Source organism: Stegostoma tigrinum, chromosome 15 (assembly GCF_030684315.1).
Source record: "Stegostoma tigrinum isolate sSteTig4 chromosome 15, sSteTig4.hap1, whole genome shotgun sequence".
In the NCBI taxonomy this organism is placed as follows: domain Eukaryota; kingdom Metazoa; phylum Chordata; class Chondrichthyes; order Orectolobiformes; family Stegostomatidae; genus Stegostoma; species Stegostoma tigrinum.
The window spans coordinates 34,794,398-34,860,598 of record NC_081368.1 but is presented as its reverse complement, the minus strand read 5'-3'; the positions used below and the strand labels follow the sequence as shown (position 1 = coordinate 34,860,598).

At 39.4% G+C, this 66,201-nt stretch overlaps 1 protein-coding gene across 3 annotated transcripts; it reads left to right on the top strand.

The window, feature by feature from the left end:
* The first annotated feature begins 7,433 nt into the window (after positions 1-7,433).
* Positions 7,434-45,131, top strand: LOC125458647 (non-POU domain-containing octamer-binding protein-like). Of its 3 annotated transcripts, none has more exons than XM_048544072.2 (11): positions 7,434-7,568; positions 7,759-8,127; positions 20,173-20,474; positions 21,615-21,710; positions 24,058-24,254; positions 25,428-25,512; positions 29,250-29,361; positions 31,288-31,342; positions 37,540-37,578; positions 37,930-38,057; positions 44,176-45,131. In XM_048544072.2, exons 2-11 carry the CDS (start codon positions 7,768-7,770, stop codon positions 44,308-44,310), a joined length of 1,509 nt encoding a protein of 502 aa, XP_048400029.1. In that variant the 5' UTR covers positions 7,434-7,568; positions 7,759-7,767; the 3' UTR covers positions 44,311-45,131. The 3 variants fall into 3 exon arrangements, with proteins under 3 accessions (XP_048400029.1, XP_048400031.1, XP_048400030.1); XM_048544074.2 differs by lacking the exon at positions 44,176-45,131 and adding an exon at positions 38,968-39,999; XM_048544073.2 differs by having other exon boundaries at positions 7,443-7,568; positions 7,764-8,127.
* Positions 45,132-66,201: the final 21,070 nt, after the last annotated feature.

The following is a 66,201-nucleotide window of genomic DNA, read 5'->3' as shown; positions in this document are numbered from 1 at the left end:
ATCCAGTCTTCTTACTAGTTTAAATTCTGCTGAGCAGCTCCAGCAAATCTCCCTGCCAGAATAATAGTCCCCTTCCAATTCAGGCGCAATCTGTCTTGCTTACACAGGTCACTTCTACCCCAGAAGAGATTCCAATGATCCAAAAATGTGAAAGTTTCTCCCCTGCACAAGCTCCTCAGCCACACATTCATCTGCTCTATCCTCCTATTCCTATTCACACTAGCTTGTGACATCGAGAGTAATCTAGATATTACCAACCTCGCTAACCTATGTTTTGGAGTGCTGCCTAAATTCCTGTATTGTTTCCGAAGAATCTCCTCCTTTTCTCTTCTGGTGACACGTGTTAGAGTGTGTACAATGGCCTCCTGCTGGCCCCTTTCCCCTTTGAAGATATCCTTCATCCTCTCGAAGATATCTTTGATCCTGGACCCAGGGAGGCATAACACCAATCTGATGTCTCACTGTCGGCAGCAGACACATCTGTCTGCGCTTCTGACTGGAGAGTCCCCTTTATCAATCGATCACTTGGAACCTGGCGTACCTATCATTACATTGGAGCTCGTCTCGGTACCAGAAACCTGGCTGTCAGTGCTACGACTCAAAGATGTTGATACTGTATATCATGGGCTGCCACCCCTGCATACAGTGCGACCTTACTCCTTGAGCAACATTGTCAGCCCTTCAGCAAATAAGAAAATCCCTGCATGTCTGACCTGGAACTGACTACCATTCCACTGGATGTGAAGAACCCTGCACCATTCTACAGGACATATAACTCAATGAGCTGATTAGGAGCCTGCTGCCACCATGGCAGAGAAGAGACAACGGGCAGCCCCACACTTTAGCCATTCCTTTCTGTCCCTGCTGCTTGTCTTCTAGGAAAGAGTAGTGTCTTTTTTGAGAAGATAAAACAATTTACCTGAGAAGTTAAGTCATCCGCTGAACGTGGTGGAGTGTTGTAAACGGGTCTATGATCTCCTTTGCACTGTCCAACGAAGTCCCCCATACCACCACCTGCTTTGGTGTTTACAAGTGGCACTGTGAGATTATGCATGAAACGAGACAGGAGTGAGCACCTAGGCAGTGGCAAGGTGACATGTCCGGAGACCCAAATGCATGGCTTCATCATGGTGAGTAACACACATCTGCCTAAGGTTTGGCTGTTGCAGGGGTGATGTTTTTGAAGTATCAACATGCATGCTTAATTTGTAATAAAATAGAAAGTATGTCACAATGAAATGAAGTGAAAACCAAAAACATAAAAGCATTCATATTAATTCTCCAACATTATTTATTTTATAGCATCATGAACCATTTACATTTCATTCGAAGGAACATACATAACAAATTAGTGACAACTCTTCATATTAAAATCCCTCGCAATCTCTCTGATCACCATCTGAGGCACTGAATAATTTGTTCCAATCACTTCATTGTATAACATATTTGTAGAAACCTTCTTCATCATGTTACTTCATTCTTCAACAAGTGTCATCAATTCTATTGATCATATTTAGTATTTTTTACTTTAGAAATGATTTTTTTTGACAATATTGGGATGAAGTACATTCTACACGGCTACAACACATCAACACAAAGTGGCCAGTGAGGGTATTCACATATTTCTGCCGTAAGTGAATGCCTTTTTGTTTTCTGATATTCGGTTGTTCAGCATCTTTTGGACACTGCTTGAAAGGTTTACTGAAACACACATCCACAGGCTGAACAACACTTGGGGATTATCACTGGAAATAACTGCTATCGTGGACCTTGCATCAACAACTACTTAAGAGAAATGGTAGCACACTGGTAATAGGCTAGTAATCTAGATGCCCAGGCAGTGGGTCTGGGATATGGGTTCAAATTCCAGTACAGCAGCTGGTGGTATGTAACTGTAATCAGCAAATTATAATTGCTTTACATTAAAAACACGACTGATTCACAGATGTTGTACAGTCATACTGTTATAGAAACAAACCCTTTAGTCCAACTTGACAGTGTCAACTAGACTTCCCAATCTGACCTCATCCCATTTGCCAGCATTTTGGTTAATATCCGTCCAAACCCTTCTTCATCTACCCCTCCAAATGCCTTGTATTCGTACCCATCTCCATCATTTCCTCTGACTGCCCCTTCCATACACACATCATCATCTGCATGAAAAAGTTACCCCTCAGGTCCTTTTAAAATCTTTCCCATCTCTGCTTAAACCTGTGCCCTCTAGTTTTGGACTCCCCTACCCTAGAAGAAAGACCTTAGCTATTTGCCCCATCCATCTCCCATATCCATTTATAACGTCACCCAACACAGGATGGCCGACAGGGAGAGGCATCACTTTGGTGCATACATTACAGCCCAGAAGCAGACACCCGCACTGAGGAGTGGATTGTCATGAGCCTGGTATTGAGGAACATGTTGGCACAAATTTCATAGGTAGAAATAGGGATAAGGTCCTGTGGAATGATTATAGAGAGCTAGGAAAAAAAAGTTAAAACCAGGACCTCAATGGTGGTAATCCCTGGATGTTTTCCAATGCAAATGCTAGTGAAGGTAAGAGCAGGACAATGTGGCAGATGAAAGTGTGGCTAAAGATTGGTGCAGGAGACAAGACTTGCAGATTTCTGGATCATTGGGCTCTTTTCTGGGGCAGAAGTGACCTGTTCAAGAGGGACTGGTTGCATCTGAACTGGAGGGGGCCAACATCCTGGTGAGCAGATAGGCTCATGCTACAAGGGAGGGTTTAAATTAAATTGGCAGGGGGACTGTGATCCTCAACAACAGGGAGGCAAGTGCGAGGCTGGAAAGAGATCAGAAATAGCAAGTTGAAGAGATAGGTCAGGCTGGAACATGACAGGGAGCGAGGAATACCTATCGGATTAAATTGCATCTAATTCAATGCAAGACAGCTGACAGGAAAGGCTGATGAACACGATGTGGATTGGTACATGGGGCTGGGATATTGTAGCCATTACAGAAACATGCCTCAGAAGGACAGGGCCGGAGGCTTAATGTGCCAAGATTCAGGTGCTTTAGGTGGGACAGAGATGGATGAAAGCAGGAAGGGGGAGTTGCATTTTTGATTAAAGGGGGTATCACAGCAGTAGTCAGATGAAATAACTGAGGCATCATCCAGTGAGACTTTGTGAGTGGAGCTAGGTAGTAAGAAGGGGATGGTGATGCTATTGGAGTTGTATCACAGGCCCCCAAAAAGTCAACATGAATTAGAGGAACAAATACGCAGGGAGATTGCAGAGACTTGCAGGAGAAATAGGGTCGTCATTGTGGGGGATTTTAATTTTCCGAACATAGACTAGGACTGCCATAGTGTTAATGGCTTAGATGAGGTGGATTTGTTAAATGTGGGAGAAATTCCTCGCTGACACTACCTCCTATCATCGCTTCCGCACTGGCACTGTCCACTAACCCGCCACAAAAAGGAAGAAAACAGACCAGAAGAAAATAAATTGAAAGGAAAGAGCAGAAGCAAAAGCAAAACAAAGAAGGAAAGCAAGTGGGAGTGAATGAGCCTTGGACAGGAGCTTGCGCGCAGTCCTCTTACTCTTGGGATCTCGTACTGGTAGATCCCTGAAAATCTAAGGTCAGCTTTTGTGAGGTAAAGGAACAAGTTATGTTTCTTTAGGCTGAAAGTCATGGATTGATTTTTAGACAGTTATTTTATTTACCTTGATTTATTTGTGAATTCTACATTTTCACTATTTTCATGACAAAGATCTTTCTTCTGAATACCCTGCTTGATCATTTGGTAAGTATCTTGCAACTGGTTTTGTTTTTTTTCCCCCAAAATAGATACTTTGTTGTTGACTTCAGCAAAATCTTCCATAATTTTAGTTGCTCCTACAGGCCAAACCCACAGCCTAATTTTTCAAGAGGGAAGCCTGATCATCACTTAAAAAATATAAACTCTTGTTTATGGTATCATAGTTGTAATTTTTTGCACATTCCCAAATGCCTTTAGATCGTTTTTCAAGTATGGTAGCTATGACTGCACACAATATCCCAAGTGTGATCTAATTAAGGTTTCATACAAGTATGGCGCAATTTCTTTTAGTTCAATCCTGATAGAAAAAAAATTCCAAAAAAAATTCAGTTTTAATTTCTCCCCCCCATAAGTATATTTTACTCATTACATCAGTAAAAATTACAAGGCATCTTGGATTAAAATATGAGATTGCAATAAAATTCAACACTTTCTATTCAGCATGTTTCACTTGAGGTATTTCAGTACAATTTCAATACTCTGAATATTTATGGTATACCTTCCAGTTCTAGCGTGCAGCTTGAGGTTTTAACACTGTCGACTGATTATTCCCAAAAGCACAATACAATTCAATTTTTTTTCTCACAGCAAGTTCCACACTGATGTACCTCAATATAGTTTCAAAATTCTTGATATTTACCATATAAATTCCATACCTGGCATACAGCAGAGGAGCTCTGCACAAATTTCAGCTCCTCACAGTCACATGGATACCTTTAGTTTTACAAGAAACAGTACAACACAGGAACAGGCTCTACAGCCCATCAAGACTGTGCTGACACATGATGCCTTTCTAAACTGAAAACCTTTTGCCTCAATGTTGTCCGTATACCTCTATTCCCTGCCTATTCATTATTTGCCAAGATATCTCTTCAACATTGCTCTTGTATTTACTTCTACCACCTCCACTGGCAACACATTCCAGACATTTAACACTGTAAAAACAACTTGCCTCTCACATCTCCTTTCAGCTTTCCCCCCTTAAACTCACGTTCCCTAGTGGTAGACATTTCCACACTGGGAAAGAGACACCGACTATCCGTTCCCTCCAAGCCTCTTATAACTTTGTAAACTTCTATCAGGTCACCTCTCAGCCTCCAACGTCCAAGTGAAAACAAACTAGGTTTGTCCAATCTCTCCTTGTAGCTGATACCCTCCAAATCAGGCAACATCCTGGTAAACATTTTCTGTGCCCTTTCCAAAGCTTCCACATCCTTCCGGTAGTATGATGACCAGAGCTGTATGCAATATTCCAAACGTGGCCTAACTAAAGTTCTATACAGTTGGTGGAGGATTTGGCAATTTTTATACTCTATGCCTTGTCCAATGAGGGCAAGCATACCATATGCCTCCTTGACCACCTTATTTCCTTGTGTTATGAATTTCAGGGAACTGTGGACCAATACGACTAGATCCCACTGTAGGTTTCAAGGGTTCTGTCATTTACTGAATATTTCCCTCCAGCAATGTACCTTCCAAAATACATCATCTCATGTTTTCCTGTATTAAATTCCAGCTGCCATTTATCCACACCATATAGCCTGTATCATCTGGCAATCCCCCTCACAATTTGCAGCAGCACCAGTCTTTCCATTGTCTGCATACTTAATCTGACCACCTACATTTTCCTCCAAATCATTTATATATATCGTAAAAAAAAAGGGATGCCAGCACTGATCCTTGTGGAACACCACTGGTCACAGATCTCTAGTCTGAAACAAAACCCTTCCAGCACTACTCCTTGTTGACTATGACTAAGCCATTCTGTATCCATCTTATTGTGGGCCCCACATAACTTCACCTTCTGTTTCAGCCTTGATAAAGTCCAACATCCACTGCCCAACCTTCACAGAATCCTTACATGAATGGAGAAAGGCCATTCAGCCCATTGAGTCTGCATGACCTTTCAAAGAGAATTCCACCCAACCCAGCACTGCCCTCCCCCCGCAAAGCATCTACCCTAGTTAATGCACCCAGCCTGCATAACCCTAGTCACTACAGATAATTTAGTATGACCAATCCACCGAACCTGCACAGGTTTGGGATGCTGAATGAAACCGGGGTAACCAGCAGAAATCCATGCAGACACAGGGAGAATATGTAAACTCCACACAGTCATCACCCGAGGCTGGAATCAAACCTGGATTCCTGCTGCTGTGAGGCAGCAGTGCTAAACACAGAGCCATCATGCTGCCCTCAACTATCTTACCACTTCCTCAAACAACTCAATCAGGTTTTAAGACATAACCTTCCTACAAAAAAAACTTTGTTATCTATTGCTAATAAATCCATACTTTTTACAATGAGTAAATCCTGACCTTAAGAATCTTCTCCAATAATTTCCAATAATTTCACTGTTGTAAAGCTCACTAGGCTTTATTTTCCTGGATTATCCCTTTGCCCTTGTTAAACAAAGGAACAACACTGAATATTTTCCAGTCTGCTGGGACCTCTCCTGTGACAAAATAAGATATAAAGATTTTTGTGCAAGACCCCATAAATTTCTTCCCTAGCCTCCCACACTATTCGTTACATTCTGGGGACTTACCTCCCTTGATGAGGAGGCATTTCTTCTCTCGGAGGGTAGTGCATCCGTTGAAATCTTTACCACAGAGGACCCTAGAGGCTGGGTTGATAAATATATTGAAGGCTAGGATAGATTTTTAATCAATAAGGGAATCAAGGGAAAAGGCAAAAAACAGAAGTTGACTATTGAGATAAGTCATGACCTCATTAAATAACGGAACAAGCTGAATGGTTTACTGCTCCCATATCTTATGGGATAACAGAAAGGAATGGGCACAGAGATACCGAGAACTGATGCTAGAGTCGGAGTCGATACAATTTGGACCTGGAGGAACACAGGTCAGGCACCAACAGAGGTGCAGCAAAGACCCACGGCTCGAGGCCCGAAACGTCGACTTTGCTGCTCCTCTAATGCTGTCAGAACCTGTTGTGTTATTCCAGCTGCACACTGTATCGACATAAATGGGCACAGATCAACTCGGTCAGTATCCAGTATCTTCGTTTTGATGCACAGCTGTTTAGGTCTCCATGTCGAGGCAGAACTTGCAGAAATATAATACACATATTGCTAGCAAGGCCTTTAGAAAAACACGGAAGGGAATATTTGAGGGGAAAAAAGTGCTTTTAAGTATACCTTACACTACTCTATGTTGAACATATCCTGAGTTCTTGCGTCGGAAAATCCTAGGTAATCAAAATTCTCCTGGGCCTATTCTTTCTTGGAAAAATAGTAAACCCTCCCTTACGAGAAATAACAAAATATTAGCAACTGTAAAACTAGGAATTATTTTGATTCGACTAAATCTCAACGTCGTAATCTCCAAAATCCCCTAAAGTCGCAACCAATCCAGGGCGGACGGAATCAAATTTAAAACATGGTCAATTATCCTTTGTTTGTGTCTATACTTTCAACCTGAGTTTAAAAAGTGCTCTGTACAATAATTCTTATAGTCCCCGCCCGCACCCGGAACAACGCAGGAGCTGAGCACATGCTGACCTTCGGCTCATACGAACGTGATGGCGCTCGGCCCGAAGAGTGATTGACACACGTGATGCCCAATAGGGAGAAGATGTCGTCTCTTCCCCCTTTGTGACGGCTCAAGGTGCCGTCATCAATCCGATGGAATGCACCAATCAGTTATCGAGAGGTGGAGGTACCATCCCACTTACAGTTTCATGCTTGGTTGAGGTGCAAGGCTCTTTCCGGCGCCTTTTCCTCGCGATTTTGGTTCGTTCTTCAGTAGCACCGACCTGAGATTGTGAGGTAAAAAATTAACAACTCCGATTATAGTTAAAATTAGTCAGCGCATATCATAACCGCGTGTAAAAACCTTTCAAACATACGCGTCAAAAGTTGGGTCCTTCAGGGAGGAAAAATCGAGCGGGCGGCTGCAATTTAATTTGTGTTTTTTTTAAAACAACCTTTGAGTTTGTGTTTAATTTTGTCGTTGAAGCTCAGAATCATGCAAGACCACATCCAGAAATCGGGCGGCAGGAACCGCAGCGACAACAACAGCCCACGCAAGAGGGACTACCGCCAGGATCCAGTCTCCGGGCCCGGCGGTGCTGCCGCCAACAACCACCATCACCAGCAGCAGGCGGCCTCCCGACATGGCGGCGACCGAGTCGATACCGGCATCACCGTCGACATGACCAATTTCCGCAAACCTGGCGAGAAAACCTACACGCAGCGCTGCCGCCTGTTCGTCGGCAACCTGCCCAACGACGTGACCGACGAGGAATTCAAGAAGATGTTCGACAAGTACGGAGAGCCGTCCGAGATCTTCATCAACAAGGATAAAGGGTTCGGCTTCATCAGGCTGGTGAGTGCCTCTCTTCGGGTCTTTTGTTCTCTGCCCCTCCCCACCCCAGCGCGCGCGCACACACACACACACACACACCATTTCTTGCGTTTGACCAGCTGTTTTGTCGGGGTCCTGCCGCTGATCTTGTGCATATGCACACGATCGCACATCTTGTGATGAGTTTGAATTTTTTTTTAACCTTTTTTTTCCACCCCACCAAAAGAACTGTTCGGTCCCAAACCTTTTTTTTCCACACCACCAAAAGAACTGTTCGGTCCCTGGGAGTTTGACGTTGTGCTGTCGCAAAATGTACGGTGCTGGTGACAGTTCTTTTTTTTCATGATGTTTTCGACATATCAAACTGGTTAAGTTATTAGCCAGCGAACGGAGAGTCATTTTGTTTCTTCTTCCATGTTATAGGATGTTTATTTTGATCAAGGTAATGTGAGAGATTTAAGGGGTGGAATTATGAACTTGGGTAATCGTTATGGCAATGTCCAAGTTTTTCCAGTTTTCTAAATGGAGATTTCCTGCAGTATGTATTTTAAATAACTGGAAAATTAGACATCTTGACAGTTGTGTTCAATTATGTTTCTGTTTGCAAATGTCTTTGAAACTTTTAACTGTGTTACTTGGGGGGGCATAGTTTGTGAAGTGTCAAATCAACAGCCAATTTATCTATTTCCTGTCTTGAAGTTTAGAACTTTTTGACCGGAATTATTTTCTGATTCTCTGGAGGGTGGTTTTCATTTTCAATGAAAAATGAGGCGTTCTTGATTGAACACTTACTAAACAAATGACTAGATTACATGTGAAATGTATTGGAACTCTGCAAATTTTGTTTTAGTAAGGGTTTTACCAACAAGATTTTCTCTCTCAACATATTGAAGTACCGTTGCCAATGATAAACAATATGCTTGAGTTTTTAGCAGTAAAGGTCTGGACCACATTTATCAGCCCTTCAGTGCTTTGTCAGTTTTTTTAAAGAATAGGCTGTTCATCAGATAACCTGAGACCTTGTATAACAACATTGTGGATCGTAAACATCTTAATTCTCATTTATGATTTAACATTTTTTGAATCTTGACTCTTTAACCAACAGAAGTTATTTTAACATCTAAAACAGTGGCATTTCATTACGATGCGTTAGGAGTTGGCTAAGTATAATTGGTATGGAGATACTTGGAACTGTTGATGCTGTAGAATTTCAGATAACACGGCGTGAAGCTGGATGAATACAACAGGCCAAGCAGCATCAGAGGTGTTTCGGGTTGAGACCCTTCAGAAAATGACTTTCTGAAGAAGGGTCTCGACCCGAAATGCCAACTTCCCTGCTCTGCTGATGCTGCTTGGCCTGCGGTGTTTGTCCAGCTTCACGCCGTGTTATCTAAGTATAATTGGTGTTGTTTTAGCCAGGGATATATACACAATATATCTTGCTAAATTCTTTAAAGATAGTTGAAATAACTTTGTTTAATATATAATCTGAAAAACTTGTAAAGTTGCTTTGGCCAAACTGTGATTAGATGTCACTGCAAGAAGAGAACTATTTGCAACAAAATATAAGTGCTGGAGAAACTCAGTGGCTTTGGTAGCATCTTTACAGGAAAAAAAAAATTAACATTTTGAGTCCAGTGACCCTTTGTCAGAAATGAAGATAACTGGGGAAGGGCAGGAAATTAGAATACATGGAAATAGTGTCCAGAAAGAGAGTTGGGAATGAAGGAGATTGCTAATGATAAGCCAAGGAAGCAATAATTAATTCCTGTATGGATTGCTAATGAGACGTGTAAGTAGTTGAAAACATGTTGGTGCTGCTCTGAGCAGCCCTGAAAAATGAGACTTAAGGTTGCAAGGCAAGGTAATGCACAAGGAAGATGGTGTTTATGTTCTGAAGTTAAACTCAATTGAAGGTTGTAAGCTATCTATAAGTAGTCTTTTTTTTTATTTGAAGCTAATTTTCTACTTGCTGCTTAACCTAGAAATCTGTAGATTAACGTTTGGCATTGGATATTTGTATTCCAGAAATCTGAGGTCTCAATCCAACATAACTCGGCGCTTCAGTTGGAAGTGACACTGTAGATGACAATGTTGGGGGAGTAGTGAGGTGGTGATGTGTAAGTTTGTGGATAGCATGAAGATTGGCTGGACGGTTGACAGTGAGGACGAAGTCTTTGGTTACAGGAGGAGATAAACAGATTGGTCAGATTAGTGACAGATGGAATTTATTCCTGATAAGGGTGAGGTGATGCACTCATGAAGAAATAACAAGACGCAGGAGTACTGAATTAATGGCAGGACGCTCAGACACAGGAACACAAGGGTCTTTGTGCTTGTTTTGTTCACAGATTCCTGAAGGTGGCAGAACAGGTAAATAGGGTATATAAGGCATTTGGGATGCTTGCTTTTATCTAGGCCTAGAATATAAGAGTAGAAACGTTATGTTGGAGCTGTACAGGACTTTGGTTTGGCCACACTTGGAGTTTTCTGTTCAGTTCTGGCCTTATCACTGTAGGAAGGATATGGTTGCATTGGAGCTGGTGCAGAGGACATTCACCAGGATGTTGCCTGGGATGGAGCACTTCAGATAGAGAGTTCCATGGGACCTGGACATCTCTGGCATTTATTGCCAATGCTTAACTATACACAGGAAGGCAACGAATCAAAAATGGAAAAGTTCAACAGGTCTGGCAGCATCTGGAGAGAAATCAGTTAATATTTCGGGTTGAGTCACCATCCCTGAGACCTTTCCTGGATTTCCGAGGAAGGGTCTCTTGACCTGAAATGTTAACTCTGATTTCTTTCCACAGATGTTGCTAGTCCTGCTAAGCTTATCTTTTTTTTTGTTTCTTTCAATTTTTGTCAATAAGGCGATGGATGAGATGCTTTCTTGAACTATTGTAGTGTGTCTGATGTAGGTACACCCAAAGTGTTCTTAAGCAAAGGTGCTCCAGGATTTAGAAGGAACAATGATACAACTACAAGTCAAGATGTAAGGCTTGGAGGTGAATTTTCAGGTAGTGATACTTGCATTCCTACAACTCTTTCAAATGATGAAGGTTGAAAAATTGGAGAGCTCCGCCAACTATGCCTGGTGAGTTATTGTAACACATCCACTCGGTGGTGTATGCTTAGTAGAAGATTACTTAATTGTTGGGAATGGGAGACCATGCTGTTTTATTACCCTGTGCAGTAGCTTTCACAGTGATGGACTCCCTGGTTTAAGTATTGTATATTAGATATTCTCTGGAACCTCAATGATCTTTTTATAACTTAAGATTTTTTTGACTTCTTAAATTTTATTGAGGCTGCAACAAAATAAAGCAAGAGTTAATTGTGGAGTTGCTAGGGCACCCTTTTTAAAACAGTAGTGTGGAGCTGGAGGAAACACAGCAGGCCAGACAGCATCAGGAGCAGGCAAGTTGACGTTTTGGGTCGGGACCCTTCTTCAGAAATTTGGGTTGGCGGGGGGAAGGCTGGGAAATAAATAGAGAGGAGGGGTAGGGCTGGGGAAATTGTGGGGATTGGTCAGTGAGGTGGGGGAGAAGATGGGACAGGTTGTGTCAGGTTAAGGAGGGAGATGGGGATGAGAGGGAAGGCAGGACATGGGATGAGGATGGGAGAGTGGAGATTTTAAAACTGGTGTTTTCTGTGTTGGGGCTATCAGGCTATAGGCTCCCGAGGTGGAACATGAGGTGTTGCTCCTCTCTCTTTATTTCACAGCTCCCTTCTCCCTCCCTATTTGAGGGGGAGGAGATGGCCTGGTGGTATTATCGCTAGATTGTTAATCCAGAGACCTAGATAACATGCTGTGAATCTGCGGTTGAGTCCTGTCATGGCAGATGGTGAAATTTGGATTCAGTAAAAATATCTGGAATAAAGAATTTAATGAAGACCATGAGCCCATTGTTGATTATTAGAAAAACCCATCTGGTTCACTAACATCCTTTAGGGAGGGAAACTGCCATCCTTACTTGGTCTGGCCTACATGTGACTCCAGACCCACAGTAATGTGGTTGACTCTCAGAACAGTTAGGGATGGACAATAAATGCTGTCTAGCCAGTGACGCCCTCATCCTGTTAACGCATAAATGGAAAAATTTCTGAAGAAGGGTCCCAACTCGAAACGTCACCTTGCCTGCTGTGTTACTTTGGCTCCACGCTGTATTGTGTCTGACACCAGCATCGGCAGTTCTTGCTATCTCCAAGTGATTTATAACCCCACTGTGAAGCCTCCTCCAAGGATGCCCAGCTTGAAGAAATTGTCTTCCTCCCTCAGTGGACTATGACACAACACACAAACTGGAGGAGCAACCCTTGATTTTCTGCCTTGGGAGCATACAGCCCGATGGCTTCGACATAGGATTCACCAGTTTGAAAACCACCCCAATTCTGCCCTCATGTCAAACCCTCCCTTTCATCCTTGCCTCCTTGCCTCCTTGACCTGACATAACCTGTCCATTTTTTCTGTCACCTATCCACCAAACTTCACACTATCGGAGATAATGGGAGGTGCAGATGCTGGAGAATCCGAGATAACAAAGTGTCTTTATCTGCACATCTGCCAGTGTGGTATACTGCATCCACTGTACCCGTGGCCGCCTCTAAATCGGGGAAACCAAGCGGAGGCTTGGGGACCACTTTGCAAAACACCTACGCTCGGTTCGCAATAAACAACTGCACCTCCCAGCCACGAACCATTTCAACTTCCCCTCCCATTCCTCTGACGACATGTCCATCCTGGGCCTCCTGCAGTGCCACAGTAATGCCACCCGAAGGTTGCAGGAACAGCAACTCATATTCCGCTTGGGAACCCTGCAGCCCAGTGGTATCAATGTGGATTTCACAAGCTTCAAAATCTCCACTCCCCCCACTGCATCCCAAAACCAGCCCAGCTCGTCCCCACCTCCCTAACCTGTTCTTCCTCTCACCTATCCCCTCCTCCCACCTCAAACCACAACCCTATCTCCTACTTACTAACCTCATCCCGCCCTTTGGACCAGTCCATCCTCCCCGGACTGACCTATCCCCTCCCTACCTCCCCACCTACACTGACGTCTACTGGCTCCATCCCCGCCCCTTTTAACTTGTCTGTCTCCTCTCCACCTATCTTCTCCTCTATCCATCTTCGATCCACCTACCCCTCTCTCTGTATTTATTTCAGAACACCCCCCACCCTCCCCACGCAGATGCGTAATGTGGCGTTAGCAATTGAGTGCTGATTTAAATTCCAGGAATGAAAGGCATACATCTTGATGACTGGCACACTCTATGAGCAATATGTCCTTTGACTACGTGAAGTGGATTCCATGCTGTGTTCGTCTGTGTTTGTAAAATTCTAAGGATAGTGCGCAGCATCAGAACGGATTCAGTTGTTGGACAGTGTTTACTAAACATATTGTGCAAGGCATTTTATTGGGAGAAAAAAAGATTTTCAGGTTTGCAATGCTTTTCATTTGCTTGCGAACACTGTGGGCCTGGTGGTCTGACATGCATTTATTTTAATGCAAGAAGTCAAAAGAGGTAAGGCACGTGAGCTTAGAGCCTGAGTTAGTAGATGGATCTGTGATGGTAGCCGTCTCAATCTTGGTTGAGACAAACGTAGGATGACAGCTCAGTATTCCAGGTTTTTGACATTTCAGCTGTGGTAAAGGATGTTGCATTAAGAATGATGGGGGTATTGCATTATGGATTAAGGAGAATGTCACAACTGTGACGTAGAGGACATCTTAGAGAAATCGTTCAGCAAAGCAGCATGGGTAGAACTCAGGAATAAGAGGTGCAGTCACAACAATGAGTTTATATTATCACCAGCAGGAAAGACGAACAGAGATGCTTACATATCATGGAAAGATGTTAAAACACGTGAGTTGTAGTGAATGATTTTAATTTGTCTAATATTGACTGGAAGTCCCCTATGCTTAGATGGAGCAGAATTTGTAAGGTGTATTCAGAGGGTTTCTTGAAAAACGTCGTCCAGCTTGGGACTGGGCTGCGTTGGACCTTGTCTTGGGGAATGAGCCTTGCCAGGTAATCAAAGTTTAAGTGGACGAGCATTTTATGACCAGTGATCACAATTTCTTATGTTTTAAGATCTTTATGGATAAAGATAAGACAGGTCTTCTGTTGAAAATGCTAAATTGGGGGAAGGCTAATTATAATAGTATTGGGCAGCAACGGGAGAAATTAAATTGGGTACAATTATTAGAGGGTAAATCCATATCTGATGTGAATGCCTTGTAAAGGCTGGCTACTATAAGTTCAGCGCTGGTACGTTCCTGTGTGAATGAAAAGTAAAAATAGCAAGATTCAGGAACTTTGGCATGAGACATTGAAAGGTTAGTCAGAAACTAAAAGGCATGTGTAACATTTAGGAAACTGAAATCTAACAAGGTACTTGAGTATAATGGAGATAAAAAAGATCTTAAACAAGAAATTAGGAGGGCTGGAAGGAGTCAGGAAATGTCCTTGGCAAGTAGAATTAAGGAGAATATTAGAGCAAGAAGGTAACTCGGCAAAGGGTAGATTAACTTGAGGATGAAGGAGGGAATTGAGGCACGGAAAGAGAGGAAGTGGGTGAGTTCCTCAAAGATACTTCATATCAGTATTCATCAAGGAAAGGAACATAGATGGTCAGAGAGGAATAGGTTGATGTTCAAGGACTTGTCAGTATTAAGGTGATGTCAGGCGTTTTGGAAAAACTTGAAAGTAGATAGATCCCCTCTGGCTCTGGGGAGTGATCCCAGGATGCTGAAGGAGTCAAGGGGTGGGCTTGCTGAGGCCTTGATTGAGACCTATGTCTCCACTTTAGCCACATGCAAGGACCTAGAGGTCTGGAGAGCACTCACTGTTTGCCTTTCTTGAACAAAGGAACATGAGGTAATCTAGGAAATTGTAAACCACTGAGCCTTACCTCAGTGGTGGGGAAATTATTGGAGAAGATTCTTAGGGATTTACTTGCATTTGGAGAAGAATGTGCTTATGGGGATAGTCAGCATGTGAATTTTGCATGAGGAAGGGTTTTGTCTCTCAAACTTAATTGAGTTTTTTTGAGGCAGTGACAAAGAGTGCGGGTAGGGCAGTGAATGTTGTCTACATGGACTTCACAAAAGCACTTGACAAGGTCCATTATGGTAGTATGGTCCAGAAGAGTAAGTCACTTGGAAACCATGGAGAATTGATGACTTGAATGTAAAAGTGGCTTGGTCATAGAAGACAGTAGTTGGCTTAGCAAGTTTGCAGATGATACAAAAGTAAGTGATTTGCTGATAGTGATGGAAGTTATTAAAGGGTGCAGCAGGATACAGATGAGTTGGAGAAATGGCGTATGAAGTTTAATCCAGACTGTGTAAGATGATGCACTTTGCAGCTCAAATACAACAGTGAAATCCAGAGTAAATGGCGGCACCCTAAGGACCATGGGCTTACAGAGGGATCTTGGGGTCCAAGTTCATAGCTCCCTGAAAGCAGCAACACAAGTTGAAAAGCTGGTAAGTAAAGGCGTATTGCATGCTTGCCTTCATCTTTTGAGGCACTGTGTATGAAAATTGGCATGTCTTTGCAGTTGTATAAAATTTTAGTTGGGCCACATGTTGAATGTCATGTGCAGTTCTAGTTGTCAGACTATAGGAAGGATGTGGAGACTTTGGAGAAGGTGCAAAAGAGGCTGACCCAGATGTTGCCTGACTGGAGTGTAGTAGCTATAAGGAAAGATTGGACAACTTGGATTGTTTTCTCTGGCACGTTGAAGGTTGAAGCCTGATCTGATGCAAGTACATGAAATTGAGAGGCATGGATGGGATGGATAATTACAGTCTTTTTCTGATGGTGGAAATGTAACATATTTTAGGACATAGGTTTAGGGTGAGTGGGGGAAAGTTTTCTTTTTTTTAGAGGGTGATTGTTGCCTGGAACGTATTTTTCCAATGTTGGCTTACCTTTTAGTGCCTTACACAGATGACCGACAAACTTTGAAGAAAACAGAATGTTGTTGACTCGCACGACAACTCTGGTAGCTTTGAATGAAATCCCTAGCATGCTGATCATCTCCGTGCATCTTTGCTACTCTCCCAGTTGACATAAATAATGTGATAATAAGTGGTTATATTGATCCCATCATTCAAAATTCGTGAATTGTTGAAAAATTTCGAACCTAGAGACTTGTAGATTCTCCATCATGGAATAAATCAGTTGGACTGAGTTTTTGTGCCTCAGAATCAAGAATGTGTGAAAAGGGAATAAAATTGGTTAGTTGTCCTTACTGACCATGCTTACTGGTAGATACTGCAATTTTTTAGTATTAAATGTTAGGCTGAACTGCCTGCATTTACCTAGTTTCCTTCTGCCATTCTTAAATTGTACTTTGTGCAACTTCCTAACACTTTTCTTCATGAACTAGGGTGGAAGGAGCGGATAGGCTCACTGAGCAATTTTAATGTTCTTGAGACGGGTGAGAAAAAATAATTTTCCAGGTGTAAGACCTAGCAAACATAGAGACTATAAAAGCTGGAGATGCAAGATTACAGTTTTTCCCCAAGGGGGTTACCTTAAACAGGAAAATGGTGAGTTTGTTCAAGATTTATGGTTAGGATGTGAAGAATTTTGTGTATATTCCTGAAAATGTCATTGGTTTGTACTTAAAACCATTGATAAAATAGAATTTAAATTTAAACGTAATTATGTTGTTATTTGAAAGCTATGCAAAAGCATTGGCATAAAGATGGTTTTATTGGGAAATGAAACGCAAGAGTAGTCAAAAGGAAATTTTCACTAACTGAAGTTTCTGGTTGGAGGCATGTTAGGAAGGTATGATTACACACCAGAAAATGCAGAGGAGGTACATCAGGATGTTGCCTAGTTTGGAGTCTTAGGGCTTGAAGCTCAGATTGCTTTTCATAGAGAGTGAAGGCTGAGGTGTACAGTGTTATGAGGGGCATGGTTGAGGTGGTTAGGAAGAAATTTTTCTCCTTTTGACAGATTAATAACTAGGGATGTTGATTTTAAGCTAAAGGCCAGGAGGTTGTAGGAATTTAAGGAATAAATTTATCTTTTTCACCAGATGGTGAAAAATTGGGAGAACTAGGAAGCATTGCAATGTTTGCAAAGTATTTAGATGATCACTTAAAGCTCCATAAACATAGAAGGCTGCAGGCTGAGTGCTAGAAAATGGGACTAGAGTAGAGAGGTATGGACAAGATGGGCCAGAGGGCTGCCTCCTGTGATGTAAAATTCTTATGATTCTAACTGTGACTCTAGAGGGAGTCATAGGATGAGTTAAGTTGAGATGGAATGGGAGGAAACCCATACGGAGTATGAATATTGACTCTTGATTTAACTGGGCCATATGTCCTGATTTATCTACTTTTTGTTCTGTGTAATTTTTGATTCACTAACTTGCTGCCAAGTGGAAAAAACATCAGAAGCAGTTGTGCATTTGCACAGGTCCTCTCAGTAAGATGGCAAATAGGTGACATTTTGCTCTCTAACCAGTTTAAAACTGCAAAATGACCAGTTTGACTACACCTTCAACTATTATGTGATGTATTTATTTCTGGAAATCTGTTTTCAGAGGCTGTTAAATTTAATGGTTTTATGTAGAAAGTTTCTAACATAACCCTAGTCAGTTGGTGGATGATGGAGCGCTTTAATTGAGACCATTGGTTCACATTCAAGTTGGGTGATTGATACCTTTGGGGTTCACCTTTTTAATTTATTATTTTTCAACTAATGATACTCCATAGATAAGAGCACTAATTGTTTGCTGAAGAAAAAGAATAATACCTTCCACTCCCAGTCATCTCATGGTCTCTTCATAAGTAACTAGTTGAAATGCAGGCTTTATCTCAAACAAATTTCAATTAATGTACCAAGTTCATATGCTTGCTTTGTAAAAAAAATGCATAATGGAATGCTAAAGCAAACTTGTGCCTATTAGTATTTCTCAATTGAAATGTTGTCACATCTACAGGAACTACCCCCCCCTTGGGTTGCAGCACAAACAGCTTTTTTAATCTGTGAATATTTATTGAAAAGAAGAGTCTTGCCGTTTTTAAAATTCACATGAACCACTATTTCATAATGACTTGATGAGTGTCCACTCATTCAAAGATGTGTGTTCTAATGAGTGTATGATTTTGGATCAGTTTGCAGGCATATAAGAATTGATTTGGTTTGTGACTTGCTGGTATGCTCTTATTTATAATGTTGCAGAAAATCACCAAACTTTTGCCTTCTTGCAGTACCTTAGACTATAGCCAGAAGCTCAATACTCAAGACCATGATCTTTAGTGTAAATTGATACATCGGAAAATTCACCATGGAAATAAGTTGAACCTGTGCTCATAGATCTCCTGATTATAGAGTAGTGTAGAAACAGAAACTGCTGGAAAAGCTCAGAGAGGTCTGGCAGCAGCTGTGGAGAGAAGCCGGAGTTAACATTTCAGGTCAAATGACCTTTTCTCAGAATGGCTTTGAGGCAAGGTCACACGACTTGAAATATGAACTCTGATTTCTGTCCACAGATGCTGTCAGACCTGAACTTTTCCAGCAATTTCTGTTTTTGTTTCTGATTTACAGCATCCCACAGTTTTTTGTTTTGATCTGTAGTGTATTTTAATCATTCTCATTTTGGCTCAACCCTGTGGTGAGCCAAGTAAAGTTAATTATATATACGCAACTGCACAAACAAAATAGATTGAAATGCAAAAGATCATGCTTTTTGATAAACATTTAGGTTTGCTACCAATTATCTTCCTAGCCATTTCACGACAAAATCAGCAATGGTATGAAGCTCTTTCTCAAATATTGGGTTATTTGCTTCTGTTTTTATGGTAAAACATATAGTTTGTACATGGGTCTAACATGTACATGTTTAATCTAAGGCAACATACTTTTTCATGTTTTTGCTATGGACAGCTTATGGGGCTGTTCCTAGATCAGCCAAGTACAGTAAAGATGAGTCCTGTGTCTGGTGCATGATCTTGAAATACTGTTTATGAAGCCTTGGCCTGTTGCTTGTGGGAGTGTGGATGCCTAAGCAAGTAGCAAAATCGCTGTAGCTGTAAAGGTTTATAGGCTGTGCATTGTTTGATTCTTCCATGACCATTTAAAATTGTGAATGCTCTTCAATTCTATGGTTTGATGTAACATGTAATTAGTCATGCCTGACCTGTAACTGCACCCAAATAAACTTTTTAAATCATGAAGCATTAGTTGACTGACTGCTCAGAGTTTGAGGTTTACTTTTGCCTTTGTAAGATTCTGAATGACTGGTCTTTTCTTAAATCAAAAATCGTGCTGTCTTTGTATTGCCATACAGGGGAAGTTAGACTGTACTTAAACCTGCAACAATTTTAAGCATTTCTCTTAGATCACTCCTCAGACTTGTATATTCAAGGGACTGCAGGCACATTTTGGGCGAACTGTTGCCATTTAACGTTTTTTTTAAGACCTGCTATAATTTTGGCCAATTTGTTGCTATATCCCCAAAAGATCAGTGGAGACTTTAAGAGAAGTTCTAAAACTCTACTTAAACAGGTGGTCTGTTGACCATTCCTGCATATGACTGAATCATGATTTTCTCGCATTCAAGAGCAGTTAATAGAAAGTCCTTATTCCTAGTTGTGGTATAGAATCTTTCAAGGCAGATATGATCACAGATTTGTCTGGAGGTCAGTGTACTTTGGTGAACAGAGTTAAGTTAACCTGTGGGTAGGTAGGTAGAGCCGTGCACCATCGGTTTTTGTTCTCATATGATCTTCTCTTCCAAAATTTTTTTGTAATTCTGCTGTTGGAGGTTGAATCAGGATACCGCTGATTCTCTTTAGGGTGGGTGAGGAGAGAAGATGTGGTTAGGATGTAAAATAATTTCAAAGGTACTTTTGTGGGGTGAAAGGGAGAAATGATTCATTGTTTTCCATTTTAAAACAAAAACCTGTGGCCAGAATTGAAGGATATCTCTACTGAGATTAGCGGGGTTGCAAGACTTAGTTGTGAGGTTTTGCTTTGTTGAGTAAAATTTAATTGTTGTACATGTGAATATTAATGTACTTATTTCGATTGTAGGAAACTAGAACCTTGGCTGAGATTGCAAAGGCAGAACTTGATGATACTACCCTAAGAGGAAGACAGATAAGAATTCGATTTGCAACACATGGTGCTGCTCTGACAGTCAAGAATCTTCCTCAGTTTGTATCAAATGAGCTGTTGGATGAAGCATTCTCTATCTTTGGTCCTGTGGAGAGAGCAGTGGTGATTGTTGATGACCGTGGAAAACCAACTGGAAAAGGCATTGTAGAGTTTGCAGCAAAACCTGCAGCTCGCAAAGCTCTGGACAGATGCACAGATGGTGCATTCTTATTGACAGCGTGAGTAATGAGAATAAAGATTGTGAAGTTGCGGGCAGGAATGTTTATTTTAAACGTGAGTTTATTAAATTAATTTATTTATTTATTTATTTAATTAAACTTTCTAAGATGATTTCATTTTGAAACTTATGCAAGTATGTTGAAATCCTAGCTGCTATAGTGCAAATTCCGCTGGTGATATGAGTTTACATTTCTTACCTGAGTATGATGAAAATCTGCCAACTTAATTTTTTGAATGTGAATTGTCATTTTTGTTTTAGCAACCGGTACATGGAAAATAACAGGTAGATGCACTGGTATGTTTGAGGTTGAGCTGCTGATAAGTGTTACCCTTGTTACAGTGTCTGAGCTTTGACTGCTTTTTATCAAAGATTGGTTCACGAATGATTTTACTCGTTTCTGGAATTAGATGTTGACATTTTAAGATTCCAGATTTTCTTGCCCTAAATGTTTCAAGCAGGTCCATCATGTATCTGTAAAGCCACCATTTTCATGTATTTAGAACAAGAACTTCAGAAGAGTGTTCTGGGGCACCTATGGAAGTGAGAGAATTCAGAGCAGGTGTTGCTGTATTGTTTTTGAGTCTGAGCAATTCTGTTAAGATTTTTTTGAGACATATAATTCAAAGATTCTTAAACATCCGATGAACAACCTTTGAAGTGCATTGTTTCTGTGAACTTTGAGCTTCCCCGTTTTCTTCAATTATGTTGAAGATTGCTTTTCCATAGCTGGCAATACTTTGACTGTCTCAAAGCTGTAAACTAGGACAAGAATCCATCCTAACCTCCAGCCCTACGCCAAGTACTGTAACCGTTCTTATGATACTGCTTCCTCAGCTACAAATGTTACTGTAGAAAATTTGGTTTTAGTCATTAGGATGGGTAAAGAGCTGCTGCTGCTGTTGGTAAATTTTGATTTAATTTCTAATGCTAAAACACTAAATGTTCCCTGGCGATACATCCTTGACAAAATAAGACGATGTCTTTCCGTAGGCAAGAAACCACACATTTGTAGGTACTGCATGGTGAAGTGAAATGTTATGACTTTGAAAAATTGGTGTGATGTACTACATTGTCTGTTTGCTCAAAACTTCCAGTTCCAACTGTTCCGTCATTGAATTTTTTTCCACTTTTTTTTTAGCTTTCCAAGACCTGTGACTGTTGAACCGTTCGATCAGTATGATGATGAAGATGGACTTCAGGAAAAACTGGTCCAGAAAAATCAGCATTATCATAAGTACGCATTGACGGGTTTCTTTTTAAGAGTTCGCATTCCTATTTTAAAAATTTCTCTGGAATTAAATTATTCTAAAGCCAGATAAGAGTGAACGTACATTAGTGGAGCACTTTGTAAACAAAAAGAAGGTAAATAAATTGGAAAACCTATGTAGTGTTTGGCTGGTTGACTGATTTAATCTGCTAAACCAACTTGTTACCACAAGTTCATTTTCTAGAATGGGTATTGCTATTTTTGAAATTCAGTAATGGGATGTGGGCACCACTGCCTGCGCCAGCATTTATTGCCCATCTGTGGTTGCTCTTGAGAAGGCGGCATGCTGGGTTTCTGCTTTGAACTGCTGTAATCCATTTGATGAAGGTACACTTGGAAAGCCATTTCTTTATGGGGACGTTCTAAATTGTGTCATAGTCTCTCTCTTAAATTGGTGCCCCTTTATTCTGAGACACTGCCACCTTGACCTGCGTTCTCCGAGAATGGGAAACATCCTGACAGTTAAGAATCTTTTGTGCCTTGATCACCTGAATAGCGCTTGCATGTTGTTTGCCATCAAAACAATGGTTGATTATTACTTAGAACATAGAACATAGAACAGTACAGCACAGAACAGGCCCTTCAGCCCACAATGTTGTGCCGACCATTGATCCTCATGTATGCACCCTCAAATTTCTTTGACCATATGCAGGTCCAGCAGTCTCTTAAATGACCCCAATGACCTTGCTTCCACAACTGCTACTGGCAACGCATTCCATGCTGTCACAACTCTCTGTGTAAAGAACCCACCTCTGACATCCCCTCTATACTTTCCACCAACCAGCTTAAAACTATGACCCCTTGTGTTAGCCTTTTCTGCCCTGGGAAATAGTCTCTGGCTATCAAATCTATCTATGCCTCTCATTATCTTGTATACCTCAATTAGGTCCCCTCTCCTCCTCCTTTTCTCCAATGAAAAGAGACCAAGCTCAGTCAACCTCTCTGCATAAGATAAGCCCTCCAGTCCAGGCAGCATCCTGGTAAACCTCCTCTGAACCCTCTCCAAAGCATCCACATCTTTCCTATAATACGGCGACCAGAACTGGACGCAGTATTCCAAGTGCGGTCTAACCAAAGCTTTATAGAGCTGCAACAAGATCTCACGACTCTTAAACTCAATCCCCCTGTTAATGAAAGCCAAAACACCATATGCTTTCTTAACAACCCTGTCCACTTGGGTGGCCATTTTAAGGGATCTATGTATCTTTGTTCCTCCACACTGCCAAGAATCCTATCCTTAATCCTGTCCCTTTCTCTTCTCGAGTTACATCATCACTCCCTCCTATTTCCTCTATTTTAAATACATTGTCTCTTTGCCTACCATTGATGTCAAAACACAAGCTGCTTCATTGTACCACCACTGGTTTAGTTTGGTTTCCAGTAACATGCATTAGCCAGACAGTTATATGACCAAATCTAACTCCTGCTTTGGTCATTGAAGCTGCCACTACGGGGAGTCAGTGGTGTTTATGTTGCTGGAATGACTGCTGCACTATCAGTCGTGTGTTGACAGCTCCCCAGTGTAAACTTACCCAAGTCACTAAATTGCCACTGAAAATGAGTTAATTGTGTTTGCTGTTTGGATAGTTGAACATGTTTGTATCTGGCTGTTGAAGTCTTACCAGCCAACAACTGTTGTGATAGATTCAGAGCCAGCAAAAGAAACTAAACACTTAATGGCCTTTGTAATTGCAACTTCTGTTTGACATTTGATTCCAAAGAAAAAGCCCAGTTGGGTGACGTTGACTATGGCCTGGTATGGAGCAGTAGTGCAGAAAGAAGTCTTCGTTAAGCTTTAACTTGCCAAAATTATCTAAAAAATTCTCTTTTCTTAGACGAATAAGTGTGATTGATTAAAACATCTGGTCTACCTTGTTTTGATTAAATTCTTCCATAGAGTTAGTTCTTCGCTAAGAACTGGAACGTAAAGAGCTCACGTGCGATGTTTCATTTTTTGAGTTGGTGACACGGGTGAGAATAATCTGTAAGGCTAATAGATGTTTATCTTCAGTCTTCTGTTTATGGTCATAATTGGTTTTCCATATTGTATCTTAATTTGAAAATTGGAATAAAATTGCTGAATTGCTCAAAAGTTAGCAACCTGAGTAGACTAAACCATTTTGGGTGTTACCTCTAAGCTTGACACGTCCATATTCTTAATTTGATCACCTTTTATTGCCAAATTAGCAGGGCTTTTTATTTGAATAATATATTGACATTTATTCGAACTACTTTACATAGGGAATGCAGCGGAGGACGCATTAGCCTCTTGCCTTCAATCCTACTACTCATTAACTGTTGTATGATTTTTAAGGGAACGGGAGCAGCCGCCCAGATTTGCACAGCATGGGTCATTTGAATATGAATATGCCATGAGGTGGAAGGCTCTGCTTGAGATGGAGAAGCAGCAGCAGGAGCAAGTTGATAGAAATGTGAAGGAAGCACGAGAGAAACTGGAAGTAGAACTGGAAGCTGCGCGTCATGAGCACCAAGTCATGCTAATGAGACAAGGTGAGTTGAGAAGAATATAGTTTTTATTTCTGCTTGTCTAAGGGCATTTACTTTTTTACCCTATAAGGCTTTGACATCATTTCTCACGTGTCACTTCAGAATTGACTGCTGGCAAATAAAACACAACAGAGTGGTGAAAGAGTTGTTGCTTTTACACGTCACTCCTTTTTAATACAGTTAATGATCTGATATGCTGGTTTGTTTTTCTTGTTGTAATGGTTAAGTTTTATACAGATACGTACATAGTTCCCTGTTGTTGTACTTTTTTGGAAATTATACCATTTTGCTTCTATTTCTGTGGGGTGAAACTTTTGATGGGGGATAGATGACAAGCCAAAATGTTCAGCAATAATTTAAAAAAATCATGGATGTTGTAGATCTGAAACACACAAAATCAGAAATTGTTGGAGTCTAGCAGCAATCTGTGGAGATAAAGCGGTTAAACTTGGGATACAATATCTTTAGAACACATATGTTTGCTGTACCTCATATTTGTACACCAGTAGTGCAAATCCAAAGGAGTTTTACACTGTTCACTGTATATTCTGGGTACAGTTACAGGGATTAGAATCAAAACTTAGAACTGTACAGGACAAGAACGGGCCCTTCAGCCCATGATGATGTGTTGAATATGATGCCAAATGCAACAAATCTCTTCTGCCTGCCCTTGGTCCTTATCCCTCCATTCTTTGCGTATTCATGTGCTTATCCAAAAGTGCCTTAAATGGTCCTGTTGTTTGTGCCTTCAGCAACATCCCTGGCGGTGTGTTCCAGATGACTCCTCTGTGTTTGGGGACGAAAAACCCTCCCCCCTCACAATCCTTTGAACTTCCCACGTGTAATGCATGCCGACCTAATATTAGATATTTCGTCTTGGGCGAAAAAGATTCTGACTGTCAGTGCTATCTATGCATCTCAATTTTATAAACTTCTATCAAGTCTTCCCTCAGCCTGTGCCACTCGAGGAATTGATCTGAATTGAATTACGTGTACATCCATTTTGGAAATTCTTGCAAGTGTGCCTAAGTCAAGCTGCAGATTTCACTCATTGAAGATGTAACAATGTCTTCCTTTCAATATTTGCAATATGTGGCTCTTGTGTTAAAGCTAAATTTTTGCAGCTAAATTCTCTCTTCAAAACATAGAATTGAATTGATTTGTTTTTATCACCAGATTTAATGAGGCGTCAAGAGGAATTGAGGCGCATGGAAGAATTGCACAATCAAGAACTGCAAAAGCGTAAACAAATAGAACTGAGGTAAAGAAATTGTACTATCTTGCACTACTCTCTTAAATAAGTGCCCAAACCAAAATTTCTGCACATTACATATTCAGGCAGATAACGGATACCATATTGGGGACATTGCGCATGTTCACAGCCTTCCACTTCAGTAATTTGAAGAATTGAATCTTGTTTTAATTATTTCTAATTTTATTAAATTTCCTTGTATTACAATACTGTTTTTTTTTAACTCGTAGAGGATATATTCTGGTTGAAAAATCCTGCATTTCTTCTAAGGCCTATATGGTCCTCCTGAGCTCTGGCACACAGTTGCTCATAATACTTGAGACCTGCGCTTCATATGAATGTGGAGTGATTTTAGGCAACTTATGTCCTGGCCTCCTTTTTGATAGAAAGGCTGCTTTCTTTTTGTTTTGAAATGGTGTGTTTGTTTTTAACCATTTTAATGATCTATGTGCTTAGATCAGTTGGTCTCTGTTGGATTGCCGCTGTTTCTAGCTTTCCATTGTTGTGAAAGTTCCCTTTAGCTTTTTTTATGTCATCCAATTTGTATACAATTGTATTTTCCTGCATTTAGCAAAACTGGCAGATTTACTTAATTTGTCATTGTTTTGCAATTGTATACTTCCGTCTGTTGTTCTTGCATTTCTGATGGTACAAAGACAAGCAGCAAAGTGGAGAACTGTTGGAAGAGAATTCCAGAGTTTGGGACCCAGGCAGCTGAACATATGGGCATCGATTGAATTGGGAATGCTGAAGAGGCCAGTTGACATTTCTTAGTGTTTTAGGGTTGGAAGAGATGACAAATAGATGGAGGAGCAAGACAAAGTCAGGGACAATTTTGAAAGCCAGCGTTTGGGTTTTTGTGTAGTTGGGAGTGGTGTTGCTGTTAAATGGATCTTGTTGCAAGTTAACACATCAACAGCAGAGTTTTGGTAGTGTGCAAAATCAGCACGAGCTGATTGTAATCAAACTGACAGATAACAGAAGAACAGATGAACAGCAGCTGAGTTGAGATAAGCAAGGTGGAACAATGAGGACAGAGAGGTTAGTTAACCTTACTGACTGCTTACTCGTCGATACTGCAATTATTTTGATATTAAATGTTAGGCTGAATTGCCTGCATTTACCTAGTTTCCTACTGCCATTCTTAAATAGTACTTTGATGTGCAACTTCCTAACACGTTTCATTCATGAACTAGGGTGGAAGGAGCGGATAGGCTTACTGAGCAATTTTAATGTTCTTGAGACGTGTGAGAAAAAATAATTTTCCAGGTGTAAGACCTAGCAGACATAGAGACTATAAAAGCTGGAGATGCAAGATTACAGTTTTTCCCCCAAGGGGGTTACCTTAAACAGGAAAATGGTGAATTTGTACAAGATTTATGGTTAGGACGTGAAGAATCTTGTGTATATTCCTGAAAATGTCGTTGGTTTGTTACTTAAAACCATTGATAAAGTAGAATTTAAATTTAAACGTAATTATGTTGTTATTTGAAAGCTATACAAAAGCATTGGCATAAAGATGGTTCTATTGGGAAATGAAACGCTAGAGTAGTCAAGAGGAAATTTTCACTGTTAACTGAAGTTTCTGGTGTAACTGATTCAGAGGAAATATTCTTAGAGTCTGTGGACCCCTTGCAACCTGTACAGACTTTGCAAGAGGTTGATGATATGCATTCCATTTTAGGGGCACTGGTAAAAAGAATATAATTTTTTCAGTGTTTTGCAATGTTACTGCAGTTCCTGTGACATCCTTGCTAGCAAAACTGAAATCATTGGATTGGTTGGAAACTCATCTGGCTCAAGGGAAGATGGTTGGAGATCAGACATTTCTGCAGGAGTTCCTTGGCTTAGTGTCTTAGGCCTAACCCATCATCAGGCACTTCATCAATGGCCTTCTGTCCATCATAAGGCCAGAAGTGGAGATGTTCACCAATGATTGCGCAATGTTCAGCACCATTTGTGGCTGCTCCAAATAATGAAGCAGTCCATGTTCAAATGCAACCAGGTCAGACAATATCCAGGCTTGGGCTGAGGAGTGGCAAGTCATGTTCATGCCACACGGTGCCAGGTAAGATACTATCTAATCACAGCCCCTTGACATTAAATGCTGCTACATCAGCGAACACACCAATATCAACATTCTTGTGGCTGCCATTGATCTGAAGCTTATCTGGACAAGCTACATTAAAAGTGCTCCTCCAAGAACAGGTTGGGGGCTAGGAACACCATTGAGTAACTTACCTCCTGATTCTGCAAAGCCTGTCCATCGTCTACATCACAGAAACTCCACATTTGCTTGGATGGGTGCAGCTCCAATACTTCAGCTTGATACCATCCAGAACATAGTCTGCTTGACGGGCACCACATCTACAAGCTTTCATTCCTTCCACCACTGACACTCAATACCAGCAGTGTATGCTATCAGAAGATGCACTGCAGAAATTCACCAAAGATCCTGCGACAGCACCTTTTGAAGCCCATGACCACTTCCTTTTGAGATGGACAAGGGCAACAGGTACATAGGGAGCACTAGCAACTGCAAGTTCTCCTCCAAACTATTCACCGTCCTGACTTGGAAATATATTGCTGTCCCTTCACTGTCATTGGGTCAAAAATCCTGGAATTCACTCCCTAATGGCATTGTTGGTCAACCCACAGCAGGTGGACTGCAGCCGTTCATGAAGGCAGCTCACCCACCACCACCTTCTCAAGGGCACCTAGGGATGTCCAATATAATGATCGCCAGCCAGTGATGTCCATGTCCCCTGCATGTATTTTTTTTAAAAAAAACTTTGTGCCTGCACCCACAGGTGGGGTGTAAGAATGACTAACGCAAGGGTATGATGGAGGAATGATCTTCTGTCCTGTCTCTTTCTGTATGTTTCTAAAAACGTCTAAACTTGAGTCAAACATACCTTGACTAAATTTCTTCTGTCTTTTAAAACTGGTGCACTCATGTGGAGGGGTTAACTGGAAAAATTAGCTTGTGTTGATGGATTTCATGCCCAGTGAAATATATTTGACAAGGTTCCTGGCAATAAATAAGCACTGGAGGGTGATTTGGGTGCTGAGTGATGGCAGTAAAGTTGTGGGAACATAATGAGGTCAGTGGCACTGACTTCTTGTTCTGTTGTTGAATAAGTACAGTTTTGAAACATTAAAATGCTCTTTGCCATCTAGCATGTGAATATTAGGCATGATTTGATAGAATTTTGGTAGGGAACTCTGTGATCACTAATCCGTTTGTTTGAAATTGGGTTTTTTAAAAAAATTTGTTAGCTGGAGTTTGTTTCCAAAGGCTACCATTTATCACTATGTTTAATCACCCTTGAAGATGGTGGTTTGAAAAGGTTTGATGATAACTGAAGCAAAGGATATGATGAGTCTTTTAATAAGAGAATTGGATGATCCTCCATCAAAGATATGGGGAAAAACATGGAAAACCCAGGCTGTCACTATTAAGGGTTAACTGAAGCATGAGCTTGATGGCTTTCATTTTTGTGGTTTTCTGAAATTTTTAGTTGAAAAAAATATGTACCATGCACTAAAGTCCCCAAGTATGAAACTGCTTGAGGTACTATTAGTCAAAATGAAGATTCCATGAACTGGGAATGTTGTGGAAATTAAATGCAGTTTTTTTGCAGTATTGGCTTTATCTAATGCTGTATATAGGTGAACTGTTTAATTATTAATTTGGAAAAGAATTCCAACAGAAGCTTCAAAAATCTTAGTTTATAATCTTTTAGGCAAGAAGAGGAGCGTAGAAGACGCGAGGAGGAAATGCTTTTGCGTCAGCGTGAAAAAGAAGAAATGATGAGAAGACAACAAGAGGGATTCCGAGGGAACTTCACTGAAAATGTAGGTGTTCTGAAATATTGATATCATTGAGCAACAATGCAATGGGCAGCCTAGTAGAATATTGAAGTCATTATAACACACTTGTGGGAATGATTACAATTTGTAACTGGCATTAAGTCATCAAGCAACGTTCCACATAACCAAATTCACCTCTGAGGTGAGTAGGGATAGATCAGCTCACCTCCTTTTATTAAACCGTCCCATTGGTTGGCTGAAACAAAATTTGCTTAGAAAGGGCTCCTTTCTTTTGTGGATGTCCTTCTCCCGAATAATGAATTTGTTTTAAAAGAAGTCAATTTACCCAGGCCTTTGTGAGTTAACAAAAGAGTATGTTGATCGTGTTTTAATGAGAGGGAAAAAAAATAATGCAGCACATGAACACATGGCTTATCAAAATAACGTATTTAAACAAGTGATTTATCAATTTTCATGTGAAGTACATAAAATGTTCTGGCCATCATGGGATGTTATCAATAGCATTGATTTTGGTATTTGAACATTCATTTGAGATTCTTGGCTTTCTTGGTTGATTGTCAAAAAGCATTTTCATGGCTGTGTGGCAGTATTCAGTATCTGTTCCTTGCTTTTGTCTTCAGTACATGCTTGTTCATACAGTGCAATGTCAGGCACAAACACACACAGGCCAAAGTTGAGGCTCACTTTTTGGAAACTCCTGGAAGGATAAGTGCAAACATGCCTGCAGTAGATAGCCTCCTAAGAAGTGATAAGGCTGTGTCACTATACTGACGGAAATTGTGTGTTGAAAATCAAACCCTACTTTCTTTGTTTTCTGCTCAGAGATGCTATTACACACGGGTGTTTGTTTTTACCACCACCAAATCATCTATGTTACAAATTAAAAGAACAGTTAATGAGTACTACCTATCTGGAACAGTGTAATAGTAACAAATACAGGGGAGAGTAGGGCAGCAGGGAGGGAACTAAATTCAAGTGGGATTGGGCTAGCAAATAATGCCCTCCAAAACCTTGCAACACTGACCTCCCTTTAAAGGCAGCTAGTATGTAGGTGTCAAGCCCACTGTTCCACATATTGTTACAAGTGTATAAATTAAAACCAAATCAAGCACCAAACTTAGTTAACTTGGCTGACTGACACTGTATTTAAAAAAAAACTCATCAGGCTTCATCAGTTAACAAGAGAACAAAATATTATCGTAAACTTATCCTCGTGCAGTAGCAAACCAAGATTAGTTACTAAGGTGCGAGCAAGCTATTATCCCTTAAAATTCAAAAGTGTGTATTCACAAATAGGCTTGTCCGTTCTGTAGGTATGTCTAGGATACAGGGATAGAACGGAACAAGTTCTCAGGATCAAAAATCTAATCAAATCTAATCCACAAGAGTGGAATTAAGTGACTTATTTAGTTTTTTTTGACTTTAAGTGATGACCTTGGCAATCCTCTGTTTTAGTAGGTTGTCCCTTGCACCTAGGTTATGTTTTGTTTGAGTTAGAAATTTCATCCGGCTGGTTTTCTTTCTGATGGAGTCTGAGGCAGACATCTGTTTTTGGTTTGAAGGTTTTTACAGAGGTCTTGAAATTAAAAGCCTGATAAATTTGTAAGACATCTGTGGTCACTATACAGACACAAAAGAACTAAGCAGGAATGATAAAATTGTTCGATAAGTATTGGTTGTGTCAACACCATAAAGTTTGCACATGCAATATATGCTGATCAACATGTTTGATAGTTGGATAGGTAGTTGGATCACTCATGTCATGTTTCTTTAAACATTTAAACTGTTTTGAGGGCAATTCACTGATTATAGATTTAACTGCTAGACCACCAAGGTAATGGCAAGCCATGGGCATATAACCCAGGCTTATCACAGCATTTTCAGAAGTGGGCGAAAGAGCATTGGCTATATTAATTTTTAATTCCGCGTGTGAATTTAATTTTTGTTTAGAGAGAAAATATGAGGATGGAAGAAATTGCCCAAAGGAGTGGGATGGCCATGCCAGGTAAGATGCCTACACATAATGTGAATTTGAATGATATGTAATTTTCTTGTGTCTCAGATTCCTTTCTAATTTTATGGGATACTGACATTGCTGGCTGGCCCAGCATCGTTCTGCCATCTAAACAGTATTGAAGAAATCAGGGACTATCCAGGGCAAAGCAGGTCCCTTGAATGGCACTGCACTAACCACATTGACTCCCTTCGCTGCAGACGTGCTGGCAAGAGTATGTACCATCTAAGGATGCATTGCAGTGACTCACCAAAGCTACTTTGACACCATCTACTAAACCTGTGATTTTTATGACTCGCAACGACAAGACTGCCAGATAAATGGCAACGTCATGAAATAACAGGTTCACTTCTGGAGCCATGCATTGGCCTGACTTCAAGTTACGTTGCTTACCCTTGACTGTCATTGGTCAACATCCTTGAACTCCTTTCCGAATAGAGTTGTAGGGTTTCTATAGCCCAAGCACTGCACCAGTTTAAGAAGCAACCCACCACCGCCTTCTCGAGGCTGGCTGTGCTATCAACACCTGCATTCCAGGAGTGAATTGCCCTTGGCAGTGGTGGTGGACTGTCACCATTGTCCTGATGTAAAAGGTGTTCCAGGATTTTGTATCAGTTTACAGGAATGTGAATATAGTTGCAAAACACAATGGTATCTTGCTTGATGTGGAATTTGCAGCTGGTGGTGTTGCTATATATGCATAAGATGGCTTGCTGTTCTGCTTGATGCATTGAAAGAATTTGCAAATCCAAGGCAGAAATTTAGCTCCTAACGGTCAGTGCTGGGATCCCTACCATTTAGGGTTTATATTGAAGCCTTGGATGTAGGGACTAACAGTAGTTTAGCCAACTTGCATTTGAAGCAGAAATGGAGAGCGAAGCTAGTTGTTAGGAAAACACAATGAGGCTGCAGACGAATTGGTTAAATTTCTGGTCAAAAATGTGGCATATGTAGTGTTATTTTGGCAGTAAAATTAGGAACTGTTTTATTAGAGCCTTAAGAATTTTGTGTCATGGGAGGGATCTGGTTGTCTTTGCTTATGAAACATGAAGTTAGCATTCAGGTATAGCAAGTAATTAAGCTTAATTGGATGTTGACCATTTTGCAAAAGGAACATTGTAAAAGTGAGAAGTCTTGCTCCAACTTCCTGCAGCAATTTGGTGACACTGCACCTACAATATGACACAACTTTTTTGATTTTACTGTGGGTGTGCCTCTACTGGAAGCATTTCAGAGATAGTTTTGCCTCATGAGAAATACAAAGGTGGAGATTCTTTGACAAAGGAGCTAGAGAAAATACTAAGAGCTAAGAGTGCCATCTGTTGAATGCCACATGTTGACAGACGTAGGAACCAGGCTGAATTTAGAAATTTGAGATCTGCTGAAGGAAGCGAGAATCCAAATGTTCTAAAGGTGCATAAGCAATAAAAACATGGCAAGAAGGAGCATGACCCAGTCAGAATCCAAATAGAAATCAATGTATGGAACATCATACACATTGGAAAATCTAAATTAGTACATCTGTCTTTACCAAGGAAGAAATTGCTGAGGTCACAGCTTGTAATTGAGATCCAGGATGGTCAAAAGTATTTGGAGGGAGTAATAGTAAGGCTGACTGAACTTGAAAGGAGAGGCCACCAGGCATGGATGGAGTGTATTGAAGATTGTGGAAATTTCTGAGGTTTTGGCCATAGTCTTTCATTCTTCCCTCTGATATATTGGGTAGTACCAAATGACAGGAGAACTGCCAATGTTTAAATCCTTATTCAAAAGAAGGCAAGAATAAAGCCCAACAATTATGTCAGCAGTTTAAAGTCAGTGGGAAGGTTTTTGAGCAACAGAGAGAAAACTCAGTTTCTTGGATAAAATTTGGTTTAATCGAGGAAAGCCAGCATATATTTATTTCATAAATCTGATTGTATGCTATTAGTAAAAGATTCAAAAGTGAAGGCATAACATTGACCTCCAGAAGATATTCTGCTCTGTATTATTAGATTAGATTAGATTCCCTACAGTGTGGAAACAGGCCCTTCGGCCCAACAAGTCCGCACTGCCCCTTGAAGCATCCCACCCAGACCCATCTCCCTATAACCCACACAGTTCTAAGCACTATGGGCAATTTGGCATCGCCAATCCACTTAACCTGCACATCTTTGGACTGTGGGAGGAAACCGGAGCACCCGGAGGAAACCCACGCAGACACGGGGAGAATGTGCAAACTCCACACAGACAGTCATCCGAGGCGGGAATCGAACCCGGGTCCCTGGTGCTGTGAGGCTGCAGTGCTAACCACTGAGCCACTGTGCCGCCCCAGCAAAATTCAAGCCCAAGCAAGGAAGGCGACAGTGGCACTGAATACAAAGTTAATTGTGTGGTATTAATTGTAGGAGTGAACTTTTTCTGCACTGGAGGAAGGTGTGTGGTGAATGCCGTAGGTTTCTCTCTTGGACTAGTTTCGCTCTTGGACTAGTGCTTTTCGTACATATCAGTGACTTAGACTGATATTGAGAATGTGTAACTTAATTTGTGTGGATTGGGACACTCAAATCACTTTTTTGAAAGTAGCACTAACCGTTTACACTTGTCTATAATAGCTCACGTTTTGTTGCATTTTTGCTTGTATATCAAATTGTGAATTAATATTTGTAATTGTCCAGCTAAACTAGTTGCATTGGAATTCTTTCCAGAAGGTGGTGCTACAATGCTCGTGAATTTTGAGACTCTAGTTTAATCTCTAAGAAACCAAATGTTCCTGCTGCACCAGTTTCTGCATGCTTTGTTACGAATATATTTGAAGGAATGATTTTTTTAAACAAGTAGAATGTGTGCTAAAAGGTGTATCAAGTTAGTGCTCCAGTTATCTCTCGTTCGTGAACTATACTCACCTAAAATCTGTTAAGACCTGAAATGGTTTGAACGCTGTTCCGGCCATCAGTCATTTTATAAAAATGAGGTTGTGCCTGTGTTTCATTATGCTATGAAGTTGTGATTTTTATTATTGCTATATGATTATAGAAAGAATTGTTGTGTGATAGATTTATTTGGGTCAAAATTTACCCTTTTAGCAACAGCAATGAGTCAAATTTTTTTCTACTATGCAAACATGAATGACTCATTGATCCATGTATTCCATTGTTCTGGTTGTAGTACCCTCAAAATTTTGGAGTTTTATGCTTGCTTACTACAAGGCCTTGCGAACTTTGCTATATTGTGAGCCTCATTTTAGACGAGGATACTCTACTTGCTGTTAACATTTGTAGTGGATTGGAATGATAGCTGTTCTTGGCTCAGGAATGCATAACTGTCTTCCAGTGCTGAATTAAGTGGTGTTAAAGCCTATTTTTATGCAACCTGATATTCTAATCGTTGTGTATTGTTATTTTTAGTCTGTGAATTTGGATTACATTTCAAGTTATGTAGTCTTTAGGTAATTTCATCGAATGTTGATGCTATAATTTGAGTAAAAGAGAAATGTTGGCATTCAAAATTTTTCCAGTTGAGGTTGTCATAGAGTCATGGAATCGTACAGCACAGAACCAGACCGTTTGGTCCAACCAGTCTGTGCTGATTATAGTCCCAAAGTAAACTAGTCCCACCTGTCTACTGTTGGTCCATATCCCTCTAAACCTTTCCTATTCAGATATCTTTTAAGTGTTGTAACTCTGCCCGAATCCACCACTTCCTCCTTGCAGCCTTCTGTAGTGTTGAAATAGAAGTGAAGCTAAAATTGAAACTAATTATATATATCATGTGCATTTTGGTCCTGTCTCATTTTTGATGCTGTTTTAATGTTCACTCATTGGGTGTTCTGCCACAAATGAAAAATATGATATTTTCTTTTGTAGGAAAGAAAATTTCTGAACAGTTAATGTGTAAGTGCTGCCGTAGCAGCATTTTTATTGAAAGACTGACAAACTGATGAATTTCAACAGATTTTAAACAGATTTTTAAAAAATAAGAATGTGAACGTGAGTGGGGAATGAACAGAGTCATCTCTTCCTCGGCATAATCGTAGAGAGCTGTACAGCTTGGAAATAGACCCTTTAGTCCAACTCATCCATGGTGACCAAAAAAATCGAAGTTAATCTAGTTCCATTTACCAGCATTTGGCCTGGATCCCCCTCGATCCTTCCTATTCATACACCCAGCTAGATACCTTGTATATGTTAGAATTGTACCAGCCTCCACTAACTCCTCTGGCAGCTCATTCATACACGTGCCACCCTCTGTGTAAAAATATTGCCCCTTTGATCCCTTTTAAATTATTTCCCCCCTTCAGCTTAAATCTATTCCCTCTGTTTTTAGACTCCCTTAGCCTAGGAAAAGACCATGTTTATTTGCCCTATCCGTGCCCACCCTGATTTGAGACATCTCTGTATGGTCACACCCCCCCCAAGTCTTCTGATACTCCGCGGACAATACCTCCAGCCTGTAACCCAGCTGCTACTTCTAAGTCATTGCTGTACCCTTTCAGGGTGAGCAACATCCTTTCTATAGCAGGGAGCCCAGAACTGAATACAGTATTCTAAAAGTGGCCTTGCCAATGTCCTGTACAGCTGCAACATGACATCCCAACTCCTATACTTAATGCACTGACCAATAAAGTTGTGTACCAATGCTGTGCTCACTACCCTGTCTGCCTGTTACTCCACTTTCAAAGAAATATGAAGCTGCACCCCAACGTCTCTATGTTCGGCAGCACTCCCCAGGGCCCTATCATTACATGTGTAAGTCTTGACCTGATTTGTCTATTCCAAATGCCTCACCTTGAATTTATCGAAATGAAACTCCATCTACGACTCCTCAGCCAATCTGTTCATGATCCAGTTGTACTCTGAGATAATCTTTATGGTCCACTGCGCCACCACATTTGGTGTCACCTGCAAATTTACTAATCATTTATATAAATGACAAAAAGCTGTGGACCCAGCATCGATCGTTGTCATACCTCTGGTCATAGGCTTGCAGTCTGAAAAACAGCACTTTGTCCACCCTCTGTCTACTGCTTTCAAGCCAATTTTATCCTTCTGGCTAGCTCTCCTTCTATTCCATGTGATCTGACCTCGCTCGCTAGTCGACTATGTGGAATATAGTCAAACGTCTCGTCGACATACATGTTGACAATATCCACAGCTTTGCCGCCCTGGTTACTTCAGAAATCTCAATCAAGTTAGTGAGAGACGATTTCCCCCGCACCAAAGCCATGTCGACTATCGCTAATCTGTCTTTGCTTTTGCAAATACATGTAGATCCTCTCCCTCCAAATCCCCTCCCAACAACTGCTGACATCAAGCTCACCTGGTCTGCAGTTCTCGGGCTTTTTCTCACCATCTTTCTTAAATAGTGGTAGCACATTAGCCAACCTGTAATATTCCAGAACCTCACCTGTGGCTATTGATGATACAAGTATCTTGGTAAGGGGGCGATGCAATCACTTGCCAAGTTTCCCACAAAGTTCTGGGATACGCCCAGTTGGGCCTTGGCGATTTATCCAAGTTCTCTGACTTCTCTGTCCTTCTCCATAGTAAGTACTCTCATCCATCTCCTGCAGTTCCACACAAAGATGGCCTTATTGATTTTAAGGGGACCTATTTTCTCTCTAGTTAGTCTTTTGCACTTAATGTATTTGTAGAATCTTCTTGGATTCTCCTTAACCCTATTTGCTGAAAGCTGTCTCAAATCCCCTTTTTGCCATGCTGTTCTCCGTTTTAGATTTCTTTCTACTACCTTATACTCCTCGAGTGATTCACTCGATCCCAGTTGACTATACCTGTTACGTGCCTCCTTTTTTCTTGTCCAAAGCCTCAATTTCTCTAGCCATGCAGGATTCCCCACACCTACCAGTCTTGCTGTTATTTTTTAATAGAGGCATATTGCCTTTGGACTCTCATTTCATTTTTGAAGGTTTCCCACTTTCTAACCACCCTTTTACCTGTGAATAGCCTCTACCAATCAACTTTTGAAAGTTCTTTCCTCATACTGTCAAAATTGGCCTTACTGCAATTTGGAACCTCAAGTTTTAGATCAGGCCCATCCGCTTTTGTAGGTTTTCTAATTTGAATTGTAAAGAAACGTTGATACACCATATCTGAAAGATCTGCACTGAACAGATTTTTGACAGTTTGTTGGACAAGGCATTCCTTCAAATTTTTATGAAACTTATCATTTCCTGTCTCTCTTCATTTCAGTGGGTCTAACTGCAGCTGATTTTACCAATCTTAAAGCAGGTATGCAATTTCAAATTGTAATGATTTTATTAATGTTACAGTTGGCATAATGTTTGCTCCTTACTTTGTGGGCAGCAACCAGAATATATATCTGTCATTGTATTGTGTGTAGGAGAAAACCTCTCCCTGGAAAAAAAGAAAAATGCAATATGTAAGATCAGGCTTAGACACTTGTATTTTGTTTGAAATTGCAAGTTATGTAAAATTTCTGATAGGAATGAGAATCGATCAAAATTTTTTTGCTTGAGTTGATGGAACAGTTATTTGTTTTGGGAGGGTAAGTACTTAAGTGGATGAACAGAAAATATGAGATAACCATTAGTCAATATTTTGAAATGTTGTACTTATCAGCCTCTGCAAACCAAGTACCTCAGCCACTTATGGGAATGAACAGGCCAACCGTGAATACCAGTGCACCACCTCCACAAGGGCCACCTGGGAACCTGGGCAGCCAAATGCCAGAAAACAATATGGGAATGGTAATGTATTAAAACATCCTTACAAATGTAATGCTAGCCTAGCACAGTAAGCGTCAGATGAGGAAATCATGAATTTGAAATTTTAAGCATGTTTTCTCCTAATCTTTGGCATGCTGGTGTGGGGTCTTGAGAGATTGTAAATGTGTGTCGAATTTGGGTACACCCTTTGGTTTCATTCTCATGACATTTGTACTCCTTATACTTGTGGTGCAGAGCTTCTTTGGTTGCCCCCTTTTAACTGAAATATATAAATTGTGCTGATCAATTTTAAATATTTTTCCATTTGGTGATTTTGGTTTGCGTGGTAGTTTCTTTTCCTCCTTGTCAACTTGTCAGTTAGGTCCTTGACATCATAATGCAGAATACCGCAGTAAATCCTGAGAGCATGAAATCGTAGAATATTTTTGACTTTTCCATTTTATAATCAAGTTGAAGTATTCTTAATTCTACAATGTGTTTATTATGCTGAATGCTATATAAACTAATGACGTGGAATTTTTTACCCACTCCACTTAGTTCTGTATTGCACAGTAACTGTTTTAGGGACTTAGTGCAGTTTCTCAAGCTGATAAATGCAGCATTCAGCAGTAGTGTAGTGCCACGGTATTGAATGTTCACTGACATTAATAAGTATCTACTGGCATAATTTTCTGCGAGGTTTTCCTAATCCAAACGAAGCATTGTATACTACACAAGTTTTTGGACTTGGCAAATTGCTATCAAAATGGTGCACTTTCTTTGGGAAAGTAGAAGTACTTGTGACTTGAATGTATTTTCTTGCCAGGAACTTTATTACTGATGGTTTTTCTGTAAAGTTCTATTTTAATTTTTAATAACATCTGATCAGATTACCAGGCTCCTAATTGATTTCTCAATTTACCTCTTTACCTCCACTTGCTTTCTGGAGTAGATCAGGATCAATTATGACAAGTTCCCTACTGGACCAACTTCTGCGTAACTGGTTAACACAGGAGGTTCAGTAAAAGAATGAACTTGGTTTGCAGACAGTGGTCAAAATGAGATGCAGGAATGGATAGCAAGTGCAAGAAAACCTAAGGGGAAGGTATGAATACAGACTTCTGGAAAATGCTGAGGAAGAAACTTAAGAGTTTAAATGAGTGAAAGTCAACAACTCAAAACAAACTGCTGGGGGATTATTCATAAATTGAGTTTTGTACTCCATTTATTTGGTTTTGTGTAGACTTGTCTGTTTTAAGTCTCCACAGTTATATTGAGAGCAAGTTTATTCTTCTGTAATCTTTGATACAGTGTGTTTCAGTTGTTGTACATACTGTTGCTTGAAGTCTGTAATTGTGACTTACTCAATATATCTTAATACAGAAAAAATATTGTGTGTAATTTCTATCGACTCTTTCCATTATCCTTGTATCCAGATTTGTCATGCTAATTTTTAAAAAACTCATCAGGTTGGAATTACGTGCTGTCTACCAGTGAAGGTGTTAGAGCTCCACCACTGGAAAGAAGTTGTAATTGCATTGTGCTAAGTTTATTGTAGGCATTTCCTGTTTTCATATTCGTGGTGGAATTTATAATGAGAGCAAATCAGTATATCAAATGGAACTTGAAATACATCTGTGCTCCCGTGTCCAAATATCCCTCTTCACTAGAATACATTTGATCCTAACTTGATATCCAGTGCTCCAGGACCTGATTTAGCATAGCAATTACATAATTGGCAAGCAGGTTCTCATTTGATTTCCGACATTCCAAAAGCAGTGTCACCTGTGTTCGTAAACAAAGAATATGCCAAACTATTTGCTCATGTATATAGTGAATAAAGGCCAAGATTCTGTACTGGAATGAAGGATACAGTTGGAACATGGATATCTGTGTCACTTTTAATGGTGCTATTGTAATAGTGTTTGTGCCAGTGCACCACTGTGTTAACGTGAAAATAAAATGTATTTTAGAAGCTTGCAAAGCTTGTTTGGCCCAACAATCAATTTAAGAAGATCCTACCTACCTGACTTCCCACCAGATCACTTGATCCATTGTTTCCAAAAACTTTCATCTTGTCCTTGTGAGCCCATTTTAACATTGGATTGTACGATCATTTCTATAATTGACTTGTATTTCCACCTGAGAATAATTATGTTTTGAAAATTTCTTTGACTGTGGGTAGTGGGGGCAGCCAAAGTAACACTATTGTACTTCTGTGCAGTTTTTGCCAGCTGTATGTGCCTTCCTATTCTATAAATTATTTCTGAGTAGAAGCATTCATGAATGAGCACTTGATGAATTCACTATCTATCATAGGCAAATTGTTGAAAATGAACTCAAGTTTTTGGAAGAATATTGCTGTAAAATCAGTTTCTTCTAAATTAGGTTACCTGCAGAAAATGTTATTTTTAGCTGATATGTAAACACAACTGGTGTCTTAAATTGTGACATGGGTCTTTGTATCATATTGAGGTGAGTACAGTGAAGGGTACCTAAGGCATATCAGGTAGCATATTCCTCGAGTTTAAAAATACATTTGGTGCAGACACTTTGTGGGCACATGAACTGAAATAAATTGGTGTGGCAAGGTGCAGATGTTCACTGGATTATTAAAATGGTCCAGTTTGACTATTTACCCATTATTGTTATCTCATCTGTTGATTCTTTTCCTCGATGTTACATAACACAGTTTCAGCATTAGTAGTTGCACACCTGTAAACAGTTTTTCAGTTGTATTGGACTATATGTCCTAGAGCTGTTTTTATTGTTTCAGATATCACTTCCCTAATATTGATGGAGCTTACCATAATCTGTCAATGTAATATGATAACATTGAAATTGGTGGGTGAAATGGGGCCAACCAGAAATCTGGCTAAACTTGTGCATTTAAATTTTCATATTTTTTGTTTAGTACTAGCCTGTACTTTTTTTTTAACAAGGAAGTGCTTGGATTTCTGCAGCAATGGCATTATTCCCAAACTGACTGTTTGTAGTTGCATGGGAATTGTTACTGAAGTAACAGTAAGCATTGTTCATGATGTGCAGATAGCATTGCAGGTGTTTGCGATGCTAAATGTTTTGATCAATATTATGATGTGTTTCTATATGGAATGAAAGATATTGCTAATTGCCTTCTGGCTATAAGCTGGCTGGGTAGTTTCATGCTTGGGCAGTTGGTGTAGGTCTGCAGATAAAATATATTGCTTAAAATATAACTACATTTCCAGTCTTACACACACAATTTCAAAAACCTGAAAAAAAAGTTAGTTGTTACTCTAGATCTCTAACTTTTCCTAGTTTGCACAGACATTGCAATAGATTTTGTGCATGTTACTTCCATTGCTTAACTGAATCTTTCAAAAGGAGGTGGTGTGGATGAAGAGAAGTGAAATTAACATCTGCTTACATGTGGATGGTTTACTCTTCTTATGAACGGAAATCTGTTTTTCATCAATTTAACGGTGTTACAAAAAGATCCCAGTTGGACATTAACATGGTTGAATTTTGCGGTAATCGTTTCCCCAGTCGTTACACTCAGTGCCACACTTGGAGCAATATTTTTGTTTTTACTTCCATATTACTTAGAATATCTGTAATTGATATGTGCCTGCAATTACAGCATCTGCTTTTAAGCTGTGGATGAATTGTTCCAACTTGCAATCCTGCCTTGGAATTTTCATATTCTGTTTAAACCTGAAAATACCATGATATGGTTATTTGGGTATCAGTTATCTGCTTTATTTTTGTTCAATCTGAGTGACCATTCATGAGTGGACCTAGCTGATTTAGTAAATTAAATGATTACAATGGGAAAGGGTCTCACAGCAATGTTTAATTTTACTCATTATCCCCATCATCTGTACGCACATCTGACAGGGCTTGAAAAATTAGTTGGACTTGTTTATTCTTTACTTTATCCACTTTGTTAAGTATAGTTATACAGTCTAGAGTGTTCTACCTTCCTACATTTTCCATTTCCTGTCCAAAATGATCAAAAAAGATGTGTATAACACTTTTACCAACCCTGACTTATTTCCCTTTGTCCTTCAAAGAGAAGACCTATCTTTCAGTATTTCTTGAATACTGTAGTGTGTTCACTCTAGAAGCAAGCTGCAGATTTGATAGATTAGTTGTTGTATTTTAATGGAAATTACATTTTCTAAATAGCACTGAAGGAAATTGGTGGGATCATTGTCGTAAAATTCTGCTGTTTACTTTTTAAAAAATTGGAATGCCATGGTGTTCGAAAGGAATTGTGCACATTCCAGTTACCTTCGAGGTTTAGGGGGCGTTCTTGTCTTGAGATAATTAGAACTTCAGAAACTTTGATCTTGACTGCAATATATACTTAAGTGGATTGACAATGTTGAAAGCTGAGCTTTTGCTCAAGTTAATTTTGTTCATTTGATGTAATGTTCTGAATGCTAAGCTGAGAACAAACTTAAATGTACTTGCGTAGGTTCAGCCCGTGCCCATAATGCACCCAAATGAGTTGTGTTTTCCTGCAGATTTGGGATTTCTCAACTGCGGGGTATTCACTAATGAAATGTCTCCACACTTAGCATTCTTTCTTCACTTGCTTAGTGTTGCTGAGTCTGCTGTCATTCAAATTTCGTCACTGGCGGCACTGACTAATGTATTCTTTCTCATCCCTCCAAGTTTTTTTCCTAGAATTCATAGAGCCCCTACAATGTGGAAGCGGGCTGTTTGGGGCCTATTCAGTTTGTACTGATCCTCCAAAGAGCACCACACCCACCCCCACCCCTGTAACGCTGCAACCCTACATTTCCTTGTGGCTAATTCTCCTATCCTGTCCATCCCTGGACACTACAGCAAAATTTTGCATGGCTAATCCATCTAAACTGCACATCTTTAGACTGGGAGGAAACCCACTCAGATTTGGGGAGTTTGTGCAGACTCCACACAGTCGGTCACCCAAGGTTGCAATCAAACCTGGATCCCTAGCACTGTGAGGCAGCAGTGCTAACCACTGAGCTCCTCTGCTGCCTTTGTTCATGAGGTCATTACTTTGTCCTGAACAATTAATAAATTATGCAGATGTGCAGGGTATCACAGCTTATTTAGTGGCAAAATACTGCATATGCCGGTAATCTGAAATGAAGGTATGAGGCCAAAAGTCAGGTCAGGCAACATCTGTGAAGAGAAGCAAAGTTGCGGTCCTGGTCATAATCGATAATAAATATCACTGACCCTCTCCTCAGTGGAAGTAGCAGTTGGAAGCATTCATGCAGCTGGTGATGAAGTCACATTGTGTGTTTTTTATTTGAAGTGTGTAATCTTATTAGTGTTGGATTTCAACAGGAGCTTTATGATTCAGTCCCTTTAAAATACACTGGAAAGTACCTGTACTGTTGTAGGCCATATTCATTCCATGCATTTGTCACGTTACATTGAAAGTGAATATGCAAGCAATCTGAGGAATAATTTTACTGTTAGATCCAGTTTTCTCCTTTGTCACCTTTTTGATATTGACTCCTGTGGTATAGTTTGTCAAGAATGTACTCTGACTATTGCACTTGCTTAAGAACTGAGATGTTGAAATGGATCCAGTGCACTTCCAGAAAGGGAGTTTATAGGAACAAGTGAGCAATCGCTGACTACAGAATATAGGAGGAGCTTATATGTGGTGTAAAGCTGTCAAGTTGACTGTTTTAAAATCACCAAAACTTGTATGTTACTCTGATAGTACAGTGAATTGAAGTTACAAAATTGCCTTGAAGCACATCATTCTGTAAAAGTGATACGCTCTCACCGAATGTCTGTATGTATGCATGTTGATGTGTGTATGTTCATGATTGAGTGAGTGTCCATCTGCCTGACCGATTTGAAAGGGTGGTCGTTTTCTCTTTCTCTTCTAAATTTGTTTTCATTTTACGTATATTTTCAATTAATTTTGACAGTTCTAGTAAATGCTGTGTGCTCATGGCAAGAGGAAGGTATTAATTTGTTTCCCTAACTTTGCTGTTACCTTGTAAGTCTAATACGATTACCCCTTTCCCTTTTTTTATCGGTACTTCTGGATTCTGCTGACTTTCATCGTTCCAATGGGGGATTCTCAACCTGCTATTGCTAAATCTACGTGGGACTTGCAATGAACACTAATATCCAATCATACATAATTTAACTAAATTAATAGCCCAATGATCGATTTGTTCCTGGAAATATGGATGGTCAAGCAAATAACTTGGGTGCACCGATGGTTGGCAGCCCTGCTGGGTTTCCCCGTGGAAATCAAGGAGAGTATGGTTCAGCTAAACGTCGTAGATACTAATTACAGACATGAAAATACAGTAGCCTTTAGCCATTCCACTTAAAATTGCCTCGAGTATTTTTGCAGATTGTATCATTGTAATGAGCTTTAGTACTTAGGTCTTTAGTAATTTACTGTTTGGAATATTATTTTAAACTTCCTGTTGGATGTATTTGGTAAATGTGCATGATATGTTTCAGTAATCCACAATGTACATAATGTAATGCACAAGTCGCAAAGAATTTGGACACACTCTCATTGAGATGTTACTATTTTGATATTTGTTTAGCTACTCTAGCAGAATTTCCAATGAAACAAACTTCTGGAACAATTTCGTATTTTGTGATTATTTTGTTTTTTTTAAGTGATTACAGACAGTAAAATTGGAATCTCAAATGGCTCGTGTGTTTTTATTTTCTATTGCTGAAGGCTTTATGCTGATGTATTTGGTATTTTAAATAAAGTAGGTAGGAGCAATGTAGGAAATAGGTGGGTTTGCATTTGAGTTTGTTGGAATGTGGAATGGACTTAAGTTTTGGACGTGTAATAGGTGGATTCCAGGTTCGTTAACAATACCATGCTGTGTTCGCTTTTAAGGATATGGCGTATTGTGTTTTTGGTAGTTTGAAATATTTGAAACCATTGACCCCATCAAAACTGGAATGATTTGTATCTGTAGAATGGGACATTTGATCATCCCAGGAAAACATGCCTATCTTGCAGGAAAAGTAAATCAAATATAAACCCACCTTTTGAGCTTGATGCCCTCTGGTTTGTTTTGACTTGCCTGACATACCTTTCAATACACACTTAAGAATGCAAATAAAGTTCTCAGCACTGTTTTTCTATTGTAATGTATTCATTTACTACCCTAATTGTATCTTTGTTCTACTGTACTGTTGCTCATTTCTGAGCAGCATCTGTTGAATTTTTTGAAGATTTCATTGCCCAGTTTTAGTTGCTTATCATTTTTAGGCAGGTAGGTAATACGTTTGGAAGGATTGTTGAGTTTCTACTATACATTTTGGTAGAAAGAGGTTTTGAAGTTCTTAGGCTTAAAAAAAACATTACTAGCAATGTGCAGTTCTGAGCAACTGTGTTCTTGTTTCCTTCTTGATGGCTCAGTATTAAGTTCCTTAACTGTTGAATCAGTCCATTAAAATCTCCAATCAAATGAGCAAACTGTAGCTAGTGTTTTGGTATTTACCATGGAAAGGTTTGTAGCTTAATGGCATTTCTGTCATTCTCCCATTTTTTTTCCCCTTTACCTCCCTCCCTCTTGCTCACTCTTTCGCTCCATTTTATTTCTTAGGTCAGCATTAGTCAAATGATTTAAGGGCTTTTCTGTTGCGTATGTTTGTTACTCTTGGGCCATAAGTTTTGATAATGGTAGCAATTAGTAGTAGGAAGAGGCTATATGTATTTTGATGTTCTGTAAACTCTTGTGGAATTTTTGGGAAAAATTTACAAAAGGTTGGGTGGGCACTTGATGGAATTTGCAAGGCTGCTTTGGCCAAGAAGAGTGCGACTGACAAGAGTTTTCCACAAGGAGCAGGTGTGGACTCTATTAGTTGAACAGCCTATTTCTCTGCAATAAGTAACTAATTAGAATTCTAAAAGTTCAAGTGTATGTTGCAGTATTCTAGTGGTAAATGGTTGGACTGTCACTTAGAAGGCAGCCTTGGAGTGGGGGTGAAGGAAAAGACAGTTTGTTTCATCAGGTTCAAGTATGTTTTATCCTGGCGTTTTTAGCCTTTTTCATTTTAATTGCATGGATTTTTCAGTATTTTTTCAATTCTTCTTGTCGAGAGTATGATCAAGCTGGAAGTGTCAGTTAACTCATCATCAGAATTAATCAAAAATATGTCCATAGCCTTACCAAATTAGTTTTGAATTTGTGGATGTCTTCCAACATTGACAAGTTAATTTTGTTTATCTGTATTCTTGATTTATTTTGAAGACCAGCGCCAAATGTGCTCCCACTTGTGTGAGTTCAGTCTTTTTTTTTTACTTAACGTTCTACAAGGCTTGGCAGTTTATTGTTATCTTTTGTTCTAATGCATGTTTATACTTTGAAAATAGGGGTGATTACCTTCCAAAGTTGCCTTTGTGCCTGTGACTTGTTCTGACTTAGCCAGTGCACCATTATGTCATTATGTATGACTACATCACATTGTCTGCTTTCATTGTCATTTCATTTATGCTAAACCTTTGCCTGTTTAACACATAAGATCACTGTCTCTTTAAGCTTACTAAGCATAACCTGCCCAAACTACCAAATTTGCTGAAAGCTTAAGTTAGGATATTTTTCACATAGATTATATTTTCTGTTCATTGCCTTAGCTTTTGTTATGGAATTGAAGTTTGTCAGCCATTTAAATTTATTAACAAACCTATGAGCCTAAATCTTGTGTAATAATTCCATCAGTTCTGTTGAAATTCCAAATGAACTTCCAGCTACGAACTGTTGTTTTTTCAGTAGCTTTGTTCGACATGATGTGTTATTTCTAAAATCATGCTTTCTAATACCTATAGTGCTCATGTTTGTTTATTGCATCCTGAAGCCCAGATCAAGAAGAAAATTGAAGATGTCATCCAATTTGTTGTTCCAAGAATAACTTTTTTAAAAATGTCAGAACAAGATTTACTCAGCAAAACTGGCGCTTATTTTCCACCAGCTGTCAAGGAAGATGCCTCCTAGCTTAGTGTGTGTGTTCTGATCTTATTTTTGCATTCCGTTGTGAAAATAAATTACTTAGCATGTTTGTTTGAACAGAAATGTGGCTGCAGTTTTTGAATGTCAGACAACTGATGTGAAGAATTAATTCAGGATTACCCTTGTTGCTTATATGTGACAATAAAGGATATGCCATTTGTAATTCCATGAATTTTGGCTATCTCAAGGTTTCCTGAGATCCAGGTAATGTATATCTTCTGAGGAGAGGGCAGGGGAAGAGAGGTGAACAGCGCCTGGACAACTACGGGGGCAGTAAAATTGTTTAGACAGTATGATTTTTAAAAATCAAAGATCACTGGATTTTTCAGAGCAGGGATCGGGTCGCAAAGTTAGGCCACATCCACTATTTCCTTTTGAATTGTATTGAAAGAGGCTTTGCAAGTTATGGTACCTACTTGGAGCTTTGGGAAACTATATACTGATTCAGAATCGGAAAGCCCTGCTGTTCGACAATATAGATGAGCGTAGTTAGGAGAAACTGTATATGATAGTGATAAGAGGAAATATTTGGCTTTTCACATTGAAAAGTAAACATAATGGCTGAGGCTAGAAGAGTTGTGATAGGCGAAAGTGCTGATATCTTTATTTAGGCCAGTTTTTTTTTGAAATGGTCGTGAAGGTGTAATTCATAGAGGTAGGTTTAGGAAGGGAATTCATTTGAATTGGCAATCAAGATGGAAAAGTCTCTGGGTTCTGGTCCCTCTACGTTCTTGTCTGTTGCTATAATCTGCAAGTAACTTTTTTTGGCATTTTAATTAAATATTCAGATAATACAGTGTCTCTTCAAGAAAGAATTGATGGTTAAGATTTCTGTTTAGACTAAAAAAATGAGAGATTACGTTAACCATTTGTCAAGAAATAAAATCATTGAGGCTAACCACTGTAGATTTGATATAGTTAATTTGTGTTTAACAAATTCAATAGCTAGTCATTTCAAAGGAGCTGCCAGTATAGAGAGTTTGATCTAATCTATTTGAATTTTGTGATCATATCTGTTTAAGGGATGTTGGTGTATGGTTTGTATGGATGTGAAATTGAATTGGACAGAAATGCTTAGACTTAAAAGGCGAATGAATTGTAAATGGGTTGAATGTATTGTATCCAGAGGCTATAGCTCGGTTTCCATTTTGTAAAAGACCTCAAAGTATAGTTAGATTTTTCGGTTTGGGTGATACTATGACAGTTGCTGATAATCTGTACAGGTCTAGCAAACAAGGAGCACTTGAACTCGGTAGAATGCCTAAGTGGCTGGGTATGTTAAGGATTGAGAAAATGAACTGAAATTACATGCTGAAGCTTTTGGAGAAACTAACACCCACAGCCCACAAAAGGCACAGCTCAAGCTATGGTTTGATAAAGCTGAACACGCGGCTACGAATCCAAGTCTTTAGCTGCTGAGTTTTTCCTGTGCAGTGGTTAGGCTGTAGTTAGAAATCTGCACGTAATATCGGGCACTGTCATTATGGAAGACATGCATGTAAAGATGATTGTAAAATGACATGCTGCATACAAGCATAACCTGCTGTTTTCAGACTATCAGACTGGGAGATGACTTCGAAGAAAATATCTGTAGAAGGTAGTGGGCATCAAAACAACACCCCATGACAAAATGCAAAAAATGTTGCAGTGACTAAAGAGCTGACGCTGGACGATGAATATGATACATCCTGTATGCTTACAATGGCTGGTCACCAATGGGGAGATTCCATCGTCCACAGGGCTGAGGTTACAAGTCATTCCCTGTTTATTCACGATGCTCCCAATCTGCTGTGCCAAGTAGAATTCAAAAATCTAATGTGGAGAGTGACCAGTGCTGATTCAGCGTGCATACGTGAGGGATGGGAAATTGCATTTTGGGAGACCTGAAATTTAAGTTTCAAAGGAAGATGGATGAAAGTGTCGTAAATTGAGCAGGTTGTCTGGTGAACTAGTATTAGAGGTCAGGTTGAGTTCCCTTTTAGAAATTTCTTAACTCTTCTAAAAGTTCCACCCATATCATGATTTGCCACAAGTGGCATTTTTAAAGGTGCTACATTAAATATTTGAAGTGAATGGCAATAGAATTTGAATATCTCAACGATGTACAACAATGGATTGAATGGGCCCTTCTCTTTGAAAGACCTCCATTCTGTATTAGAACATTATGCTTTTCAAATTTGAATAAACCTGTTGATTCTTAAACCTGCAAGTTATTGCTGTGATTGAACAAATTATTTCTTATAAATAGCTTGGATAGTTTTATCTTTTTTAACTGTTTACTTCAGTCAGGAAATGAATCCCGACTCTTGTTTCGTTTCCATGTATCGGTGTCTGTTTTATTTTTAGTTTATATATAAAGAAAACCCAGATGACCTTGATTTAAATAAGGAAAACAACCATTTCTTCCTTAAATGATTTTTGTTTGTTCTGTTCCTGGGTTCTGTGGTTTCTGGACACTGTTCTCATTGTTTGAAAATAGGTTGTGTATTGTGTGACTATTTTTATTATTACAATAACTTGAAAACGTGAACTTGAATGATACAAGATAATTGTTAGATCTGAAGTCATCAGTGGAGCTTGAGGTATAAATGAGTGAAAGTAAAAATCAGTCTCCGGCTCTTATGAGCTATTTTGTCACATTGGTTACTAGGTCAGAAGCTATTGATATTCATGCATCATTCCATTTGGAGCTGTTCATCAAAATGGCATATTTTGCTATCTTCATGTTCTGTTCCAGTTCTGACTCGATACTGAATGCCAAATTTTCTGCCGTTTTTCTGTCTGTTATGTTTAAAGCTCTATTGCCCATTTGTCAAACCTGTTTTACATCTATTTCATGAATAATGTAAGCATTATAATTTTTTAACCTTTTTTATCTTCAAACTGCTTTATACCTGCTGGTAACAACTAGCTATCCTGTTAATAAAGTTAGTTCTTCACTCCGATGTGTTTTGTATAAAGTTATTCAAAACATGTTGTAAAGAACAATTTTGTGTGGTGATTGTACTGTTAACTTTTCCCCCCATTTATGTTCCATGCCTTGTTTAGTTTTACTGGATGACAAGTGTTTTGTTCTGCTTAATCTGCCCCAGGACTTGACCAATTATTCTGGAAACGTGAAATTATTTCAACTTGAGTGGTTCTTTGTTAGTATAGAAGTAAGTTCCAAGGGCCTTGTCTGAAGCATGTGTGGAAACACGGGATGTGGATAATTTTTAAGGTGTGAATTCAATATGTAGTTCCTGCAAAGACTGCTGCAAGGAATGAGGGCAGGGATGTGGGAAGGAAGATGCTCGAAAGCCCAGAATCGCAGGTAAGAGGTTGTTGAGTAACAAGATTGCAGGGAGGCAAGAAAGACATCTTGAATGGATTTGAATTTTAGGATAGGATTTTTCAATTGAAAGCTATATGGTCATTACTGGCCTGGGCAATAAGTGGAATTTGATGTGGGATGGGACAAGGTTAACAGAATTGACAAATGCAGTGATATTTACATTTTGTCGAAGGTCTTTGCCTTGCATTCAAAGGGGCAAGTTACAAAACCAATTAGAGATGAAAACCAGCATTCCTAATGAGTGAAGAGCACTGACTCCTGAGTGTAATTAATGTGTAGTACCCTGCCCTTTACAGATAGAAATAACGTACACATATCCTGTCTGTTTCAGTTCAACAAAAAAAGTGACAACCACTTCCTGGTTCATTTCTCAAGGCAGTACTGTGACCATTTAATAATAATTGACTTAACCAATCAATCATCCTGCCTGATTTAAAATTAAAAGCTTGGTAGTTAACTCAGTCTACATTAATGGAGACATCTACTGGTAATCAGCACTCATCCCTTTGTGTAGTATAAATGATGGTGTGTCCCTTGACCATTCATAAATATACCATTCCTAATGTCAGCAAGGCAAAAACCTAAAAATCTCTCTTCAGCAATACTCAAATTGTGTATGAGCAAATAACTGTATGCAATGAGTTTCATCATTCCTATCATCTCTCACAGGCATGCTTTGGTTTTCCAAAGTAGTTTAGTGCATGATTTCTCCCTGTGAGTTTTTGCACTTGGACTGATTCATTCCTTCTGCAAGGTCTGCATCATAGTCAAATATATTGCTTTTCATTCCAGAGTAATTCAATTTGCATTTAAGTTCTTGGACTTGTTGGGAATTGTGTAGCAGCAAGTACTGCCCACAATTTTGAATTTCCCATTGTGAGTTTATTCTTTGTGCCACGCATAGAAAAGCAGATTTAGATTTTCACCATTCTTTATTGTGATGCTTTATTCTTGGCTTTCTATGTAATTATTTTAGTCATAATCCTGAGTTTTAGTTCCTTAGGCATTTAAGGCCAGCAGTGTTCACCTTTTCAAGTTTTCCCAGTTGTTGATTACCAGATTCCTCCTTTTTTGCTGTTTTCAATCTGGGTGATAACCTACTGCATGTCCTCCACTAAGGTTGGGAATACAGCCAGATGTTCCTCGAGTTTGGTGCTCTTGAGTTGGAATGGAACAAGTGATACGTGTGTACAATATGTTCCTTTCACCATCTAAATTTCTGACATTACTCATGTTGCGCACATTTTAATAATGTCACCTTTTTATGCTCCTTGCATTTTTAACTATGACAAATTTTACTTGTCACCACTGTCTAGGCAGATTAACTCTTGTTGCTCAGCTTGTGTTCTGATTAAATTCATTTCTTGTGTTTACACAGTATAAACTGACTTGGCTTTTTATTTGTCATTTTAAGTGTTTATCTCTAGATTATTTTATTTGCTGAATTAACTTGCTAATGGTTTGCCTTTTTGGAAAGAACAGTTTCTTCACTTTCAGAGTCCTGCTTTATGCCCCAAAAGTGACGGTCACTCTAATACTGATGAAGCATTTTTTTGAGTTTGGAAGATGATGTTATTTGCTATAAACTTAGATTTGCATTAGAAAGCACCATTAACTATTCCAAACCTTTAACTGTGTAATACAAAATCGAAAATGTGTTCTTAACACAGTGCTTTAATTGCCGGAAGATAAGTGTTGAACACAAAACCTTTCTGACTGCATTTATGCTGAAATACAAGGAATAAGTTGGAAAGAAATAAATGAAGAACTGCGGATGCTTGAAATCTGAAACAAAAACTGTAATTCGTGGAGAAATGCAACAGGCCTGTCAGCGTCTGGAGAAAAAGCAGTGTCAACGTCTCTGGCCTAGTGGCTCTTCTGCAGAGTGCCATCAGACTTCCGATTGAAGGGTTGTTGGACCTGAAGCATTGACTCCGCTTTCTCTCCACAAGTTCTTGCAGAAATCTGAAGGAAAGCCTGGTTTGTATGGCTTGAATTCTAAATATGGTGGAACTTCTATTATCGCCAGTTAAATCGGAAACCTGATTCTTTGTCTGGAGGAGGAGATGGATGGGAATAGGTCCCTTTAAAGGGTGATCAGATACAAAGAAAACTTTTCACTAAATGACATACTATTGTATTTGAAATGTACTTGTATTTGATTTGCAGAGAAAGAAAAGGCAATAAAGTTGGAGAATGCAGGTGACTTGACTAATTGTCACTTCCCTGGTGTGGATATTAAATATCTAACCATAGAGTGGGTGCTTTACTTCACTATGATCATTTCAAAGTTTGTATGACTGGAATTAATTGACTTTGAAACCTTTGCGATTTTGTGCTTAACCGTGTGTGTACTCCTTCTTAGAACAACAAGCTGGTTTAGAATGCAGTATGCAATGTGCTGAAATGTGGTCAAACTGAAATGTGTATGTGCAGATATAATTAAATATTCAGTTTTGAGTATTCAGGATTATTAAAGAAAAATGTTCTTTACAGAAAGAATGCTTCCACGTGTAAACAAATTTTAACAGAAACAATCTAAAGTAGTCTCTTGTACATCTCATACTATTGCTTATTTTAAATGTTTTCTTTTGCCCTTACTGACTTTGTTGTTATATCTGCATGTAGTCTAAAAGGGCTCCCCAGGTGAGAGTTTCAGAGCTCAGATGTTTGTCTTTTAAAGTTTTTTTTTGCAGTTAATTTAATTTAATTTAAATTAACATTGAAAAGTTCCTGTTGTCAGTTTGATCCTGAATTTCTTTATAGAAATTACATCTATAAACATAGGATTTGGCGCAAGAGTGGGCTGTTTGGCCCCTCAAGCTCATTCATTGTTCATTTAATTGGAATTGATAACTTTTGACCTAGGCTGGTATCCTTTGACCATGATGACCAAGAATCTTATCTACCTCCACCTTTTAATATATTCAGTGATCATGCCTCCAGTAGCCTCCTGGTTAAAGAGAATACCAAAAACTTTTCATTCTTGCGACAGAAACTTTCTCGTCCTCTATCTTTATCTTTAAATCAGCAGTGCTTATGTTGAAGCAGTTGCCTAGTTATAGTCTCTGCCACAAGGGCATACAACCTTTCAATGACCATTCTGTAAAGACCTTATGGGATCTTATGTTTCATTAAGAGTGCCTCTTGTATTCTAAACGCCAGCAACAGAGGCCCAACCTGTGCAGTCTTTCCTCATTGTATAACCCCCTCATATCCCAGGAATCAGTTGACAAAGTTAACCTTTTGAGCTATTTTTAACAGATCTACATCCTTTCTTAAATGAAGAGATCTAAACTGTATGCAGTACTCGAGATAATAGGAACTGCAGATGCTGGAGATTCGGAGATGACATGGTGTGGAGCTGGATGAACCCAGCAGGCCAAGCAGCATCTTAGGAGCAGGAAAGCTGATGTTTCAGGCCTAGACCCTTCAAAAATGTGGGAGGGGAAGAGGGTTCTGAAATAAATAGGGAGAGAGGGGGAGGCGGATAGAAGATGGATAGACGAGAAGATAGGTGGAAAGGAGACAAGCTAAAGAGGTGGGGATGGAGCCAGTAAAGGTGAGTGTGGGTGGGGAGGTAAGGAGGAGATAGGCCAGTCCAGGGAGGACAGACAGGTCAAGGGGGTGGGATGAAGTCAGTAGGTAGGAGATGGGGGCGTGGCTTGAGGTGGGAGGAAGAACAGGCTATGGGGGTGGGGATGAGCTGGGCTGGTTTTGGGATGCAGTAGGGGAGGGGAGATTTTGAAGCTTGTGAAATCTGCATTGATACCATTGGGCTGCAGGGTTCCCCGGTGGAATATGAATTGCTGTTCCTGCAACCTTCAGGTGGCATTTTTGTGGCACTGCAGGAGGCCCAGGATGGAATGTCATCTGAGGAATACTCAATCACTTTGTATGAGTGGACCTGCATACTTAAGAGGTTGGCTCCAAACCTAATTTTTTTTTCTCCCTTCCTAATGATCCTATGTTACTTTGGTATTTAGAGATTTCAATTATCTAGTCATCTGTGTTTTTGGTATCCATCGGAATTTGTGTCTCTGTTCCCTGCTGATAGTGAGGATTACGTGTACTCCAAACTTGGTCAGTACAACTGAGGCAAAACATCCCAATGTCTGTATTCCAGTCAATTTCAGTGTTAGAGTAATTGTCAGTATTTCATTTGCTACATGAAACCTTTTGAGATTCTTTTACCACAATAACCAGATCCCTACACACTGTTGTTTGAATAGCATTCTGCTTGCCTATTTTTCTTGTTAACTTGAGTAAGTTCGCATTCTGCCCATTATACTCCATCTGCCCGTTTTTGTGCCCACATTTAATTGTCGCTATGAATTTGTAGGCTTCTGTGCCTCCTCAACTTAGGTTCCTACCTTTTTGTATCAACAGATTTAGCAATCATTTGGTCTTTTCATCTAAAACATCAGGATCAGTTATGAATAGTTGAGGTCCTGGCACTGATCTCTGTGGCACTTGCCAAATCTTGCAAAGCTACTGTTTTCTGTTAACTAACCAATCTTGTAGCTTGATTGATAAATTTACCCTGTTTTCATCAGCTTCTACTCAAAGAACTTTTCGTAGCATCGTGGCAAATGTCCTCTGTAAATACAAATATGGATCAAGGCATCATAACTAAAATCAGCAGTTAACAGACATCTGCAGTTATCCTGAAAGTGTTGCTGACTATCTGTAGGATTGGACATAGTTATTGACCAGACTATGTAAAGGTGACCGGTTTCTCGCTGTGAACGGCATTTGTGAATCAGTGATCTTTTACTAGAGTTTGGTGGTTTTGATTGTAATTTTGATGTGAAATTCAAAACCTAGAATTAATTCAACTAAACCTAACTTTGTCATTTTGATTTTTGGAAGATGTATTAAACCAAGGCCTCATCTGCTTTTGGATGCACACATCTTTCTTTAAAAAAAACACAAGTAATGTAATATCTCTCAAACAGTGCTACTTTTAATCTTGTTTGGGTTGTATTATGTTGACTTGCTTCACATTGTTTGAAATGTATTTCATTGACTAATGTGATTTGGAATAGCATGAACTCACAAGTAGACGTTTGTGGTATGCGGTTTTTTTTCCCAGAAGAGATTTGTTGTACATGCAGCTTGATTTTAGCTTCTGGCTATATCCTTCACTCCATTGTCTTCTGTATGCTCTTTTCTTGGACTTTTATATGCCGCTTTTAGTAAAGCTGTCCTGTGGACGACTTTTCCCACCCAGCACTGTCAAAATGCTGACAATTTCTTTTTGCTTGTTGTTTTCTGTCAGCAGAGATCACCAACCTTCTCCACATTCCTGCCCAGAATATCAAGTTTGAATGTATTTTCTCTGCTAGCTTCTTCAGATGAATCAGAATGTTTGCATCATATTTGACCCTGAGCTTGGTATCCAGTTAATGACTCCACTGTTACAAAGTAACTCGGTAACCACGCCTGTTGTGAATTTCCTCCTTTGTTCGCTTCTTGTCTTATTGGTTGAGCTTTCAGTTGTCCATGTCTTGCCCTCTGGAGTATTTTCTCTGATCTCTTCACAGTTTTGCATTTTGATGGTAAATGAAATTCTTAAAGCACTTGCAGATTATGGTGATTTAAGATTGGGTTTAGATGTCAGTAAACCTCTGAATTCCCTTTGTTTTTCAAATGCAAGTTGTTTAAGGGGACATTTTACCTGGTTATATGTGCAATTAGCTTTTGATGGATGTGCAGTAATCCATTGATACTGTCACATTTGGAGCTGTACAATACAAATGTTATCTGCATTCCTCCTCTTCCCTCCCTCCCTTAGTTTTAAAGTGAATGTTTTTATCTTTTGGAGTTGTACTTGTTTGTTAATACTGCTTACTTTAGCTGTAACTGGAATATTGTATTATAAAGGGTTCAATTCAGAAGACAAAACCTGTTTTGAGTTCTTCCTATAAACTATGTTTAATTAATGGAACATAATGAAATAGATTACAAGGTACAGAAGAGTCTCTTTGTGTCCATGCTAGCTGAAAGTCATCTGTCCAGTGTCATCATTAGTTTGTCACCTTTTAGCTTACGTTCACTGTGTGCAAAGCTGTGTCAAGGCTTTTCTGACTACCTGTTCAAATGATGACATGTTTCTCAGGCAAGGGAGAAGTGCCTGAAATAAACTGACAGAGACTCCAATAGTGATCCCAATGTTTAGCATATACAAATGAGCTGCAAACAAACACATCCTACAGTTTGTGTGCTGATATTTGTTGTATCACCTGCATTTCATCCCTGACCAGATCCTCAAGTACATTACAAACTTGCAGTACTTTTTGGTATCAGAGATGATGGGAACTGCAGATGCTGGAGAATCCAAGATAACCAAGTGTGGAGATGGATGAACACAGCAGGCCAAGCAGCATAAGGGTCTAGGTCTGAAACGTCAGCTTTTGTGCTCCTGAGATGCTGCTTGGCCTGCTGTGTTCATCCAGCTCCACACTTTGTTATCTCGGACATTTTAAAACATGGCTTCTTGGGTTCCATTTCTCAAATCATTATACAGTGCGTTACACCACTAAACTCCGTATGTAACAAGGTTAAAACTAGAAGCTGTCAACTTGGCACACTTGCTGGGTCTGTGGTGGGCACTGCTATCATAGCCACCTAGACCTCCACATTTGTCCTGATGTCATCTTTCACTTTTGTTGGCGTTGTGTTAAATCCAATGACACAGTCAATTAGTCACTTCCCTAGATCTGCAGCATTTGTTCTCGCCATCCAAAAGTAGCCAAGTTTTATATAACCTTAAGTTATGGATCATGCCACTTAAATTAAGCCTAAACTGAGCAGCAAAGAATCCAGTATTGAGTCTGATGGGAATCCACTTTCTGTGGAAAAGCATTTAAGTCACAAAAGAACTTGTGGATTATAGTTCTTTCCATCTTGCTACTGAGCCTGTTTTGGATCTTGAGTTTTTTTTAAAAACTTGTACAGCCTAACTTTTTTAGACAAAAAGCTGAAATCAGGTGACCAGACAAAATGTGCTATGCTTATCAACCTTCCTTAATGCTTAACCTTAATTACTAGTCAGGCAGTATGTTTAATACATCCATGCTGACTGTCTTTGATTAATTCATGCCTCTTTTAAAGTGAGATTTATACCATGTCTCAGAACTTGCCTGCTACTGTGGTAGGTTGACTGGTCTGATTGCTGAGGTTATCCCTTATTTTCTTTCAACAATGTAGATATTAATGTTTCATTGGCATTTTTGCTGTTGTTTTTTTCCCTTGCTTTCTAAAGGCCTGGTGACCCTTATCCAGTCTAAAGAATGCTATATGCCTTTTTTTCCTAAGTTTTTTTTTCCAGTCTTGGTATGTTTATCCTATTTAATATTTCACACTCCATTACTACAATATTTACTTGATATCCCACTGAAAGCATATGTGGGATGTTCACTAAAAGCCATTGTCCATGACTTCTATCTCCCTCACAAGTTAACTTTTTGGATTGAATTGTCACTGGCTTTCTTGATTAAACTTTTTATAAATACAGAAAGTCGGTTTGGGCATCCCTTGATTGTATTCACCAATATATTTTTATGCCCTCTGGTTGCATGCTTGTCTTTTCCTCTATATGCTTCTTGTTAGGGAATTTTATATTTGTCATTATTCAGCCTCTCTGGTTGAGTTTTGCCAAGTTACTAAAGAACTGGGACAGATTTATGGGTGGACAATGCAACTGAATTTTTTGAGCATCTTTGTAAGTTAACAGCAACCATAATCTATGAAGGGGTAGTAGGAACTGTAGATGCTGGAGAATCTGAGGTAACAATGTGTAGAGCTGGATGAACACAGCAGGCCAAGCAGCGTCAGAGGAGCAGGAAGGCTGACATTTCGGGCCTAGACCCTTCTTCAGAAAAGTTTTCTTCAGGAAGAAGGGTCTAGGCCCAAAACGTCAGCCTTCCTGCATCTCTGCTGCTTGGCCTGCTCTCTTCATCCAGTTCTATACCTGAAAATCTATAAAACATTTTTTGCTATTAAAATTTGTAAGGCCTCCACAAAGAAGCAAATGGCAGGTATAAGAACTAACAGCCACAAGTGTGTACACCACTTGCATTCGAACAACTGTTTCAGAGCTGAAAAGGCATGATACTGTTCTACATCAAGTAATTTTTTCTGGCAAATTGGTTTTACTTTTTCTCATGTATCTTCAACCATTTAAGCATGAGAATTAAACCATCTGTTCATTCTAAATGAGGAATGGGCCTTTGGATGTCCTGTAGTATGACAACGTAAGCTCACTAAAATGCTAAGAAACTATAGTTTTCCTGAATGTGTGAAGCCAGATGAACACAGCAGGCCAAGCAGCATCTCAGGAGCACAAAAGCTGACGTTTTGGGCTCTGATGAAGGGTCTAGGCCTGAAACGTCAGCTTTTGTGCTCCTGAGATGCTGCTTGGCCTGCTGTGTTCATCCAGCTTCACACTTTATTGTCTTGGATTCTCCAGCATCTGCAGTTCCCATTATCACAGTTTTCCTGAATGTGTTTTCAGAATGCTTGAATTTAAAGCTGAGACTGAGCAAGTGTCATAGTTCCTGATTTGCTTCTGAATGGGATAACTTTTCAAAGTAAAATTTAGTCATGTTATGTTGTATTTATGTCATGGGAAGAAAAATACAGCATTGAAGTGGTAGTTCACTGGATCTCAGGTACAGTTTGAAGAAATGGATCGTAGGGCTTCAATTTGTTCAATGAACAAAATTTTGTCACTAAGAACAAGAAAATTAAAATGCAAGTGCTTGGTGATGTTTGCAGTGTGCTGGAATGTCAAAAAGGGATGATGTTTTATTTTTTTCCACACTTCATGTACAATTTAATACACAAACATCAAATTCTAGTTTATTTTGTGCATTTTTTTAACTCTTTAAGATGCAAATTTTAATGATACCCGTATTAGATGTGGATTTTAATAAAACTTCTCTCTTGATTGATCTTTGCAAATCAAATATCCTGGTCAAGAAATCATGCTACCATTGCCCAGGATGCAATCGATACTATTGTGTAATCAATAACAGAGCAAAGGTAGCTGTGTAGTATTTCTGATACGAGAGTATGATATATATTTAGTGTAGATTACTGGGCTTATTCAGGTGAATATCATTTTTTAAAAGTTCTTTCCATTTTGGGCATCCATATCAACGTTTTTTCTTTCAAGTTACTTCCATAGTAAAGCTCCTACTGCTTCAGCCACAGAGGCATGCACATGGAATTAATATGTTACATTTCTGACATGAATATGCTAAATAGTGTGTAATTGTGATATCTTTTATTTTGAATCCAGTTTCATTAGGAAATGGATGACATTATGGATGATCTCTTCTATTTAATAATCATATGAAGTCTTTCATCCCATCAGCTGGACTAAACTTGAAATTACTTGAGGAAGGCCATTGTGCTACAGTATCATCCACTTAATTCTCTTTCCTCTTGGTCTCTGAGGAAGCAGCTTTTAATTTTTTTATAAGACCTTAATTTGTGCAAATGTATCAATTGTTAGAGGACTACATTTTTTTCCTTTGTCTTTGCCAGTTCACGGAAGCCGGTAGACTGGCATTGTTCTTTCTTATATAGAGGCAGAGCCCATGGATTTTTCTCTTCCAATTCTTATGCAAAATGCAAACTAGCTACCAATTAGTGTTTCTACCCAACTGTCAACACATGATGGCTCCAAAAATAGGAGAGTATCTGGCTTTGGCGATCTTCCTGAAAGTTGGCACTCACTTAGGTACATTGAGTACCTATTTTAACCATAACAAATAAGAAATGTAATGATTATGCAAGGTGCACCAGATTTCCATGTAGATTTTTCTCGCATTCAAGTCAGGTCCTTCAAGTTTTATTTCATAAAATAAATAGGAACATGGGATATCATGGCTAGGACATGTATCATGCCACTCCATTTAAATATGTTTAGCATGATCTGTTTAATCTCTATCTGATACACATTTGCTGAGTTTGCAAGGAAGTGCCCTTGAAGCAGTGAGTCAGAAATCTCACAGCACCAGCTTATAAACCAACAGGTTAATTTGAAATCACAAGGTTTTGGACTATAGCCCCTTTTGTCAGGTGAAGGGACTCCACTCCAAAAGCTTCTGATTTCATATAAACCTGTTGGAAAACAACCTGGTGTTGTTTGGTTTCTGACTTTGTCCACCCCAGTCCAATATTGGCATCTCCATGGCTTTAATGAGTGAGCAAAGATTTGTTCTCTTTGCTAAGTCTAAATGGGTAAGTTTTAGCTATTGGATTGGAAATCTCCTACTGTTAGACAGTGTTGAATGAATGCCTCCTCACTTGCTACCTGAAGGCCGGTAATATTGTCCATGTAGACTTGAGTGAATATGATGGCCATCTGATTTAGCCATAACTTGCAGATTTGGCCAGACCATTTAAATATTATTAGTTCTTGCACTGATTTACCAAAGCTACTGTTTATTTCAGGATCATCTCAGAGTACAAAGGTAATATGGACTTAAGCAAGTAAAATTTGAACCATCTGTCTTCTCAATTTGCATCTGCTGCATTTTTCCTTTTGGTTCGGATCAAACTTGTTCTTCAGAGACTTTTTTCTGTCTTGTTCTTCCCCTAGTTCTCCTGTGACGAGACTCCTGTCCAGTTCTCTCCTCTCGACCCTATTGCCATTAAACCCTGCAGCCAAGCTATCTCTGATCTTAGCTGATATTGTTAATGGTTCAATTCAGATACCGACCCCTCTTTCACATCTGCAATCACCACACATACGAAAATAACTTCATCTATGAAGCTTACCAATGGACATCCAAATTCCCTCCCTGTCTAAATTTCTTGACAAGGTCACTGCCATCCAGATCATCCATTCATTTTCCCAGGCTCACATTTTTGAATACCACCACCTGTTTCCTGCTGTGCCTCAGTACCAAACTGGCTCTTCCCAAAGGGTAAATACTATCTTGTGATTATGATTGCAGTGAACTACCCTTTTTTGTCTGACCATTCTGCAGCCTTTATATTCTACAGCAGCTTTGTTGTTCACTTTGGGATTACAGTTGTTTCTTGTTCTATTCTAATCTATTGAATCAAAATCCTGGAATCTCTTCCAGTGCTTTTTTCCCTGTCCCTGTGGACTTAACATCTGGCATTCTCAAAGATTTAGTCTTGCTTCTCCTACTGTTTTTAGAAGCTTCATCTGTAAACATGTGAATTCCTTTATTAATGCTAACAAAATCAGGTCAACCTTCTCATCTCTGAATCCTGCCAATCTGTCCAAACTGTCATCAGTTATCTGTCTAACAAATCCACTTTTTGGATGAGTGGATGCTTTTCCTGAAGCAGATTTGCAATGATGAAAGCAGTTGTCTTTTGACTTATCAGAATCCCTTGGCAGCTTTGAAGAAAACTATTCAGATCCTTGGTTTAACTTGAGATGAGCTTCTGACCACCTAACCGTCAACAAAACCGTCTGTGACCACAGCTCCCTTCGCACATCAACTTCTTAATCCTTCATCCATGTTTGTAACCTCGGGATTTGGCTAAATTCCAGAACGTGATATCTGTCCATATTCTGTACGCTGCAGCCTGTACCCTAATAAATTATTCTGTTCACCGTTCATTCCTATTTCCTTATTAACTACCAGTGAAGAAATGCTTGATTTTAATAAAAACCACCCTTTTCTGAGTTTTCATTGGACTTGCCTCAAAGTATGTCTCCAACAGCTTTCAAATATCAAGTTTCTCTAATTCTGGCCTCTCAAGAAATCCAAAATTAGAATTGCTACTCCATTGACAAACTTGGCTTTGGCTGTCTAAGCTCAAGAATCCTGTCCTTAAACTTCTTTCTTACTCGACCTCCCCTCCTTTTAAGATGCTCCTCAAAACCTTAGTCTTAACGTGTTCATTTCATAATCTGCCTAAAGTGCCTTGAGATTTTTTTGTATTAAAGCTGTTTTGTTAACACTGTCATTTTTTTATATTAAAAAGACTTGTTCAATTAGATCATATTTTTATATTAATGGATCACCTCACCCTTTAAATTTAATGGCCACTAAGCCAAAACAGTTACTGTTATAATTTAAGGTTTTAACATCTTGTCAATTTTGTTATTTCAGTGGGTGTATCTTCTCAAATCCAGAAATTGTATACTTTTTTTGTGTAATCTTTCCAGAGCATTGTTTACGTTCACAAGATTTGCAATTGCTGTGTTTATTGCAAATTGTGAACTTGTGTGGCTGTGCTCTTGTCCTGGGTACCTCATACACTTTTGCAATTGCAATTACTGTAAGTAGAACAAACTGCACAGACTGCAGCTATATATGAGTACCAACATTCAGTAGTTAAAATAAGTATTATATGCACTGTGCATATTGACCAGAAAGTGGGATATTGGACTATTTCTATGGAAGAAAAATGTGTTGACTGTTTTGCGCAACCAATTGCAAATATGAAATTGCCTAATAAATGTTCAACAGCGTTGTAGCAGTGGCTTTCTCTCTTTTCTCTTTTTCTCTTCATGAAAGTGAACAAAATTGTGCTTATTGAGGTTCTATGATCAACTTAATTAAAATCAACACTATATGCAATGGGCTTATAACACAGATTTAAGAAAGTTTCTAAGTGAGATTCATGAATATGAGAATGCATTTGTTTGAAGATCAAAAATTTTTGTCTCTGGGGGAGGCAATGGCCTAGTGGTATTATTGCTGGACTGTTAGACCAGAGACCCAGATAATGTTCTGGGGACCCAAGTTCGAATCCTGCCATGGCAGATGGTAGAATTTTTGAATTCAATAAAATATCTGGAATTAAGAATCTAATGATGACTGTGAATTCATTGTTGATTGTCCGAAAAAAACCATCTGGCTTGCTAGTGTCCTTCAGGGAAGGAAACTGCCATCCTTAGCTGGTCTGGCCTACACAATACTCCAGACCCACAGTAATGTGGTTGACTCTGAACTGCTCCTTGGGCAATTAGGGATGGACAATAAATGTTCCTTGGCCAGCGATGTCCTCATCCCATGAATGAATAAAGTACAAAAAAATTCTTTCATACATATACAGTTCACAGCATTGCAAATAGAAATTTTAGATTGGAACGAAACGGTTGATCCATTTTCTCGCCCTCTATTTGCATTCATCCTGTTAACCAGCTCTTTGTATCCTTTTTTTTCCCCATATGGTAACTTGATTATTTTGTTCTCTCTTTGAATGGAATTAACCTTCTTGCGAAATGTCCGTGGTAGGTGCCCAGAACTGTTTCAGAGAAGATCCACTTATATTTGAACACACTTGATCACTGGGTAAAAACTGAGAGACTGCAGATGCTGTAAATGAGAAAAACAAATTGCTGCAAAAGCTCAGTAGGTGTGGCAGCATCTGTGGAGGGGAATCAGTTAACATTTTGGGTCAAATGACCCTGTCTCATCGCTGGGTTCGTTTTGCATTGCCAAAATGTGCCACTTTGCCAATGAACTTGGCACAATAATAGATAGAAATTTCATTTAATTAATATCATTTGTTCAATTCCAGGAGAATGAGTTTGTTCTCTGTGTCATTGGTGCATCCCTGGCTTATGACTGAATCTTCAATTACAAAGATAGAAATTCTACACTAACTTATTTTAATGATCGTGAAAGATTTGTCTTCAGTAATCAAAAAGAAGTTAACTGTTACCATTTGCATCACTTTAAACTCAGCCATTGCATGTTGTAGGTTAATTTGTAGTCTTTCCTGCTGTATAATGTGCGAAAGACCACCTGGGGATCCTAGCGTAACTTTTCAGAACTGTGTTGATTCCTTCACCATGCTTAAATTTCTGATTCCTTTCCTGCTGTGAATCCCGTCTCCTCCTCTTGGTGATCCAAAGTGATCATTCTCTCCTCTTGCTTCGCAATCCATTTCACCTTCATAATTTCCTCAGAGCTTTGAAAGCTGAATAGTATGTATGTTGTATGATTAGGAGTGGGACCAATTGAGGATCACCAAGAAGGCATGTATGTGGAGGCAAAAGGTGTAGTTGAGGCATTAGCTGAATAATGACAACGCACTTGACTGTCCACAGTCTTTCATACACTTTGTTCTCACCTCTTCTGACTCGTATGTTTTATCCTACCTGCCTTTGTATTAAAATGAACTTTATCACCTCAACCATGTCCACTGAGTTGTCATCACCAAACACATTTCTTTTCACCTGTCCACTCCTTTCTGCAGTAAAAGGGACCTTTGTGGGGAATGCAAGACCTGCCCTTCCACATTTTCTACAAAACGTGAAATGCTCTTTCTCAGTGAAACAGTGATTTACTTGTACTTTTATTTTGGTCTGCTTTATCGGCTGTTCGCAACATGAAGGAGACAAAAAATAGATGACAGAACACATATATTCATGTTGAAGGTGTAATCTCACAATTTCAGTTGCTTTTCCTTTTAATTTTCCACTACATAGGTTCTGACCTTGGCCTTCTGCAGTTTTTGTTGAAGCTTGCGGAACAGGTATTTTCGATTCTCGACAGGTGTTTCGATTAGGTAGTTTATAGAATATAGAACATTACAGCACAGTATAAGCCCTTCGGCTCTTGATGTTGTGCCGACCTGTGAAACCAATCTGAAGCCCAGCTAACCTACAGTAATTAAGCTTTAATGGATTGCATCTTCTTCCATTTTTCTTTGATTCTCTTTACTGCTTTTGGACTGCAGCCATTCCACATCCTGCCATCTACATCACTTCAAAGAAATCTTTTTCTTTAACTCTTTTTTTTTCATTGCCATTCCCTTTCACTTTACGAAACCATTTGATTTCTGTTATCCTCCACCCTTTCGGAGATTTGCTCTCTCCTCTTCCCACCTCCCCCTTTCTTACTGTATTACATTTCCAACTTTGGGTTAAGTTCTTATTTAAGATCACTAACGTGAAATGATAAGATTTTTTCTCTTTCCACAGATGCTGTTAAATTTGCTGAGTATTTCCTCCATAATATTCTGTTATCATTCTAAACGATGTGACATCAATCTTTACCAAGTAAAGAGATGCTGCCAGAGTGAAAGTGGATGTAATTGAGACTAAATAGAATGAAATGACTGGGTACTCGGACTTATGTGACTCATAAGTCACCAGGACCATATGGAATGCATCCTTATGTAAGTATGGATGGAAATTGTAGATATACAGGCCCTTCATCTTTGAATCCTTGTTGGGTACAGGAGTCGTGTCAAAGGTAGGACTGATCAACTCTAATTCCAGAGTTGAACCCAGTTTGATAGATTGTGAATTTTCTTTCTGCAGTGACTATGGTGATCAGCCACTCAACATATTCATATTAGGCTCTCTTTTTGTACTTTTAACCAAGGAATTTGTTCATTGTTTTGTGCATAATCAAGAAAACGCAGTTCTAAAGGATCTTAGTATAAATAGCTCAAGGAAACAGTCTCCGTTTCTCAGTAATGTTCCTTATGGGTTTATTGATGATATCTTTAATAACACCCCTGCAACAAGAGATGGGCAGTTGAGCGAGAGATTTTATATCTTTCAGGCCATTCACCACCCCCATGTATTGCCCCATCTCTCATCATTCTCTACCTCCTCTCTTGTTGGCCCCCTGTCCCCTTGCCCCCTCTCTATTTCGCCTCTCAACCCCCTCTTTTCTGAAGCTGTCTACTTTTGGATCTTAAAAGAACTTAAAATATTTCTTTTTTGGCCTGCAGACTGCCAAAATTAAACTGCCTTCTTCTGAACTAATGGCAGGTTTTGCATCCTGCAGGGTATTTTGCCTGATGTATCAATGCTCCTGTTACTTCCTGAAACATAAGAAACTGGACATAGATATTGTAGTGTTGAAGAAACAAACATTTATGGGCAGAATTCTCCCAG

Coding starts and splice junctions, on each gene's coding strand:
- LOC125458647 (XM_048544072.2), top strand. CDS start 7,768: ATGCAAGACCACATCCAGAAATCGGGCGGCAGGAACCGCAGCGACAAC. Junction 21,711..24,057: donor AAAAATCAGCATTATCATAA/GTACGCATTGAC, acceptor ATGATTTTTAAG/GGAACGGGAGCAGCCGCCCA. Junction 25,513..29,249: donor CGTAAACAAATAGAACTGAG/GTAAAGAAATTG, acceptor ATAATCTTTTAG/GCAAGAAGAGGAGCGTAGAA.